Source organism: Gossypium raimondii, chromosome 7, assembly GCF_025698545.1.
Source record: "Gossypium raimondii isolate GPD5lz chromosome 7, ASM2569854v1, whole genome shotgun sequence".
Lineage (NCBI taxonomy): Eukaryota > Viridiplantae > Streptophyta > Magnoliopsida > Malvales > Malvaceae > Gossypium > Gossypium raimondii.
In genome coordinates this window covers 52887787-52958771 of record NC_068571.1, presented here as the reverse complement: position 1 = coordinate 52958771, position 70985 = coordinate 52887787, and the positions used below count along the sequence as shown (strand labels likewise).

Sequence of the window (70985 nt, the reverse complement as noted above, 5' to 3'; positions counted from 1 at the left end):
AATATGTTTTAAAATTAATTGTTAATATAGCATACTAGTGGACTTCTATATAAACAAATTAATAAACATTAACTTTTCATACATTTTAAGGATAATTTGACAAATAATACAACTTCAACAATTACAAGAAACAAAAATTAAATGAAAAATTAAAATAATTTTTTTATAAATTTAAAGAGACAAATAAGTCAATATACCAAAATTAAATTCAGCAACACTAATTGTTACAAATATTCCACTTTTACCCAACATCTAATATCGTCGCTGTATTAAACAACACAAAAATGTCATTGCTAAATTTAGTTGTTAATTCAGCATAATTTAGTCTTCAATGTCATTAACTAGCCTAAATAGCTAAAATTAATAGGTTAAAATGTGCCTATAGTCCCTGTACTCAAAAATTAAAAATTTAATCCCTGTACTTGTATACCTAAGAATTTAATCCTCTTCTTTTAAATTTTAAAATTTAAGAGCAACTATTAACACTATAATTTTTTTGGTTAAATTTGTTGTAGCATTTTGGAATAATAATAATAATAATAAAACTTAGCCATGTAGTTAAAAAATGTTGTAACTAACATGAATTTAACAAAAAAATTAACAATTGAACCCAAACCTTGAAATTTAAAAGGTAGGATAAAAATCCTGGAATACAAGTACAAGGACTAAATTCCTAATTTTGAAAAATACAGGGACCATAGGCATATTTTAACCCCAAAAGAACAAAGAATACAAAAAGTTTCTATAAATAAACAAACGTTACCAAAAAAAATAGGTGATACAAACTATTTATATAAGATCATCAGCATACTTTATGTAACCACTGATTCATATGAAGTTTGTTCATTATGCATGAATATATATGTACCAGCAATAAGCAATATGACACCCAAAATACCTATTTTAATTGGAAATGCTTGACTCAATGAACTTCTACCTTTTTGTATTATGGCTTTTTGCCGGGTACTCAGTTTCAACTCGGTGGCACCGGAAGGGGACAACATTGAACCTTGGTTCTTCATAAATGATGAATAAGTTTCAATTTCATCTCTTGTTAGTGCTGGTTTTAGGGACAACTTCACTGTTTCAAAATGTCGATTGCTGACTAAGGTGGCGGATATGTTTTCCCTCAGGGCAACTATCCCGGCTTCCCTGCACAAACCTTCCAATTCGGCTCCCGTGAACAGCTCTGTATCTTCTGCTATTCTTCTTAGATCAACATCATCCCCGATTTTCATGTTCCGTGTATGCACGCGAAGGATCTCATACCTAGCTTCCATATCAGGTGGCGGTACATAGAGCACCTATATTTTCATTGTTTCAAGAAGGTACCAATTAAGACCATTGAAACAATGCTCAAGTTTTCCAATTCAATTGATTCATATATTATATTTGTTAACGAGACAAAAGTACAAGATTTAATGGTGTACTGAAATTGTAAGACTAGCTAGGACCAAGAAACCATACAGGGAAACAGCGATGTCAAAAGTCAGATGATAAAAGAAGGATTCTTTACCAAATCAAATCTTCCAGGCCGCATGAGCGCAGGATCGATTGCATGAGGTCGATTGGTAGCAGCTAAAACAAGAATCCCCTGAAAAAGAATTGACTCAAAAATCACATAAAGAAAACTAGATAACATCCCTGATAGTCTGACAAACCGGAAATAAGGCTTATGGAGGTAAAAGTACCATGGAGGCCCTTGTAACTAGGAGTTGGATTACATTTTACCCCTTCCACTCAAAAAATGGGCAAATTAGTCCTTATATATTAAACCAAAGAGCAAACTGATCATTCTGTTAAAAATTTCATCCATTTTTACCGTTAAAAAATTAGTCCATGTATGTCAGAATGAAGTACACATGGCACGCCATGTATAATTGTCTGGTTATTTTGTCAACAAACCAAGTTTTTAACAGTAGAAATGAATGAAATTTTTACTAGAAGGACCAATTTGCTCTTTAATCTCATGTATAGGGACTAATTTGTGCATTTTTTGAGCAAAGGGAGCAAAATAGAATCTAACTCCTAGTATAGGGGCCTCCATGCTACTTTTACCAGCTTATGGAACTATCTCTCACTTTTGCCTGTTCTAAACCATCCATTTCAGTCAGTAAAGTGGATAGAAGCCTCTCTCCAACGGTAGTACTGTTCCTCGAACTCCCACCCCTGCCATTTAAGGGAGAAGATAAAACAAATCAGTTTGAACTACTAGAACAGTCCAAAGCAAAATGATGAGAAGAATGTATTTATAGGCGACAAAATCATTAGAAACATAACCATGCATGACCACAATCTAGACTTCACCCAATACATTTCATTATCTTGCCAAATACATTATGAAATAAGAGCATTGAGTCAATAAAATGGTGTCTAATTGTCAAAACCAAATAGCACATGAAAAACATAATCCAAAACCTAGAATATGAGAAAATCTAGATTTTAGAGAAAATCAAGTAATACGAACTCTATTAAGTAAAATGCTACATGCTAACCGTTTAGCAGCAACAACATCAGCTTCATCAAAGAAAATTATGCTTGGTGCTGCCAGACGCGCTCTACGAAATGTATTTCGCAACAAAGCTTCACCCTCTCCAACATACATCGAGTATAGCTCTGCACCACTGATTCATAAATTATGAATAGACCAGCACAATATACAGTATTTAAACAAGCATGAGAGCGAAGCAGTGAGATCGGAAGGCAAAATGTAAACATATCATACACATAGGATGTTGCTCGGTCTTTGACGCTGAAATGTGGGGGGTGAATGATGGTTTAACAGTAGCCATAATATGGGAGTGAGGAGGACTTTGCTGGAAGTCAACCTCTCAGTGGCTAAAGCAATTTGCAGTAGAGGAGAAAGGCATAGTTTTAATGTTGTATTCCGATCTGTTAACGGAATGCTAAATTTGGATTGGGAAGTGAATTTTAAACATATCTATCGGGATGTTAATGCTTTGGTGGAACGCAATGGCAAATTTTGCATTTAGTAAACCAGTCAGCCTCCATCTTTATCACACCAAGCCTGATGAAGTGTTGACAGTTGCCCAAGATGACCGAGATGGTTTAGTTACAACAAGGACGATAATAGTGTAATTCTTTTCTCTTTTCATACTAAAAATCCAAACTCTGTGGACTTATACCAAGTCCTCTGTGTAAGCATCCACTTATCTCTGAGATTTTACCCATATAAGCAAGTCTAACAATGAAGTTGTTTACTGCTAACACAGGCTCTGTTGTAATCATTGGAAATATGTGTACTCACATAGGTCTATCAGGACCTAAGTCTCTATACAAAATCAGTTTTATTAGCATGCTTGCTTGTCTTTGTACTAATACCTTTTCTTTCTTGCAATTAGGCCTCCTATGCGTGAATGGCTTAAATCAAAGAAAGGCAAAAGGTAAACCTATCCTAGTTCCAAGATTTTCTTACTTCAAATTTGCCGTCTTCTTAGATATTCGATTTACAAACTTATGTCACACACCCTAAAGCCTAGAACCACAATACAGCTACCATAAGATGGCTAAAGTCCTACACCCTAAAGCATCTCTTAAGAACAGGTGCAGAAGTTGGTGGGGAGTCATCAGTCAAAATATATCAACCACCAAAGAAATATTAAGGTCTTCCATACATGTTTTATGGATTACAAAATGTCGACCCAAATATGATCTAACCTCAAAGAGAAAAAAGAAGCTTGGGCAGCATGAGCAGCAGCTTTAGCAAGAGTTGTTTTTGAGCATCCAGGAGGTCCATGCAGAAGAACTCCACGCATAGGAGATATCCCTAGCCTTGCAAATGCAGCTGAATGTTTGATAGGCCACTCAACAGCTTGCTGGAGCTTTTTCTGTTCATGAATTGAGTAAAATGAAATCCAAGATTCTCAATAAGAAATAAAACATGTAATTCTCACCTTCAAATCTTTGAGTCCACCAATATCATCCCAAGACACCTTTGGAATATCCACAGTTACACCTCTTGTTATGCTTGGGCCAACAACAGACTTAGCAAGCTTCCAGTCGTCCATAGTTAGGTTAACCACACTTGGAACTTCACCTGCATCTGTAGACCTTTTAACTGCGGACATGGTTGCCTCACGACATAAAGCTTCCAAATCAGCTCCAACATATCCATTGCAAGATGCAGCTACAACTTGTAAGTCAACACTGGGATCCAAAGGAACCTTCTTTGTATAAAGCTGAAAACAATGACAACAAAGCTTTATGACTTGAAGCAATCTGAACTGGGATATAAATCAAGCAACTAGTACAGTGACAACTCATGCTTACAAATGTTTCATGCATTTAAAGGGTCTGATTGATTATAGCAAGCAAAGCAACACATATAAGGGACAGTCAGTCTTACCTTGAGAATTTGAAACCTTTCTGCTTCATTAGGCGTGGTAACTTCAACTTCATCATCAAAACGCCCTGACCTTCTTAGAGCTGGGTCAATTGCATCCACTCTTGATGCACAAAAATACAGGTTAGCAATTATTTACTAAGTTCGACTTAAAATGTTAGGACCCACTGCAACTAGCTTTCTATGAGTAAACCACCGGTCCATCAGTTAAGACATTACAGCCTCTTTTTGGGCAAAAAGAAAATAAGAATTACAATAAGGAGATAATTGACGGTACAAAATTTATAAGCCCAATGCATTTAAATTTATAAAGATAGCATCATAACATCATAGCACTTGGAGAAAATGCTTAGAAAGTGATGGAAACTGGGAAGTAGTAAGTATAATGCATAACTATTAGGTTCTAACATAAGCATAAGACAAGAAACTTGAATGACAAATGAATCTTTATATAAAATCTCTAGATGCTTGACACTATGTTACTTATAAACGAGGCTGACCATGATACGTGCAAAAAGGATGAAGCTTTATAACTCGAATTAGACAAACCAACCTATTAGTCGATGCAACCACAACGACTCGTGGTACAGAAGTTGCTGAGGGTTTATTGGAGTCCATCAATGTAAGGAGTTGAGATGCTAGCCGAACATCCTGCTCACGTCTACATTTGAAGCATAGTTAGTTTACCGAAGTGTGCTTCAGAAAACAATCACTTGGTTACATGCAAAATGCAATGTGCATATACACCATATATCCTAAAACAAAATATTAGGTATGACCTTTTTCTAGATTTTTGCAGTTATTATCAAAATATGATTACTTCTTTTTTGCCAAGCAAACCATTGATAACAACTTATAGGGGAATATAGATGAAGGAAACAGCATTAGGAATTTAGTTATAAATTTCGCTTCACACAATAACCAATTATAAGTCATCAACTATCAGGCAATGTTACATCTTGAATTCCATGAATTCTCAACTTGTTTGTCGATCACACTCAAATACAAATTACCAAAAGAAAGAGGCAGTTTGAATATGAGCAATTTTCTATTAAAAAATCCATTTTTGCTCTCACTTCTTTCAATACCTTGAATCACGACGAGGGCAAAGCGCATCTATTTCATCAATGAAAATAACTGATGGTTTTTCTGAACTCGCATGAGATGATGCTTCTGAAAATGCTTCCCGCAAAATTCTCTCACTTTCTCCAGCATGTGCTCTGTGAACAGAGTGTGGACTGCAAGACAACCAAAAATCATGGAAACTTGAAAATGACAAAACAACTATTCAAAGACCTATTTTTTTGCACCATGCAGATGCACTTTTATAGCATACAAAAATCAATCCAAAAAATGCAGTACCTGAGAACTATTAAATGGGCACCAGATTCCCGAACAATTGCACGTACCAAGCTTGTCTACATTGCAAACAAAACCAAGTTACTTCAATGAACAAAAGGATCATATTCCCCCCCCCCCCCACCTCTTCTTATCAGCTATAGATAGAAATTCACCCATTTTAGAACAATGATTAATAACATATATTAGCTTTCTGGGTATTCAAATTTCAAAAAACTGATGACGATATTGAAGAAAGAAAGATAGAAAGAAAAGCAGATGCATAAGGCCGTTAGCTACCTTCCCAGTGCCTGGGGGACCATATAGGAGCAAACCACGAGGCCACTGAAAGAAAACCCAGAAATCAATAACTCAAAAACAAAAGCTACAACTTAAGATTTTGAAAATAAGTATATAAAGGAAAAAAAGGGTAAAAGCTGGATACTTTGAGACCAAGTTTCTGGGCTTCACGAGAGTAGATAAGAGGGAAAACGATAAGTTCTCTCAAGGCTTGGAGAGCCTTGGCATTCCCACCAACTGCTTCCTCGGCTTTCCATTGACCATCACTTACGATACTTATCCCGCCATTAACGATGCTGCTGCTGCTGCTGCTGCTGCTGCTGCTGCTATTGCTGTTACTGACAGTAGCCATTTAACGCTGTATGCAGCAACTTTGAAGAAAGGAAAAGAAAACAGGTTGCGGGTTTTGAGGTTTTTGTAGAAAGGAAATTGCGATAATACAAAAGCACTAACCGATAAGCACATACCTCATAATTTCATAGAATTTTCAAAATAATAAGCATTAAATTTAAAAATAATAATAATCATTTCCAGATTAAAAACAATCGAATAATATGCTTACAACATCGACACAGTCAACGAATCAGAAGAAAACAAACGTCACATTCCAAAACCATTTTACTTCCAACTTAACATCCAAAACAACAAAAATTGAACAAATCAAATGAAGCATAAAAATGAACAGCATCCAAAGCGAAAAAATAAACATCAAACCAGATATAGTGAAAAAAAATGGTTAAAATCAAGAAAAGTCTGCCAAGTTAATAAGCATAGCAAAAACAGAGAAAGACGTACCCCGAGCTGAACTACGGTGAAGCTCCTTCAGAACGTCAGTGAACGGTGAACGGCAACGAATGACAGTGATATTTTAGGGTTTTAGAAAATGGCTGAAAGTTTTTGGGGTTAAAATATCCTATAGTCCCTGTACTTCTCAAAAATTAAGAGTTTAATCCTTGTACTTGTATTTCTAGGAATTTAGTCCTCTACTTTTTTAAATTTCAAAATTCAGGTTTAACTGTTAACCTCGTTAATTTCTTTTTGGCTAAATTGTTTGCTGTGACATTATGAAATAGAAAAAAAGAAAATACTACTCATTGAGTAGGCATATAATTTAACAGTATTAATAGTTGACCTAAAATTTAAATTTTAAAAAGTAAAAGAACTAATTTCCTAGAAATACAAGTATATAGACTAAATTTCTAATTTTTGAAAAGTATAAAGACTAAGCATATTTTAAATTTTTTAGTTTTTTAATTAAACTTTTTAAACGGGTTTAATTAGATTTTATGAGTTATTGGGATAACTTAAAATTAATATAATATTAGTTGGTTTTTTCATTTGGGTCAGTTTTGAAATTAAAAAATCGATAACAAGACCAATTAACCAATTAAGGGCAGGTGAGTAGGAAGCAAGAGATCAGCAATTAACGATTTATAATAGCAGGTATGCTATGCCAAAACATAGGCCTTTTCTCTTTTCTGGCCATTAACAAGGCACTGCCTTTTAGCTGTTAATTTCTTTCATCACTAAACTCCTTCTTCAAACTCAACTGGACATAACAATATCTTGTATTATGTTCAATTTCTGATGTGCAGGATCCATAAGTATGGCAAGCACAGAGCATACTATTAAACTTATGAGAGATTTTCTTCCATAGAAATTTTATTTTCAAGTAAGAAGAGATCAAAGAGGTTTAGAAAGCCATAGGTTTATAAGACTAGACTGAAATTTTATTTCAAAGGAAGTTCTTGCACCCAATTAAACCGAAATCAAGAAAACTGAAGGGGTCGGTTTTTCAGTTAAAACCGAAAAATGCTCTCCTATACATCAATTTGACAATTTTTATTTTTATTTTGTTTTACATTAGTTTTAGAATTTGGTAATTTTTTTCAATTTAATCTTTGAATTTGGATTACATTAAAGAATGATAAGGCGGTACTTTAAGTTAGGGGTGTGCATTCGATCAATTTAATTTTTTATGCCAGAAACCTAATAAATCAAACCAAAATCTTTTTGTTTGTTCCAATTCGATTTTAGATTTTTATCTTTTTAGTTCGAAAAAAACTCTAATTGAAGTATTTAAAATTTCATTCCCTTTAATTTGTTTCACATAATTGTAATTTTCTTCAATTTAATATATCGTATTACTTCTAATTTTATTTTATTTTTATTTTTATTTCAAATTCATTACAAAAATATTAAAAATTAAATCAAACAGTTTTAATGGACTCAAAAATATTTCTTTTCTTAGCCAACAATCCAACATACAATTTTCATGTCTTCTACTATTCTTAACGTATATATATCAATTTAAGTTTTTTATATATTAAGTGATAAAAATTAAAATGGAGATCATAAAAAATTATTAATTTGAGTTTTAAATATTAATAGGTATTGGATTTTAAATTCTACTAGATTTGGGTTTTTAAAGTATAAAGTTTGAACAGTTATTTGGTTTTAATGTTTAAATTTGAGTTGATCAATTAGGTATGTAAATAGTTCATGAGCTCATGATATTACGGGTTATTTATTCTATTTAAAATGTCAAAATTAAAATAGATCGAATAAACCAATTAAATCTAACATAAAAATAAATTAAACCTAAATTATGATGGAGGTTTAAAAAAATCTAAAAAACTTGACCGTACAGAACGAATATCACCCCTAAATTTACCATGATCTATATAAAGTGCAGTAGAAAGCACCTTTTGCGAGAGCAAAAATGACGAAAATCAAGACAATTACATTTGAAATGGGGTGTTCAAGGCTATAACAACATGCCATTATCAACATTATTTTTAACTATAAGCAATGTCAACTTCATTGGAAAAAAGAGTCACTGTTAAGCAGAACGTGCCATGGCTAAAATGGAACGCAAACTAAGATTAGCATGAGATAGGCTTGATATATGAAATCTCATGGCTAGAAATGGACTGCTTAGATTTCTTTTGGTCTCATATTTTAAATCATCTCCAAACTAAAAGTTGATAGTAATACACACAACATCTTTAAACATGTCAAAGGGAAACCAAAGAATTTTAAAAGTTCCTATGGGAAATTGCTTGTTGCTGAAGCTAACACAAATAAGGGCAAAACCAAAAAAACTGATAAGCTCTTGTCAAAGTTATGAATTCGTGGTGATTATGTGAAGTTCGTCCACGTTGAGAGACACTAAGGGGAAAGCAAAAGAAGAAGAAGAAGAAAGGCAACATTGACGAAAGGAACCAAACTCAAAAGCAAAAATCAATGTCAAACTGAAGTGTTCCTCAAAGACCAGGTGCAACTATAAAATCTTGTGCCTCGGAAATCAGTAAAAATGAAAAAGGCTTAAATGTTAACACTACTACCCATGTTCCACTCCAAAAACTCTCTGCAAAACATGGCTGTCATAAAGGCAATGAAATACCTGCAGTTCAAACACAAAGAAGAATGAAGATCAACACAACACCCAGAACCAATTTCAGAAAATATGCTTCAAGTTACACATTAGGTCTAATTGAGGTTTTAGCCTCTCTGTTATGCTGAAATTTGGGATTTAATCCCTCTACTCCAATTTTATCTTTTAACTTTTATAATGTTATTAGTACGTCCAAATTCATAACACTATTAGCTGCCGCTGTTAAAGTAATGACATGGATTTCCATGACTTTGTTAACCCTATTAACACTGTTATCAATTAATAGTTAATACTGTTAATAATGTAACAGCATCAACTAAGACTGCAATCAACTTGGACTTACTAATAACAGTGGACCAAATAATGCTAAATTAAAGTAACTTCCAACATAATAGAGAGACTAAATCCTAAGTTTCAACATTGTAGAGAGACTAAAACCATAATTAGACCTCACCATCAATCAACAGTTAGATTAAGTAATGCAGATCAACTATACAGTTCAGTCTCGAAATCTAAAAATCGAATTGCCTTACATTTAATTTGCAAAGTTTACTCTTATATTTAAATGTTCTAGTAACAATCGAGCTTTCAATATATTATCATAGGATGCAAATACAGTATATTAAAATTAAAAAGCTGATTCGCCCACCATTGATATTTTCTTAAACTAAAAGGCTTTTCTTAAAGCTTTCTTTCCTCATTTTCTGGAATTTTGCTTGAAATTGTATCAGAAACATATTCTTTTCTTCATAGATTTTGGATTGAAAATATGTGTATATATATCAAATGAAATTAAAAAAAAAAAAGTTAACTAACCTTGAGGAACTAAACTCCAAGTTTGAGACTCAGAAGCCAAGCTCGATATCAATCGCGCCGAAGCTATTGCGTTGTGAAGCGGCATCATCGATCCCACACTACTCAGCTCCAATGGAAGCCTTAATCATTTAAAAAATATATTTAAACGAATTATAATTGTTCAAAGATCATAGATTCAAGCCAAATAAGAAAAAAATAGTTCAAAAAAATTAAAATCTCTCACCTTGAGGTGCGATAAGTGCGTGTAGCTGAAGAATGAGATGTGGACTGAAGAACAGTGAATGAAGACTTATTGAGCTTACTAGTTGAAAACTGTAACCGAGCCGTTAACCTAGACATTGCCTTCCAAGAGGACGCCATTTTCAGAGCTTCCTCACTCGAGGTTTTTTTTTTTTTTTTTTTTAATTCTGTGTTAATGGATCATGAAGGAAATTAGTCAAGAAGTCCAAATAAGATGGAAGTCCATTAGCCCATAGTCAAAGAATATGACTCTTTAGTCTATAGTACACCTCTCCATGGGCCGCGTCCCCAAACTCATTTTAGTCCAACTCATCCAAAAGCTTATTTTACTATTCAAAAATCAATAAATATTTAAATTATATTTTTATAATTTAATTTATTTTTAAAATATTTTTTATTATTAAAATTAAATTTAAGTTAAGCCTAGACATAAAAAATCTTGTCCAATCACAGTTCAAGTTAAGTCAATCAACTTATTTGGTTCATAGATAGGTCTAATATATATTCTTTTACTGTTATGTGGGGTTGTAAAAATTAAATTGGATTGATAATTTAGCCGTTTAAATTAAAAGTTGATTAGTTTGACTATTAAGTCTAATAAATTGAATAGAAAATTTAGATAATCAATCTCTCACGACCCGACTCAATTTGTTGGCTTATATATATATATGTATGGTCTGGAATTATGCTCTTTTAATACTCATAATGTCTTAAATTTTCACCACTCACAAGTACATCTCTACTTGAGGGTAGCAAAACTTTAAAGGAGATAATTTCAGTTTGTGTATCATATTGGAAGGTCAGGTCATGATACGATCCGACCATAACCAGTAAAATGCTGAGGGGAAATCTTTTTCTTTTCTTTTTTTTTTTTGTATTTTTAACCAAAATAATTTTTATTATATTTTGGTTACGTATATTAAATTTTAAAATTTTTAGAACATTAGTTTCTGTTTAAAAATTTCAATGAATTGAAAAATAATATAATTAAAAATATTTAACTAATTTAAGACTAATTTTATTTGATCTTTAAAATATTTAATATTAAAATAATACAATAATTCATCATGAATATTGATATTAATACATTATAATTTAAATAATATTAATAATAATTTTTACATGTTATTTATTTTATATATATTGTCAAATTAATTTTCTCTAATATTATTTTTTTTAAATAAGATATTCATCTTTACCCTATTTTATTACATTTAAAAAATATAAATTTAATTTGATAAATGTTATTAATATATTTAAGATAATTTTACTTTTTCCCCAAATATATGAAATAAAAAGTTTATTTATCAAAATAGATGGATTAAAAATTAATTAGTGAAATTGTTGAAATCGGCGCATGGAGCAGCCGAGTTGAAAGTTGGCACCTCCAGGTGCCTATTATAATATTTTTTTGGCCTCAAATAAAAAATGGATAAATATCATGAATAGTCACCATCTTTTGTCAAATATTAATGATGGTTACTTTCAATTGTTTTTTTTTTTTTCAGTTTCAATACAATATTAATAGATTTCAAGTCAAGAATTTGGTGGGAAGTTCAAGTACATATGATATTATTTTATTAATTTATTCTTCTTTTAAGAATTTATTTTGAAATTTTGATAAAATTATGAGGGACAATTTGTGATATTATTCCATTTTTATCCAAAGAATGGGAACAAGCCATTCTTTGGAGGTTACGTTCAACTAAAAAGTGGAATAATATTACAAATGGTCCCTAAAGTTTTTACCAAAGTTCTGAGATGACTTTTTATCCAAATTATGAGGGACAATTTGTGATATTATTCAGTTTTTTAGTTGAACATAAACTCCGAAAATAGCTTGTTTCTATGCTCTGGTCAAAAGTAATATAATATCACAAATGGTCCCTCATAATTTTATCAAAATTTCAAGATAATTTTTTAAAAGGAGAAAAACTAATAAAATCAATGCCATATTTACTTGTAATTCTCACCAAATTCTTGGATTGAAACCTATTAATATTGTATTGAAACTGAAAAAGAACAATTTAAAGTAGCTATCATTAAAATTTGACAAAAGATGGGGACTATTTATGATATTTATTTTAAATATTTATTATCGTTTTCAAATTTGTAGCTATTATTTATTTAATTATTTTAACTTTTTTTATTTTCAGCAAAAGTTAAAGATTTTTGACATCTTGAGCATCAAGGATTGAGTTTCAACATACACAAATATCTTACGGGATTTTCTCACAAATTATTTTAATTTTAAGTAACATCATGTGTAACCTCTATATAAATTCATTTTTAATCTAGGATTTCATTTTAATTTTAGTTTATTAATATATATTATTTATGATTTGTACACTTACGCCTATACTTGCACTTGTATCATATAATGACTTCATTTTGATTGAATTTACAACTCTTACTTCTTATTTAATTTGGTTTAATCTAATTTAAGTTTGAGTAAAAAAATTTAACATCGATTCTTTTTTCGGTATAAAGGGTAGCCAACCAATAACAACTACAGATCAGTAAAAATTTTAAGTAGTAGTAAAAGACGATACATTTAAATCTTCATACAGCAACACTAGAGCTGAGTCTCAAGGTTCTTCAAATTTCTGTAAACTATTAATATTATGATCAGGTAATTTAACCATGTAGTTAGCAATTTTATTGTGGTCTCTAAAAATATGCTGAACTCGCACACTCTAATTACGTTTTAGGAACTGCTGAATTTTAATTATAAAAATATATTAATGTTAGCATAAAAAAAATTAACTAATCGGCGTAGGCCAAGACCAAATTTAAAAGTTTTATTTTTTTATAAAATTAGACCTTGGCCCTACTCAATATGTGAATACCTTTACTAAATTTACCTTTTTTTCTTTTTGCACTTAAAATAAGTCGGTCAATTAAAAAGCAAGTCAAGAGAATTGTTAAACGTGGTCTTCAACAACCATAATAGGGACAACAAATGAGGTTTTTGGAGGATGATTTGTTTCTTCGTCAACTTTCTTTTTGGTTTATACGAAATTGGTTAAATTTTATAATAAGTCCTTGTATTTTTTATAAATTTAAAATTTAATCTTTATACTTTTACCTATATTTCTTAGATTTCAAAATTTAGGTCCAATTGTTAATATTTAAGAAAGAAGCCAATTTTTTCTTTTTTTTTTGGGGGGGGACTAAGTTTTGTATTTTTTAGAGATAAAATGCAATTTCATTATTGTATTAGCTTATATCTTTAAAATCTTCAAAGAATTAAATTAAAATTTTATTATTTTAGAGGGGTAAAGTATAATTTGACCATTTTCTCTTTTATAATTTTATAAAATATAAAGGAGCCAATATAATATTTTTTCTATTTTAGGGTGGCCTTGACCCTGCCAGGTTCCTTTTGGCGTCACCTTTTAACACTGTTAATATTATTTTGTTAAATTCAGATTCATTATAATGTTATTTTTTAATTATATTACTATCGAGTGAATATGTATTTTTATCTCAAAATATTACACCAAAAAATTTAATAATATTAATAATTAAACTAAAATAAAAAAATTCTTAAAAAATAAAAGTACGAAAATTAAAATTAAAATTTATCAAGACAATTTAACCTATGAAATTCAAAGACGTCATGAAGCCATCACAAAAAGCAAGGGTATCATTGACTCGTGAGTCACATTAGCCGACACCTAGACAATGACCATGACCCAATAAAATAATGTTTAAAGCACCAATAAACAAATAATAGTGGGATTTTGGTACATTTCAAAAGGAAAAAGAAAACTATACAGTCATAGGTCCACCTATAATGCGATTGCAAATAATTCATAATTGTTGAATTAGATGAGATTGGTCAGAATAGAAATGGGTTGGTATGTGGATTTGAACAAAAAATAATAATTTAAATTGATTGGATTGTAAAATGCTCTGAATTAGGATAAAGAGTTTATTGAATCGAGTGTTATAATTTTTTTTCATTTTAATAAATTATTTAATTAAAAATTAAACTAGTGATCAGGTCGAGAATCGATAGCTTGATCAGTTCAATTTTAAAAATCATGATTCAAACTTGAAAATAATTTGAATTTATTCAAGCTCAAAGTTGACCGAAACAAATAAGTTAAAATTACTTAAATTCAAGTATCAAAAGCCAATGGCAAAATTTGCAATGACCTGATTCGAGAAACTTGTCTAACAAACTTAAATGATTTGAACCTAAATAACCCGTTCCCAAAATGATTTGAATTTGAATATTTAAAACATGATTTTTTCCAAACTAAATTATTGTATTCCAGGTATAGCATATGCACGATGTGTTTTTATATCTATGTAGATTGCATTTAAATTTTTAACATCCAATAAAAGCATTCCATATTTCACGTTCTTATTGGTTTTTAAGTAAATGGAGATAGAATTAATTGATAGTTTAAGTATTAATTTGAAAAAAAACTTTAGGACCAATTTGAGAATTTTAATATATTTTAGGGCTGATTTATGAATAAAACTTAAAAATACGCATTTTGAAAATTAAAGAGATTAGAATAATCAAATTATAGTAGAGGGATTAAAAGCACTAAAACATATAGTACATGACCTTCTATACAATTATACCTAAGTTAAATAATAAGTGAAGAAAATCAAACTTAAAACAAATAAAGAGATTAGACTTTTGAGAAACACTTGCCAATATTATGGTGAATTATTTTATTATGTTATTTTTAAATTATATAAAAAAGAGATAATATGGTTGTTATTAAAATAGTTGTGAAAGCAATAAGAGTGAAGTTATAATGTGAACTTGGAAAGGTAGTCACATACAATAAAAGCCATAGAAATTTTTTCTTCGAAACATCATGTTTCATAATGGAGCAAATCCAAAGGGTGATTATGGTTGTTAGCACAGTAATTCAGGGATGAATCCAAAAAATATGTTCCGAGTGAAAATTAAATTATAAAATTTTTGTGAGGTTAAAATATAATCTTATAATTATTTCATCATTTTTGAAAGGATTAAATCTTTTTTATTTTTATGTATCAAATTGTAACTTTTAATTCCATCATTTATTAAGGATTAAAATATCAATTTTCCATTTGAGGACCAATACTCTCTTTTGCTCCCTTTAAATTCGCCCTTGTAGTAATTTCTATATCAACATTGATTATATCCCTGTTTTTTTTTGTTTTTTATAATAAACTGAAAATTCAAATTATGTTTTTCGTTTTGATAAAATTTTAATTTGTATAGATCATATTAGTATATTTCATCCATTCCACTCGTACTAATTGAATTAATATATTTAGTCAATACATAACCAATGAATTTGAATAAAATTAAAACTATATATTATTTTAATTAAATTCAATTGACTTTGTATCATTAAACTTAAATAATTATATTGTTTAAATAGATATGCATCGATATTAGTTAAAAATTGATACAATATACAAGGTAAAGTAAAAAAATTACTTGGGGACGAGATAAAATTATAAAAATTAGGGCCAAAGCTAAAATTCTTGTATTAAAATGTTTAAATTAAATTATTAATTTTAAAAAGGTTAAAATTATAATTGTTGATCAAAAGTTAAAAGATTAAATTGATTTTTTTTTTAAAGAAAATTTGAAGGGAGGCTATAAAAGAAAATCCATTTAGCCAAGGGGGCCAGTCCTGACAGTACGGAGTACCTTATTTGTTATTGTCTTATTGATTAAAGAAAACGACGTAGTTTCGTGAACCACACCAGCACGATTTTCCTGAGATCGGACCGGCAACGACAAACGGCCGAAAAGTTCAACTACAAAAGACCAAATATATTTGTTGACTCTTTCGCAGAAAATAATATTATAAAAAGGTGGGGAAATTGGGAATATATAATTTTTAATCAATCTTAAATATTATTTTCCTCATATTACTACAAAATTTTTCCACTCAACAACATCTATATATAAAGCGAAGCCATAGCACTGGAAGTTACAATTATATCTTCATTGGAAAGTTTGGGAGAAATTTTTTTTTTAAAAAGGCAAAAAAGAGCCAAAACATTGATATGTCGCAAATACGAGTGACGATGGAGGTCGGAGACGACGGCGTTGCGGTTATCACCATCTTCAATCCTCCCCTGAACACCATGGCTGTTCCAAGTAAAAGCTCTGCATACTTGATCGCTTTCGTTTATTTTCTTCATTTTTTGATGTAGTGATTTGAATTTTGAAATATTTTTTCAATTATTGCAGTAATTGCGGGATTGATGGAGAAATTTGATGAGGTTTCGAGGAGAAACGATGTTAAAGCTGCTGTTTTAACCGGTGAGTTCTTCTCATTTCAATCGGATCTATATATGAATGGTTTATCTCATGATAAAATTTTTGTTTTAAGCTTCGAGATGTTTAAATTTTGTGCTTATTTTTATTGATTTATTTTGATTTCGTTAATGAAGGCAGTGGAGGAAAGTTTTGTGGTGGTTTGGATCTCAATCTTATTCAGAAAGTTCACTTAACCGGTATAAAGTTAATTTGATTAGTTTAGGCTTTCTGCAATTATCTTTTTTGTTATTCTTTTACTAAATTATAATTTCATTTACTTAATGAGAAAGTGGAAAATTTTCATTGGTGCTTAAACAGGTGATGTATCTTTGGTGCCTCATGCATCCGTTGATCTTGCCCTTACTGCTATCGAAGGTTTCTCCTTATCCTTTGACTTGTTGTATACCTGAGAATAGACAGAGAACACCATTGTCTTTTTAAACCGTGGTACGATCCATCCAATCCGTAGGATTAAAAGTTAATAAATAAATCAGTTGAATGGTTTTGTATTAATTCCTAATTTAGCTAATCTAAAGTCATTTTCTGAACTAATATCTTGATTTAATTTCAATTCAACTGGTTCAACTCAAACAATATTAGAGAAAATTAAAAGCTAATTCAAATGCAGAGTTGGAGTTAGATTATTTCTTAAACCGAAATGAATTTTAATTTTTATTTAATTTATAGTTAACCTTTTATATTTTATAATATAAAAGGGTTAATATACTAGTACCTATATTTGGTTTCAATTTTCAAATTGGTACTTTTGTTTTCTTTTGGTCTCAAATTGGTACCTAATTTTGACTTCATTGTTCAGCTTGGCATCTATTTTTTTTCAAATTGATATTTGAGTTTCTTTTATCCCATACAAGTATCTAAATTTAACTTCAATGTTCAATTCGTACTAATTTTTGTTTTGTTTTAAGTACTTATGTTTTGTTTTTTACTAGAGCACACATGTTAAGTATTTATTGGATCAAATTGAATATTAAAGCCAAACTTAGGTACCAAATTGAGAAAAAATTCAAATACCAAATTGAACATTAAAATAAGATATAGGTATCAATTTATATTAACCTTATAAAATTATATATAAATTAATTAAAATAACTTAGAAATATATAAAAAAATATTTTTGTAAAACCTATGAACGAAATCGCTTTGCTTTTTTAAAAATTAGAATATTGTATTCGTAAATTTATTCAAAATCGATCTAAACTAAAATGTTATCCGCCTAACTTATTGATGTTTGTTTTCACTGTTGTTTATGGTTCATTTGATGTGGCTCTTTGCTTTTTTAAAAACTAGAATACTGTAACCGTAAATTTGTTCAAAATCGATCCAAGCCGAAATGTTATTCGCCTAACTTATTGATGTGTTTACTTTTACTGTTGTTTATGGTTCATCTTATGTGGTTCATTGCTTTTTTAAAAGCTAAAACATTGTAATTGTAAATTTATTCAAAACCGATCCAAACCGAAATATTATCTACCTAACTTATTGGTGTGTTTGTTTTTACTATTATTTATGCGGTTCTTTGCTTTTTAAAAACTAAAATATGGTAACCGTAAAATTATTAAAAATAGATCCAAATCAATCAAAATGTTATCCGCTTAACTTATTAATATTATCAGCCTTAACTTATTGATGTATTTATTTTCACTATTTATGGTTGATCTTATGTGGTTGAAATAAAACCCTGTCAGATTGCAAGAAGCCTATTGTGGCAGCTATTAAAGGATTGGCTCTTGGAGGTGGCTTAGAATTGGCGATGGTTTGTTTTGTTTTTTTTCCTCTGTTGATGAATATATTTTTTGCCATTAACTTTTTTCGCTAACAATTTTGTCGTTGTCCGCCAAGATATTTTAATGAGTAAATTACACTTATAATCATCTAAATATTAGTAAAAATTATTTAGTAATTTAACTATGAGAATTTATAAAATAGTCATTTAATTATTCAAAATTTATCCATTTTGGTCACCACTATCAACATTTATACATAGTGTTTGGTCTCTTTTATTTTAAATTTTACTTTTCCTTATAATCATTTCACCTAAAAGTGAAAAAAAAACAAATCTATCGACAAAATTTAATTGAAATATACCAAAACGGAAAACCTAAAAATTCAAGATAATAATTTTCATATTTTCTCATTATTTTAAAATTAACCGTTAATGTCACCAATAAAAATAAAATTGCAAAAAAAAATAATGTGTAAATGTTAAGGGTTAATTTTTTGAAATCAAAACTAAAATGACATAATACATAAACGTTGAGAGTTAAATTTGCTATTATATCAATTTTAAAAGTTGCCAACTTATCTTTACGTTAATAATTTTAACGGCCGGTGACAAAAAAAAATTGAATAGATAAATAACAAAAAAAAAAAATTAATAATTGGATAACTATCAGTGTAGTTTACCCTATTTTAATTTGCTCAGTCTGTGTCTAATTTTTCTTTTTCACATGCAGGGTTGCCATGCACGTATTGCTACTCCTAAAGCTCAACTTGCCTTGCCTGAATTGTCGCTTGGACTGATTCCTGGGCTTGGAGGTATAGCCACTATTATATTAGAACGTCTTTTGAGGTTGGACCGATAACACGATTTGTACTTTACAAGCTTCGACTGACTTGTTATATACTATGACTTTTCAAAAGGCACACAACGTCTTCCAAGGCTTGTTGGGCTATCAAAGGCTATTGAAATGTTGATGGTAATACTCCCTGTCTGCTATGCTTTTCCAGAATTTTATTGGCATGTTGACTGAGTTTTTAGTTAAAGTATTTGGGAGGAATTGAATTAAATTAGTACTTTTATTATTAAAAAGAATTAAATAAGTCTCAAATCGTAATAAAATTAATATTTTGTATTATAAAAAAGTCTTAAAATTATATTTTCAATTAAAATTCAACTCTAAGCAGAACCATACAAACTTTAAACATATTAACCTTGTTAAAAATAAATGATATTTTTAAATATTAAATGTTAACTCTATTTTAATTTAATATTATTTGATTCTTTTTAACCGTATTAAGATTAAATTGATCAATTTAATATTAAACAGACTTTACATTCACTCTTATTTTTCCTATTTCTAATGGCTTGTAATGAATTCTTCATTGCTGTAAACTTTGTAAATCTGATTCATATGTGTATAATGTTTTTGCAGTCATCGAAACCAATCCTGTCTGAAGAAGGAAAGAAACTGTGTCTTATTGATACTATTGCTCCTTCAGAAGAGTTGCTCAAAGTTTCTCGCAAATGTGCTTTAGACATTGCAGAGAGACGTAAACCATGGGTGAAATCCCTTCAAAGGACAGACAAGATTGGATCCCTATCTGAAGCACAAGAGGTGTTAAGATTTGCTAGACATCAAGCCAAAAGGACTGCCCCAAATTCATCTCTGCATCAAGCATGCCTAGATGTAATTGAGGAAGGGATTCTCCATGGAGGATATAAAGGACTTTTAAAGGTAATTTTTGTAATTTGAGTCGGTAAAAGGACTTAGATTACATTTTTTTTGTTCCCTTTATTAATAAATAAATAAATTAGTCATTGTAAATTAAATCAAAGAGCAAATTAGTCTTTTCAGTTAAAATTTTCATCTATTTCTATTATTGAAAACTAGCATGGGTGACAGAATAAGTAGATAATTAAACCTTGGTATTGCGTGTATCTTATGTCGACATATATGGACCATCTTGTATTCCATGAATAATAAATGCTTATGCCGTTTACATTGAATAGGAAATGCAATCCCTTCCCCTCCCTTCTAACTTTCGAGGTATGGAGGGGTTTAGGATCCCTTGCATTTAATCTCATATGTGATAATGTTTTGAGGCCACGCGGTGGGTAGTAGACACTTGGCCTATTCAAATATTAGTTATTAGTTTAAATTCAAAGATTTATTCGAAATTTTAGAACATTTAGAAAAAAAATATTAAGTTTAAAAAGTGAACTCGTAAAAAATTTAGGTTTATTTAAAATATGAATTAAGCTTGGACTTGAATATTTAAGGCAAACTCAAGTCCGACTTATTTTTAAGTTTGTAATGTTATTTATTATGCTATTTTTATATATTATGTAATTTACAATACATAAAAATAAACCTACTACTGTAATGTAAACATTAAAAATGTTAAGATAACTATATATAAAATTTTAATAAATAAAAATATTAAATTAAAAATAATAAAAATATATATTTAATTTTCTTTTAAAAAAATGAGCTTGGATTAGCTATTTACAAATACGAATAGACTTTGACAAAATTTTAGGTTTATATTTCGAGCTAAGCCAAGCTTGAGCATGCATAAAATGTGTTAATATCACGTCTACACCAACCTGAACACCTATAGGCCTTGGCTCTCCTAAAATAGAAAATTTTTTCTTTAAGCATTCTAAAATCTATAAGTTTTAAGTTTAAATACGATAATTTTACACTTTGGCTCCTCGAAACAATAAAATTATAATTTAGTCTTTATAAAAACAGTAAAATTATAAACTAATACAATAATAAGATTATATTTTAGCTCTCATAAAAATTTATACTTGAATTTTAACCCCTTAAAAAGTAAATTTTGATTTCGCGACTATTAGCCTCGTAAGAATCTCTACTCAGTTGCACCTAAAGATACATAAGGATTTTATGTATACAGGAGGACAAAGTTTTTAGGGAGATAGTCCTTTCAGACATTTCAAAAGGCCTTGTTCATCTGTTCTTTGCCCAGCGTGCTACTTCAAAGGTAATTGCTTATACCTGCTATTCTTTGCTCCTTTTTTATTCTAATTTTAATTGTTCCAAACAGTAATTATTCAAACTTTGAAGTAGATGTTGACCAATTGGGATCTTTTATCTTAAATATTTCTCTAAGAAAATTGTACTTTTGCAGGTGCCAAAGGTTACTGATGTTGGTCTAAAACCCAGGCAAATAAAGAAAGTTGGTGTTATTGGTGGAGGCCTAATGGGTTGTGGGATAGCCACGGCTCTTATTGTCAGCAATATATGTGTCCTTCTCAAGGAACTCAACTCTGATTATCTCCTTAAGGGAATAAAGAGGATTCAAGGTGATTATCTATTATTAGTTTATCCTTGCTCTTTCAATAGCCAATGAAATTACATGTTTTTAAATATAAATAAGTGAATATTTTGAGATGAGATTTTATTTGATACATTGTCAGAGAGTTTTTAGATTCTACAAGTAGGGTGAAAAGTTTTCTACAAAAATATAGTAAAATATTAAAAAAAAGAGACAAATGGTAAAATTTTGAAGTCGCTTGAAATAAAAATTCAATACTGACCCAAAAGAATTTACATATTATAGAAATGTAATACTAAAATTATTTTGTCCACTGTATAAAAAATTCCATAAACAATCTAAGATGATGTCAAATATCTTTTTTTAATTATTATTTTATTGTACTCTAAAACAAATAATATCAACCCAAACTCGCTTACTCCACTAATATGTAATAGTTTTTTTTTAATGGCAGCAAATGTTGGAGGTTTAGTTACAAGAGGAAAATTAACAAAGGATAAAGCGGAGAAAGCTCTCTCAATCCTTAAAGGAGTATTAGATTACTCTGAATTTAAAGATGTAGATATGGTCATAGAGGTGAGCTATGTTACGAAATTTATAACATTTATAATTAATAACGAATCTTGATATTAAATTTTGGGATTTAATTAAAAATTTTAAAAATTTTAAGGGATTCAGTGAGAATTTTAAACTAAACGCAGGTTTAATTAAAACTCTAAAATATTTTGAAGGTTTAATGAAAATTTACAAAACGAAAAAATTGGATTAGTCAAATTAAAATTTTGAAGTTTTTTGAAATATTTAATTGAAAAAATTCAAAAATTTTGAGAATGTTGTTTCTGTGTGGAGGATTTGCACTGAAATATCTCTAATGTTGTTGCTGTGTTTGCAGGCTGCGATTGAAAATGTTGGTTTAAAGCAAAAAATATTTAGTGAGATAGAGAAAGCATGCCCTCCTCACTGTATTTTGGCCACAAACACATCCACTATTGACCTCAATTTAATTGCAGACGATCGTGTTATAGGAGCTCATTTTTTCAGGTCATCAACTTTTATTTTCCTTTCTTTTAATAATATTTTATTGGATTAGTCAACTATCTTTCAAAGTATACATTTAATTTTTGTATTTTTTATAATTTGACCTCTATTTTTTAAACTAATTTTGTTCTTTAACTTTCTTTTTTTTAAAAAAACCAAATTTAATTATTAATATTTTAAAAGAGTTGAATTGTTGTTTTATAATGAAAATATTAACTAAAAATTATTTTCTTTATCTGCAACTCACATGACAATTCACGTGTATTTCATGTTAATTTTTAAAATTTTTATATTTTTAAAATTATTTGTTGATATAACATATAAGACAAATAATATCATGTCGATATGAAGAATATTGACTACTACATAGTTTGTCACATCAACATCATTAAAATAATCAATGTTTTAATTATAATCTATGCTAAAAAAAGTGATTTGACTTTTTTTAAAGATTAATAATCAATTTAATTAAAAAATAGCTAAATTGACAAAAAAAAACCCATTTAATATAATGAGTTGGTCGAATTGCACAATAGTTTGTAAGTTAAAGCAACTTAATTTGATTTGGGTCTCTCATATGCAGCCCTGCACATGTGATGCCTCTTTTGGAGATTGTAAGAACACAAAAAACTTCCCCGCAAGTTATTCTTGATCTTATGACAATTGGGAAAGTGATAAACAAAGTTCCCGTCGTGGTCGGTAACTGCACCGGTTTTGCGGTCAACCGGACATTCTTCCCCTACACGCAAGGTGCACATTTATTGGTCAATTTAGGTGTCGACTTGTTCAGAATCGAAGGGGTGATCACCAACTTTGGCCTTCCTATGGGTCCTTTCCAGTAATCTTCTTTCTTTCCCATTTTCATGAATTGAGTATATATGATCTCTGCATAACCATTAACCCCAAAATGCACACATTAATTAGTGATACGATTCTTATCACTATCTAGATGTCATTAATGGCTGAGTAGAAAATATATCACCCGACCCGGCCCGGCTTCCAGGTCGATGGTAAGCAATGATAATTGGATTGGACTGGTTAGACCAGGATATTGGTATATTGGTTAGGGTATCGGTTTGAGAAATGGTTTTGAATTAGTTAGACTAAAAATCGATGCGGGCTAGTTGAACCAACTAAAAATTAGTTCATTTTTTTTAACTTTTAATTGAATCGGTCAGATCGATGAATTGATGACTTAACTAATTCAACTATCAATTCGGTTCTAAAAACATTAATCGTAAGATACAAATCGAAGTTGTCTTCTTTGAATACCAATTGATTTGGTATCCGTTTTACAAGAGTGCACCCATTTGTATGCGAATTTATTTGATATTTGTTCTTTAGGGTGCTCTTTATGTGTGGGGATTAGGATTTGAATTTGTAAAAGCCCACTTTGATAATTCTGAATTATATATTTACAGTTTGATATAGAGGTGTTTATGAGCCAGTCTGAGTTCGGGTTGAGTTTAAGAATGATATGAACATACTTTATACTTACTTCAAGTTCGACCCGACCTAAAATACTAGTCTAAAATTTTACTCAAGTTTAGTTATATTTGTAATGGCTAACACAAATTCATTTTAGATCCGCTCATATTATTTTTTTGAATTTTCTTAAATATTTATATTATTTTTAATTTAAAGTTTAATAATAATATATATTTTTTATTTATTAAAAATTTATATACAGACATCTTAACATTTTTTAAATATTTACACTATAATACTATGTATTACTATTGATTTAGTTTAAAAAATAACATAATATATTAGGTTATAAACATAGAAAACCAACTGGTTGGGTTATGATATAAAACGACACGTTTTTGATAAGTAATGCTTCTCTTTTGCAATACTTGCAGGCTTCAAGATGTATCTGGTTACGGAGTTTTCTTAGCAGTTTGGAAAGAATTTGCAAAGGCATTTCCAGATCGAGTATTCATGTCTCCATTGATTGAGCTTTTCATGAAAAATGGACGAAATGGTAAAGAAAAACTGTATTTATAGTTTATACTATTCCTATGACATTCTTCTTTCTCGTTTGTTAGTGTTTTCAGTGGATGCTCCTTAGCTATTGAAGCATTTTATGAACTTCTTGGGTTATTTGCAGGGAAAATCAATGGGAAAGGATACTATATTTATGAGAAAGGAAGCAAGCCAAAACCTGATCCTTCTATATTACCTATTATTGAGGAGTGTCGACGGCAAACCAAGCTTATGCCTGCCGGAAAGGTAGCTATACTTGCCTTTAAAATCATTTTATACTTCTATAGTATATCCTTTATTCTATCAACACAATTCAAATTTGATAATAAAAAGTTTCTAAACTTAATCCAACTGACTTAAACCTAGATTGACCTGAGGGTGTAATCGAGTTGAATTGAGCCTGAATACTGGCAAGGTTGAGCTCGGCTTGAAATTTGGAGCTCTATATATGGCTCGAGTTTGATCGAACATCTATTTTTAAGTTTGAGTGCAGCTCAAGATATAATTGAGCTATCAAATGTGAGCTCGATTAAGTTATTTATCAATTTTTGTACTCAAGCATTAACTTGATTAAGCTCGTATGTATTCAAGCTCGAGTTTGAACTCAACTTGATAATATATTAAGGGCAATAACATAATCTAATAATATAAAATATTTATTAAAAACATTGATAAGTTTTCGAGTCATTCAAGCTCAGTATTACTAAACTTGAATTCAGTTTGACCAGTAGTTCAAGTTGCTCAAGCTCAAGCTGAACTCAATAATTATTAAATTGAGTTTGAGTTTTTTTTTTCAAGTCGAACTTAAGTAGCTTATGACTTGTGACCACTAGTGTCTCATTTACACCCCTAACCAAACTTAAAATAGACCTAAACCCAAAATAACTTAATTTGAAGTGACCAAAACTCAAAATGACCAAAATTCAAAATAACCTAAACTCGAAATTAACCCGAACCGAATTAACCCAAAAATTTAAAAATTCAAATTAATCCAATCTAAATTTATCAGATCCAAATTCAATCTGATTCAGGATGGGTTAATGTTAACAAAGCTATGAAAGACAAAGACAATAGAAGCCAACACCTTTTCTATTAGGCCTTTGTATACAAAAATAGCAAATGAATTGTTTTTGTTTTGACAGCCTATAACAATTTCTGATAAAGAAATCCTAGAGATGGTGCTGTTCCCAGTAGTTAATGAGGCATGTCGAGTTCTGGATGAAGAAGTAGTGGTTCGAGCATCAGACCTTGATACTACATCTGTTCTTGGAATGAGCTTCCCATCTCACCGGTATGTTTCTCTTTTTGGGTCGTGGGAGGGACAAAGTTTATTTAATTTTAATTTTACTTACAGGCAGCTAATTTGGTGATTTCATAATGTCATTACAAAGATAATTATTTTAAATATTTACTTCCATAATTATTTGGACAAGTATAATTAGTATAGGTTCAACTTGTGCCTTAAATTTGTTAAAGATTCTCGATTTTGTTGAGAGAAATTTAAATAACATTGTTTGTTCATAACATTCAGAATAGTCTCAATGAGGGTTTTTTGTCCCAACTCTACCATAGAGAAATTAGTAAAACATCACTTCGGTTTTCATGACAGGTGAAAGACACTCCTACTTCGTAGCTTTTTTGGGGTAGAGTTAGGACCGCTTGTGGCTCTTGACATTACTATTAGCTGTGAAAACCAAAGGTGTCTCATGGATAAAATTTAGGATTAAAATTGAGTATGAACACCGAGAGATAACCACTTTCAAAACAATTATAAACGTGTTGATAATCTATCGATTATCAATTGACAACATTTTGCAAACTTCTCTCGATATAATTGGAACCCATAACCGGTTCTTGATAAAATACGGGTGCATTATGTACAGTTGTACAGTTCTTGTATGTTAACATACATATCGTTTAGGAGTAGTCCCTTCACTAACATGGATTATGATGTGGTTTTTGGCAGTGGTGGAATAGTGTTTTGGGCAGATACGGTTGGAGCAAATCACGTATATAAAAGTCTTAAAGAATGGTCAGAGGCGTACGGTAGCTTCTATAAACCATCAAAGTATTTGGAAGAAAGAGCCATTAAAGGCATCCCATTGGTAACAACCTTATCCCTTTTTTTTTATTTTTTATTTCTTTCTATTTTCCTCTCTGCCCAATGTAACTTAGGTCTCATAAAGGGCGAAATTAGATCCCACATATATTGTAATTAAAATTATCAAGTCAAAGTTAAAAATTTATAAAAGATCGTTTTTATTATTATAAACATCATTATCAAACATTTTTATATTTTAAAATGGTTAATATTTTGTAATGTTTTTAATTCTGCAACTAATCTTAAAAAAAATGCAATTTGTCTTTTTTAATTATATATATTTAGTTTTTTAATGTTAATATGGATTTGTTTTTATTTATGGTCGTGGTTAGACATAGTTCTCTATTTATAGGTAATTAAAAACCTTGTTACACGTTTATGTGCATGCAAAACCATAAATATAAAACATAAAACAAATATTAAATATTAAAAAAAATAATAATAAGAGATGAGATTATGAGGTGCTTACCTTTTGTTTATTTGCAGAGTGCAGCAGCAACTTCATCTCCATCATCAAAGTCGAGGCTTTGAGGCTAATAAATAATAAAGCAATAGGCCGCGGTAAGCCCCGTGCGATTGACGATGCTCCGACTGGTGCCGTTGGAGCTTTAGGGGGTCAATTTGTAAAAGGCAAGAGAGTCTTTGTAATTTTGCAATTTTGATGTTTAATAATAAAAAATTATTTACTACAAAAGCAATAAGAATTTGATTAATATATGAAAAAAAGGGTCATTATCTAGAAATAAGAAAGTAGCTTAGTCCAAATGACAACGATCCTCGTTTACTAGGTCAAAATTTTGACCCACACATGCTGCTTTTTAGTGTCATGAACTTTTATCAGTTGAGAGACAAACCTTAAAAAGATATATTTTTCAAAACAATATTTTCTCATCAACAACACAATATACTCTATCCGTTTTAAGATATAATATCAAATTTAACTCTCAATGTTTATATTTTTTTGTCAATTTAATCCTTATTTTTTTGTCATGAATTGCTTATATTTTAAGATATAATATCAAATTTAACTCTTAATATTTACAATTTTTTGTCAACTTAACCCTTTTTTTCTAACAGATCTCAACTTTTAAAAATATAAAATTTGACTATCAACATTTCAAAAGATTACCACACCATCAATATTTTCTCATTACCAACTAAAATACTAACTAAAACATCCCACAAAGCAATTTTCATGTCCTTCATGTTATTTTTTAAAAAAATTATGAAATTTTTATTTCTAAATATTTCTTTTATAATTTTAAATTATTTGTTCACATGGATAAATCAAATAGTATCATGTCTATACCAAATACACGTGAACTACCATGCAAATTGCCACGCCAACATCTTTAAAAATGCTTTAGCATTTCTCTTAAAAATAATTTAACTTATTTTAAAAGATTGAGAGCCAAATTTAGTTAATTAATAATAATTAATCTGACAAAAGATACAAATGTTGAATGTTGAGGACTAAATTTAACATTATGCCAAAATTTAACTCTAAACCAGTAGTATGCTACTGTATAATTCAACAGAAATAAATTCCATCTGGCAAACTAAGTTAGTTTCCTATCCCAATACGATATAAATGCATTAATAGCTATTCCAAGTCCACAAGTTTTAGGTATAAATCTTTCATACCCTAGGTCTATTCAATGTTCTTAGAACCGAACTGGTAGTTAAACTAATCAAACCACTAGTTTACTTGCCAACTAGTTCAGACAGTTTAATTAAATAAATCATAAACAAACAAAAAAAAAATCCCCGATTCAATTGATTCGTACTGGTCCGTGACTCAACTGATTTAAGAATCTTTCTCGAGACTGGTACCTCAGTCGATTCCCGGTTCAACAGGTCTAGTTCAGTTTAGATAACCATGGTCTATGGCTTTGTTTGGTCACAATTATACGTGCTAGAACCATACATACACACATATATATATGTGTATATATTAACAAGACGACCATACACATGCACATGCAGCCATAATGTGCAAGAAAGAGCGTGAAAAAAATTTCATTTCAATGAAGAAATAATATTACATATAAACAATAAGAACATAAATCGTTGAGGCAAACAGCATTCAATACAAGACCGTGACTCACCAATTAAAGCAATAATCAGAAGCATTTCTCTTGGATATTAACTGTAAGCTACAAACTCCATCAAGAATTATAAAATTCCTCTTTGTTTAAGCTAAAAAATAAGAATAGATTAATGGAAGCTATGGTGGGGTAGTTGGCATGGTATGAGACGAAAAACGGATAAATATTTTCCGATATGAGAGAAATTAAATTAGTGCACTGGTCAGTTTCAAGAATGATGTCTACCACAAACCACCTTGATATTGCATCAAAGTTGAAAAGTGGAAGTTGAATGGTTGGTTCGAAATAGTGCAGAGAATTATGGTATCATACCTTGGGTCGATTGTCAGCAGCATTTATGGTCTTTACATCTGTTTTCTCGGATTTTGATTTAGCATCCCCATTTTCAGGATGAGATGGACCTCTAGGGAGATCATTGTTACTGGCGGTGATCACTGAAGCAGTCATCGGAGATGTCTTGACTGTCGGTGGACTTGCATTTTTTGCAACTCCATTGGTAGTGGATCCTTGTTGATTCCTGGTCTCAGTTCTGACTGTTTCGGTTCCATTGCTGGGGTGAACTCTTTGACTACCTATCTCCGTTCGTGCTAATGACGAACATTGAGTTTCTGTGAGAAAAATAGAGCAGCATTTTCAAATCCCAATAGTAAATGTTAACTCTATTCTAAATAGGCCTTGTTTGATTATTTTTAATAGTACAGGGACTGAATTGATTCATTTAATAGTAGAGGGACTAAATTGATGAGATCCTTATAATAGAGGGACCTCTCAGGTACATTCACCCAATAAAATAGATATGGTTTCATCATTTGAGTCTTTCTTCCTTTTTTAAGTGCACAATATAATTAATTATGAATTAAATTTTCAGAAAAGGAGAAGGGAAACTTACCCTTTATTTCTCCGAAAGTGATAAGCCTATTGAGACAATCTCGGAATTTCGTCAAAACAATTCTTTCCTGCTCTGCATAGATCTCGGTCATGCCCTGTTCATAAGGCAATTGTGAAGATGTGCTGCAACCATGGCCCATGATCCTATTAGGAGAAGCAGAGGCCATGAACATTGTATCTTGTTCGTCACACATTAATGCCAAAGTTCCTGGAGACATAGGTCTTCCCTTTGGCATATCAGCACCATCCGAGCTGGATTCTTCAGGGCCAGCTTTATCAGCCTGGTTAGCACTTGAACAATCATCAGCCGTGGTTTTCTCAGCATCAGAATCCTTCTGGTTTTGCAGCCTGTCTTGAGTGGATGAAGCAATGGAAGTTTCTGCATGATCTTCTGCCCGTTTATCGGTCAAAATTCTCTGATCTGAATGCATACAGAATTTGAAGACCAATTAGGTGGAGTTGTGGCAAATCCATTAGCCTACTCAGATTGACTAAAAAGTTAATTGCTAAAAATGAAAATCCAACAACGGATGCACAACAGATTCTTTTATTGGCATCAAGTGCCCAACAATTATTCACTAGGACAAGAACGATCTAAAGTAGAAGAATATTTATGGTAACAACATTAATACCGATATTTAAAACAGTATTTGTGGACAAAGATCTACCTTTAAATGCTGAAATTATGCATTCATGTGGAAGAAAAGTCGTACCATTTCTTTATAATCGGGAAGAAAAAAAAAAGTAGAACCATTAATCTTTCTTTAACAAGTACAAGCAGAAGATTCAATATAAATTAGTTTCGATGAACAGCTTGATATGAACACAACAACAAAGCAAGTATAAGTTTATCATCATACATGATGATACTTGCACTGTTTGCTACCACATGCAAACACGTAAATCAATCACTAAAACACGACAGAATTAGACACTACAACTTTGACCAGTTATCTGAATGGCTTCCGTTTACCTGAAAGTGTCTTGGCAACTTCTCCAGATAGGACTACCAAAACAGAGCAAAGCTCCTTCAAGTCCTGCTTCTGAATGATGTCTGCTAACAGAGACCTTCACCAAAATGCATAACTTAGTTTCCTGAACAATCAGATTTACAAATATCTTTTGATCAAAACTCTCTATTTTACCTATATGTGAATTTCGAAGGGCCTACTGCAGCAGTTGTACCAGCACGAGAAGCTGGTACAGAAGACAGGGAGGAGGCGGGTGCAGAAGCTCTGATATGATGAGGCTGATTAACAAGTTAAAAAAAAAAAAAAGAAGTAGCAAATGTAAGTTCTGAGAGCATAACTAAAAGTAATAGTGTGAAGCTTTTATTGTAACAAGAGAAGAATTAGCCGACACAGTTTCTCCAAAGACAATTATCAATAAATATGCATAGATAAGAAGCTTTACCTGTGGAAAGTTTCCAAGCCGGTGAACAGATGGATCCTTGGCAGTTGACCCAAAGAACAGGTCCTGAACTTTTCTCTTCTTAGACACTGGAGTGGATGCATAACCAGAGGACCCAATAGCTCCAGTTATGGCAGCATTTGCTGCCTGTTGAATATATGCCATATTGTTGGCATGGTCACCGTGAAATAGAGCCTGTCTCTCTTCACTTCCTTCAAAATTTTTGCAGTCCATGCATTTGCAGTTTTCGGAGCAAAGAATGTTAGCTTGGAAACACTCACAGTACTTTTTAAGGCACCCAGATTTCTTACAATGGCATCCTTTGTTGTGCTTTGCCAACATTAAAACTTCCCCAGCCTCTTCCTAAAAATAATTCAAAACTAATTACTTTGAGAATGCCAATTGCAGCAAGCTTTATCAAAAGACATTCATGCTATTAGAATTTTATACATCAAATACTAAGCCTAGGCCCTTTCCCCCTAACATAATTTTTCAAGAGGGAATCTTCAATACTTAAAAAGTGGTGGAAGTTTCCACTACTTTATCCAAGGGTGAATAATACACTTCCAACTAAATCTATTGCTGACATTTTATGATTTAAAATTAGAAAAAATAAAAAGGAAAACAATTTGAATTAATGTTAAGCTTAAATTTAGTTGAAACGCATCACTCAACCTTGGATAAAGTTTCCACTACCTTTTAAGTAGTGAAGAGAATCTTTTTCCTTTGCAAGAGTCTAACAGATAGGGTTCAGAAAAAAACAAAGAAAAAAGACATCAACTATGTGTTAAAATCAAGGCTTAGTCATACATTTCAATAGAAGAATATAGTTTTAAAAGGTTCTGTATATTCCAACAGGCCCATCAATGAGTAAAGGAAACAAAACATGTGACCCTAGCTAGACATTTTAATGGAGCTGTATGAATATTGATATCTCCATGATAAAAATGAGCTAAAATTTTCTGTGCAAAATCTGTAAGGTAAAATGTGAAATTAAATGAAAAAAAAAAGTTCAGCCAGCATACCCTGCTATCCCGTGCACCATGTGGGCTGCTAGCAATTTTTGGTCTGAATGCATTTGGATTACGCTCCAAAGTCGCTTCAATAGCATCTCGTCTAGCAGCTTCATTATCAACATTGTTATAACAATTAACACAGTTGCACCCATCACAATATGTGCCAGATGCAAAGCACTCACAGTACCTGATCAAGGCATTGCATAATTAAGTTTCTATATCTTATACCATCAAACAGATTGATTATCGTTCACATACAGAGATGATTTTAAAAAAATCACACACAAGAATGAATGTCTAAAAAACTAGCAGTACGGTGTTTATCTAAAATCCCTAGGCAAGATGCCTAGATGCTGCATATAAAAGACATAATCCTAAGGTATAAAATCTTCTCTCATGCACACTTCTAAGCTACAAAATTGATTTAGATGCGTACGGTAAAGAGGGAAAAAACACGTAGAAAGAAAGGTTAGCTCAAGTTTTGTAAAAGAAGTTGCAGTTGTTGAAGGATGCAAAGGGTCTAGGCAAAATTGGATGTAGAATGAAGTGCATTTTTTAAAACTGAAGGCTTCATGTTTCAGCCATTACTAATTAGTACAGAATGAAATATTTCTACACCTTGCACTAATTGCATTTTGAGGCTGTTGTTGTCCAATCCAACCAACCTAAAAGGCTAAATGTGGATAAAGGTTCGGAAAATGCTAACAAACTTTTAGCTAGAAAGTACCACTATCAGCTTGGAAAATGGAGAGACTGGATTCAGTTTGGGCCTAATGATACAAAAATTAATGTTCTGAGACATATTTCTAAGAACTATTCATTAATTGATATTGTTAAAAAAATATAGAAAAGTGTATTTACAGGATTGTTGCTGATTACTTCTACTATTCTTTCCAATAAAACATATATAAATATAGCACTACAATAGGAAATGCTACCCTATATATAGGAAAAAGTTTCCCACTCTTATCAAACTCAACTTTGCAAGTACATTGCTCTTAACAATCTCCAAATTCATTTGACATTTACTTCCTTTAAAACCCCAGTGTTGACAAGTTCGTAAGAAACATGTTACTAGCCACCAAGCTAAATAGTAACAACAACTGTTAAAAGGACAACCAGACCCTATCTATAGGGAAAGAGCCCAGCATAGATGAGTTTGTAAGAAACATGTTACAAGCCAACAAGTAAAAAAAGTAATAACAGCTATTAATAACACATTGAGAATTGAGCAGCACTGAATCATGGAAGAACTCATTCAAGACAAAAGAGCACATAAGTTGATGTACTTACAGTTTCAGACACCGAGAATGTTTACAATTACATTGCTTCTGCTTCTTTGGAGTGCCATCTTTTAGTTCATTTGGTCTTGGTTTAGCTTTGGGGGATTCCGGTTTTCTGAAGCAAGCAAGAAATAAAGAAAAAGAGTTAAGGCTAGAGAACAGGTAACTAGCTTCCATATTTAAAAAATTTTCAAAAAATGACATATTTTAAAGTAATTCTGCTATTCGTTGAACCATTAACTTCTGCTATTCAAAGAATATTTTCCATAAATGCAACAACAAAAAGAAAAATTGAAAGAGAATAAGACAAGTTCCATTGCATTTAACATATGAAGGGGGGAAATGACCAATATGGTTATGTCCAAGGAAGACAATGGAAACATCTTACCACTAAACTAGATTCTAGACAGAAACAATGGGAAACAATGAGTAAATAGCCTAAGAAGCTGTTGATACTTGTTTTTTGTTGTTAACATGTCATGCACGCAAAACTTGATTAGAGAGAAAGTCCAGGCAGCAATGCTCCCTAACAATGACACTTTTTGGTGGCAGCGCTCCTCAACAGTAGCAATCCAATCCTCCAGAGCTCCAGTGTTTTAACTCCAACGCTTCACTGCTCCAGCACTTCAGTGCTCCAACAATCTAGAGCTCTAGTGCTCCAAGAGTTTTGCTCCTCTAGTGCTACAAAGCTTTGGTGATCTAGCATTCTACTCTTCCAACATAGCAACTTTTCATTCCCTAGTAGCGTAGCAACATATAAAAGTTCTGCAGCGTGGATCTAACCCCCGAATAAGTGGCAGGATTTTTGGGTTTACTTCGGCATCAGGATTTTCTAAGAGTGCCACTGAAGCTCGAATACGGAGATTGTTAAGAAGCCTCCTGCCTCCTTTTTAACCTTTTCTTGGAACACAAGTGCTTTTCATTTCAGTTTGAACTAATGTTGCACAAGAGCATTCTTTTGTTATCAAACTTTACTCCCTACAGCCTAGAAGTCTCTCGTGATACTCTTTGAAACTTCCCTTTCCCATCAACACACGCTTTGTATACATGGCATCCTAATAACTTCCCACTCTTGGAATTCAGAATGCATCTTTCTCTCTAAATTTTTCTAACCACCACACTTTTTCATCTTCCCAAGGCACTTATTTCCTTAGTTATCACCATTTGCCATTGCACTTGTTCTTCAAATTCCACTTCGTTCTTCCATTCAGCAATCTCTCACAACATTCTATCTTACTAGTTAGCATAATTTTCGCACCCTATCAAAAGAAACCCTCTAGAGAAGCTATATAAGGTGAAAGGTAAAGCTTAGAGAAACCCAAATTCTCAACAAATCAATTTACCTTCATTAAAAAGCAATGTTTAGTACAAAAGAATTGAAGAAAAAATAATAATTTGAATGGTTAACTTCCAAGTGATCACTTCCCAAGAGAAACCCAACTCTCTGCTAAAGCAAAAATTAGTAACTTTCCTAAAAATGCATTTCTTACGGAGAAAAAAAAACACAGAATTTATCAGAATTTGATGTAAACATAATTGAAATTATAGAGTTAATTTTGAAGCATATAAAAATAAATTTTCAATCAGGACAGGGAATGTTCACTATGTACACCACTCTCAAAAAGGAAAAGAAAAACTGAGTTAAATTTTATTAAAACAAAAATTAATCCAAAGAGCAAACACCATAATAATTATAATAAACTAAAAGAAAATCACAAACTTTTTTAATTAGAAAAGCTTACACAACTCTGGTCGAAGCAGTAGTAAGAGGAGGATGTTGCGCGGCGACAACAGGGACAGCCGCCGCCACCACCGTCGGCGGCTTTATCTGTTGCTGTTGCACAGTAACTGCAGCCGAAGGCGAAGCCACACCTATCCTTTGTGTAGATTGCGGGTGCTCCGGCAAATTAACACTTCCAGAAGAAACCCCGCCAAAACCGGCCGTGAAATCGAGCTGCCTCGCTAGCTTCTTAGAAGGAAAATCCGCCGTATCAGACTGCACCATTTTTGGCGGGATTTCACCTCCTCCTTCTTCTTTCCCCATCCAATTTCAAAAAATTCACCACACAGCCACAACTCAAAAATTCCACCAAATAAATAAATGATCTCACAAATTACCTTAAAATCAACTCAAATTCACACACTTTTAGGTTCAAATCCCAATCTACAATCTTAGAACCCTCAAATTACTAAAATAACCCTCGACTTCACCACAAGTTCGAGATTTCCACCAATAAGTACCAAAAAATGTAGAAGATTTAGTATCCGATCGATGCATAGAGAGATGCAGAAACTAAACAACACACTACAAGTAGAATTATTAAAGTTAGGGTTTTTAAAGCACTGATTTTTCAAAAAAAAAAAAACCAAAGTATGAAAGGATTTTTTTTTTGCTGTTTCTTCTTCTCTTTTTCCTTTGGGTTTCTCTCCTCCCTCTCTCTTGCTAAGTTTTGAAATTTCAATTTTTCTTTTTTCCTTTTTTTTGTGTCTATTGGACGGTTAGATTCGGTTGAGCTTGAAATCTGAAGGTTGATGTTGAAAGATTTGATCGGACGGGTAAAATTCATAGGTGTTTAGTATGGAGTGTTGCTGAACGTTGGATCTGTTTATATTAAACTCTCTGAAGTTTTCACAAAAGCGGTGTCGTGTGGATTAAAACAGCACATATAGATATTGGAATACATAAAACAATATAGTTTTTGAATTATTGAAAAGAGTCAAATTAATCAAATAATATTATTATTAATGTAGGGGATCGACCCGATTAAGCAACGGACAAGTAAAAATAGTGAAAGAAATTGAGAAATTGAACACACACATTTATTGTGGAAAAACTCTTCCAAACAAGATAAAAAACACAAGTAAAGATAATTTTACTATAATGGCAAAAGAACGAATAGTACAAAAGATGGGGATAATTTTACTATAATTTTTTAATGTTGTAAAAAATCTATTTATAGGCTAAATTGTAAGTCAAATAAATTATACTAATAAATGTTAAATATATCATACTAATAAATATTAAATCATCTAGAAAGAAAAAATATTTTTTGTATCTTCTACTTCCATTTTACTATTTATAAAATTAATTCTTTTGAAATTCATGGTTACATTTGTCAATAATATTATCCTTTTATTTAATTAGAGAGAACATAGATTTGAGTATGCATAAATGCGTATTTCTTTCGTTTTAAGGATCTAAAATTATAAGTAAGAATTACAATTGTTTGAATTGAACTAGATCGACTAGTCAAACTAATTGGACTTGAAACCAACTGAGATATTAATCCAAAAAAAAGGCGTTAGGTTGGTTAACATGTGAATTGATACAAATCAATTAAATTGACAATTAGATTAATATTTATTTTTTTAATATATTACAATTTTTTTTAATAATTTATTGAATTGAACTGTACGAACAGATCAAACCTACAAATCAACAGTGTGATCAGTTGATTTACAAAGTCTAAAAACATAGTAATATAAAAAAACAAATTATTGGAGAGACGAATTTAAGATAAAAAGCAAAAAAAAAAATATTTCAGATTTTTTTAATTCATTATTCAAACTAAAAATTGATTTTAAATTATCAAAATTGGAATAAATTCAAATCAATTATTTTAGATTCGAGGGAGATTGCAAAGTGAGATTGTGACTAAGGGTAAAAACAGCGGTGGTGGTGAGATTAAATACTGTAACGATACTGTAATGTGAGACAAAAAGTAAGCAAAACGCACCGTACCGCACCTAATCGTCCATCCAAACTCACCCTAAGGAACGGAAATAGCTCCATTTATTTTATTTTTTGACACGTGGGCAATATGCTTTAGGGGATTATCTGAACAACACGTGGCGTTATATCACTGGGTAAAAAATATATACGTGAATGGATTGGGATTTGATTGGATTCGAGCTTATGCTAATATATATTCATGTTGACCAATTGACCAGACGTAGTTAATTATTTCAGTGACTAAAGAGTTAAGAGTAAGCCCTTTTCAATTTTAGGGTCAATTGCTCTAGACACCTCCAAATTATGATTCAATTTTTGTATTAATCCTAAACTTCAAAACGTTTCAGTTGAATCCTCAAACTAATGCATCGTTCCAATCAGGTCCTTCCATTTGTGCAACTATTTGTATTTCCTTTTTTCTTTTTTTAATATGGATAGATTCAACTATAACAAAATAAAATAAAATAAAAATAGAAAACTAGAAAATCATAGAAAAGGAAAAAAAATAGTAAACACAAAATAACAATAGAAGCTTAAACATTCATATTTTATACATTATAACAACAAAGTTAAATATTTAAATTAATTTATTTCCGATTCAAATGGTTTTAGTACGATTCAATTGATTCAATCATTTTTATTGATTCGACATTTCTTCAATTTGATGATACTAATTGGACCACCGATATATGATTCAACCAACTAAATAGACCACTATATACATTTAATGTTAAAGCTAACGACTAAATTAATAAAAAGAAGTTAAGTTATTTTAATGATACTTTAATTTAAAGATTCAATTAAAATATTTTGAAAGACAAATTTAAAATTTAAACCATCCTATACAATTAACTTTTCATTTTAATATATCATAATTAACTAAATTTAATCTATTTGTTACGGAGTCTTATTACATAAAAAAGTTATTATATAATTTTCTTTAAATTTGTCTTAAAGCATCCGATCAAGATCTCATTGCTAACCCTATAGTGGCATATGACAATCTCTCAATATGACACGTAATCAAAGATAAATTAAAAAATATATTTTTAAATATACGATTTAATTTTAAACAAATATAAAATTTAGACAAGTACCAACTAAGTGTTTTTGGACAAGTTTAGATGACAAATTATATGTTAACCCTTAAAAATTAAAGCTATTAATAAATTGGAGCAATATGTTAACCTCAAACTACTTAATTAGCCCTATAAAATCCCATTTCAATTGTCACTCTTTTAAGTTATACTCTTCACAAATTTAAAATTTAGTTATTGTAATTTTATTTTTAAGAATTTGATCCCTCCACTTTTCAATTTTAAAATTCAAATCTAATTGTTAACTCTGTAAATTCATTGTTAAATTGATTAGTGTGACATTTTAAAATAAATAAAAAATACACTTGTTTGGTAGCAATGTATTTAAAATATTATAATAAACCTGAATTTAACAAAATGATTTTGACAGTGTTAATAAATAGACCAAAATTTTGAAATTTTAAAAATAAATGGGACTAAATTCCAATTATACAAAGAGTATAGAGATTTATGGTATATTTTAACCTAATACATTCTTCTGGAGCTTTGCATATACTAATTACAAAATCAACTTTTAACATACATAAAACCACCAAGTTCAGACAGGGTTCATAATTTTAATCTCCCTAATTTCAGGTTTAACTTTTTTAACTATACCTTAAAACAAAATGAAATATTTAATAATTCAAAGCATTCACTATACCTCAAATACAGACCAAGACTCAAGAGAATTGTATAGAGAAACCACTGCTGGTGGTCTTGACATTAAAAGGTCCGAAATCGTCGAAATCGGAGTCAGATCCCATGCCGTCATAATCGTTCCACCCACCGGGTGAATCTTCATCATGGTCATTCTTTGTGAGAGGTACATGCAGCTCGGAAACAGGAAGTGGAAGAGGTTCTTCATTGAAATACTTGTCATTCAGCAGTTCCATTGCAGTAGCTCGATTAGCTGGGTTATAACAAACAAGTCTTTTGACAATAGAGATTTCATCCGGAGACCTGTTGGGTAAGCAAGCTTCTAAACTGACTGGGTTTTCGATCTTGGCAAAAGAAATGGTTCTGTAATCGGGAAGTTTAGAACAGCTTGGCCAGACTTCTTCGGTTAAGTTCCCTAAAACATTGATGATTCTGCCAAGCTGATCGATGTCAGAAACCCCAGGAAAAAGCGGCTCAAGGGTTAGGAGCTCTGAGAAAATGCAACCCAATGACCACAAATCCACCTCTAGTCCATAGTTTATCGAGCCATAGAGTAGTTCCGGGGCTCTGAACCAGCGAGTACCAACACAAGATGTGAGAGCACCAGTTCTGTCATCCCCACCCTCTTCGGCCTCGTATGAGTAAGAACTCTTGAGAGGATCGTCGTCAATGTCACTTATCGTACCCGTTGCAAGACAAGATGAGTATCCGTCATTAGTATTTGTTTCCTTGTCAGCTTCATCCATGGCATGTCGTTTTGCTTTAAGCTCAACTAACTGTCTAAGATATTCTTCTCTATTCGTAACTTCCTCTGCTTGGTTATTACATCCTTGATTTGGCAAACTGTGAGCATCAGGGACTGTGACTAGTGGTGGAGGTACGTATTCCTGATATCCTATGTTTTGCTCAACCGGCACTTGTTGGTTATTGTCACCATCGAATCCAGATTCCATGAGTATCCTTGCCTGAAAACCAAGCCAAACACATGGACGATAACAAGTAAAACAAATCACACAGGTTCTTTGCAGATTATAATTCACATAGTACTTTGCATTCACGAGAAACACACCATCACATGGGTAAAAGTATCATGAAAGCCCCTATACTAGAAGTCAGATTGCATTTTGGCCCCTATACTAAAAAATGAGCAAATTAATCCTTGTACGTTAGATCAAAAAGCAAAGTGATCCTTCTATTAAAAATTTCATCCATTTTTACTGTTAAAAACTGGTCCCTGTGTGTTACCATGAGGTACACGTGGCATGCCACATTTCACTATCTGGTTATTTTGTCAGCCACACCAGTTTTTAATAGTAAAAAGAGATGAAATTTTTAAAAGAAAGGAGTAATTTGCTCTTTGATCTATGGTACTTTTACCCCATCACATGCAAGCAAGCATATTATCAAGCCATATTGACAACCAGTAGCCGCTAGTAAAAGTTAATGGAGACAAATTTTCCACTCATCTAATTCCTTGATTCTATCATTCTTTCGACTGTACCTAGTACAAAACAGATGAGTATTAATGCAGTACAAAATGCAGACTGGCACTAAATCCTTGAAACTTTAATTACCAAAAACATGTTATATTACTCAAAATAAAATAAACATCAGTACCAAGCCTTTACAGCCTGTGCCTACCCTAACTGTTCATTGACATCAAAATGAACTGTCATTTTCTGATAATGCATGGACCATTATGCTGAACTTTCATGAAATTATCAGGGAGCCAATGGGACCTCCTAATGAAAATTGTAGCAATTCAAACAAAAAAGCAATAGTCTATTAGAATTTAGCATCAACACCCTTTAACTAATGCAAATGCCATCGTCCCATCTAAGATTAAAAACACTGCATTTGGATGAAAAAGAACACATAATGAAGTGATTAGAAGAACCCCATCAACCTAAAGCATCTGAATTTTCAAAGTAACTGCACTAAGTTTATGAACCAGATCACATGACTTGAAGCACCTGCTATTGTAATCCTAGTAAAATTAGTATTTCATACACTGTTAATTGAGCAGGTTTACAAATTTTTGCTACATGTCCATTGATCTAAGTTAACTCGATTTATGTTACTTGGCGATATGGTTAGGTTTTTCTAAATTTTTACAGTCATATTCGTATATCCATCTGTATACTTCAACAAAAATGAAGAGTCATTAGAATTTAACATCAACACCCTTTTAACTAATGCAAATGCCATAGCCTCAGCTGCGATTAAAAACGCAGCATTTGGATGAAAAAAAAAAACATAATGCAGTGATTAGAAGAACCCCATCAACCTAAAGCATCCGAATTTCCGAAGTAACTTCACTAGCTTATGAATTAGATCAAATGACTTGAAGCATCAGCTGTCATATAATCCTAGTAAAATAAGTAATTCATACACTGTAAATTGAGCAGGTTTACAAATTTTTGCTACAATTTCATTGATTAAAGTTAACTTGATTTATGGTTAGATTTTTTCTAAATTTTTACAGTCATATCCCTATATCCATGTGTATACTTCAACAATTAAAAACTCTGAGTTTAAACACCTGCAACCTGTGCCATGACATTATTAAAGCAAGTTCTAAAGGCAAAATTTCCAATCTAAATAAACTTAATTCCAGATCACCACATTTCGGGGAAAAAAGGTTCCAAAAAATCGTCTAAGAAAATGCAACAAAAAAGTATTACCTGACCAAAATCGGCTAACTTAAGAACACCGTCATCGGAAACTAACAGATTACCGGGCTTTAAATCCCGATGAACGATCATATTCCGATGACACGCATCGACACCGCACAAAATCTGAAGCATCCACCTTTTAACTTCACCGACTCGGACCCCGCCTTCCTTTTTTTTCGCGTCGCGGATGACCGCCGACAAATCGGTCCTCAAGAACTCCAAGACGAGCACGGCGTCCTCGTCTTCCCGCCAAAAATACTCGTGCAGGACGACGACGTTTGGGCAGTTCCGAAGCATTTGCAAGGCCTCGATTTCGCGGAACGCCGATTGGTAGTCGTGGACTTCCTTGAGGGCGACGATGAGGTCGTCGGAGAGACGACGCGCCCTGTAGACGTCGGAGTAAGCGCCTGAACCCACGCGCTCCAGGATCTGGTACTTGGCGATGATCTCGGGTCGGGTATGGATGCTCCAGCTCTTTGGTAATGGTTGCTCCATTTTTTTTTTTTTGCTTACTGAATTATGCTTTGAGGTTCTTTTGAGGTTTCTGACTTTCGAAGAGCAAGATTTTGAATGAAAACAAAGTGAATAAGAAGAGAGACAAAGACGGCGTCGTTTAAAAAGTTGATAATGTAATGTATAATTGGTAAGGAGCCTATTACTATGGGCCAAAAATTGAAGCCCAACAGATATAAAATTAGGATAAAACAATATGAATGTTAAATTATAATTTTGGTTATGGCCTTAGGAGAAAAGTATATCATCAAATCAAGTGAAAAAATATTGAGTTTGTTGACGGTTGGTTGATTTTTTGGAGAGAAGTTTTTGAAATATTATCCTTCAAATCGAAGGTATTGTCTCCATGTTGAGGTTTTATCCCTGATCTGTGCGAAGAGTCGTGTATGGTTCACAGAGAGAGTATCTTGATTAGTGGAGATATGATCTACAAGACTCAAGAGAGGTGTTAGTATAAGGTTGTATGAATAATAATTGAACTATCTAAATGTGGAGCGGTTCAAACCAACAACTTGAGGTTTATATGGCTTTTACTTGCAATTATGGTACCATTTGAGCTATGTAGAGTTCGAGGACAAAATCCTAACAATGGAACAATACCTTCGATTGTTGAGGTATGGTTGATTTTTTGGTAAGCAAAACTTCTTAAACTTCTCCCTAATGAGTCGAGCCACCCTCAACAAAATTAGTTGAGTCGACGAGCCATATATTGTCATCTTAACTCAATTTGAAATTTTTAATCAATTTGAGTAAAATGAAATCAATGTGTACATTTATTTAAGTTAAATTAAAAATATGATTTAACATTTTTATAATTTTTATAAAATTTTGAAAGAAAAATTGAATATAGTAATTTTTATAATTTTATTCGAGTTTCTCTCGCCCTTAATTTTGGTACCTCTACCGTACTAAATTCCAAATGTATCGAAAGGACTTGTAGCATATTTTAACCAATTGACAATGATGATAGTAATTTGGATTAAGGCACAACATCAAACTAAGGTACATAAACCAAATCCCTAAATTGAATATCGTGTAGGGACTAAAATCATAATTTAACCTACTATCCAACCAAAAAGAAAGAAAAGCTATAAAATGCCATACTATAACAACAAATTTTCAATGTTATCAAAGACAACAAATATAACCCAATATTCCTATCAAATTTGGGATTTACATTATTGTAACAATAAACTAACAATCACCAATCAAATTTTATAAATTTTAAATTCCAAAAGAGATTATGCCTTAAAAGAAACTTGTTTTTATATGTTTTATGAAGATAATAGGGAAATGAACCTAAGTAGAACATCAACAGCATTTTGAGCAGCCAAAGTGGCAAATGAAGCAGCTTCATTAGACAAGGCAGAACCCCCACCAGCTAAATCAGACAGGGACCTAAATGCAATAAAAGGCATGTTTTGTTGGTGACAAACAAGGGCTACCGCAGCTGTCTCCATGTCGATTGCTGTTGCATTGAACTTGGAGTTCAAGAACTCACGGTATGCTTTATTGTCGACAAAGATGTTGGAGCTGATCCCTCTTTGTACTCTCACTACCCTTGGTGGTCTTGGTAAGCAAGTTCCATTCACACAACCACCAAGCCTCAAACCCTGTTTTTAGGGGGGGAAAAGAAATTTATGAATTTTGGGGGGGCTTAAATGTAAAAATTGATCCCCAAATTGTCTATACAGTTGGTATATATGGGTTTAAAATTTGATTTAAATGGTTTGAATAAGTTTGGTGCTAGATCTGAGTTAGCTTTTAATGTCCAAGCTGACATAAGGACTTAGATTGATATATGTATTGTAGTTAGAGACCAATTTTAAATCTAAGTCATAATCTAGGGATGTGTGATACAATTAACCCAAAAGGAGGGGAGAAGCTCACAACAAAATTGGTCCCAAACTATACTGTTTTTCCTGTTAACTATCTTAAGTTTTGGGGGTCAAAAGTGGCACCTAAACTAAAAACTATTAATTTTATCTCATTTTTATCCAAAACATAATACCAACCTCATGTTTTTATTGGGCATCATACATTTTTGGGTAAAATTAGATAAAATTAATAACTTAAGTACCAATTTTGATAAAAAATTTAGCTACCAAAATGGGAAAAGTCATATGATTTAGGGACCAATTTTGTTGTTAATCCTCTCTCTCTCTAAAAATTTTGAATTATAAATTGGTTTCAAACTTCAAAACATATTAAAATTTTAAAAATTATTTAGTCCCTTCAAAAATGATGAAATCATAAATTAATAAATGATAAAATTATGTTATAACCTCTTAAAAATTTATAATTCAATTTCAACCCCCACTAAAAAAAAAATCTAGATTCACCCTTAATCGGAACAATACTTTAGTTTCAAGATTCAATTGGAACATTTTGAAACTCAGGAACAATTCAAAATTCAACCCATGGTTTGAGGACATTTGGTGAAATTAACCCTTTTTCTAAAACATTAAATTTACCTGAACTCTTTCTGCAATGGCAAAGTAATGCTTGTTAACTGGAACCCAAAATGCATGTTGCCTTTGCTCTGGAACCCCATTTCTTGGGAATATTTCTTCAGGTTGATACCAAACATTGTTGAGCAAATTGTCTGAAGAATTGTTGCAATTTGTGCCATTGTAGTAATCAGAAAACCTAAGGTAACCAATTTCTCTGGTGTAGTCTCCATTTGATTCTAAAGCTAGCTCATCCTCAGGTCCATCCCCATACCTCTTTTAAAACATTAATGGATTTGTAAAAAAAAAAAAAAAAAGGTGAATTATTGTAAGGAATCATAAGGTAAAATGAAAAGTTGAAAAAAAGGCAAAAATGCAAGAGTGTATGAGCAAGGTAGAGAGAGAAAAGAGAGAGGTTAAAATATATCATAAGTCTTTGTACTCTTTATAAAATTAGAATCTAGTCCCTTTAATTTTATTTTCAGAAATTTAGTCATACTTTCCATATTTAAAAATTCAGGTCTAATTGATAACACTATTAAATTTGTTGGTGTGACATTTTAAAATTTTAAGTAATGTAACTAAAAAATGACGAATGAACCTAAATTTAACAAAATAATTTTAACTATGTTAACGGTTGGACTTGAATTTTAAATATCTGCAAAGTAAAAAATTAAATTTCTAAAAATATAAATATATGGATTAAATTTCAAATTTGACAAAAGTATAAAACGTGTGGCCTATTTAGGGTTTAGGGATAGTAAAGTAATTCAATTTATAGGGTTTCAAATTCAATCCAACCTATATTTTTTATACAACTACCATATTATCCTTGAAGAAGGTGAACACCAACCATTAGATATCAACTTAGGTTCATAATATTTTAAACTTTAATAAATAATAACATATTATATCATTTTAAAAATTAATATTATATGTATTTAAATATTTTATAATATGTATTTTATTTAATTTTATAAAAATTAATATACTAGGAAAATTATATAGAATTTTGAGAAGATTTTTTTGGGGGAGAAAACTCAAATGTTAAAATTTTAAATAAAAATAAAATTGAGATGTGAGTATTCATGGGTTGGGTTTAAGCTCGATTTTCGTCTCGCCCAAATGATCCATTTCACTTTTTAAAAATTAAAAAAAAATCTGAATCAATTTGAAGTTGAAATTACTAAATGCAAGCATGAATTTAAATGGGGTGGACGAACTGCCCCCACCATGAATACCTCTAGATGAGAGGCATAAAAATTGATTCAGAATTGAGGCAAGTAAAAAACCATCTTGCCCTTAACGCCATACTAGCTCTGCCCTTGAGTTTGTCTAATATTTAGGGTTTAACCCCAATTCTATTTGAGCAATATTGCATCTCATTCACAAAGTAAAAAAGAAAAAAAAATTATAGGTGGAATGGTAATGTACCTTATACCCCTAAAAAGAGAATATAAATTTGAACTTTAAAGACAACATTGTTGAGTGGAGCAATCACGAACCCCAAATATGAATTGTAAAACAGCCGTAAAAGAAAAAAAAAAGAAAAGAAAAAGGCTAAACTATATTAATAGTCACCCAATTATCTTTTTTTTCTGTTTTGGTCACTCAACTATTCAATTTTGTCTTTTTTGGCCACCCAACTATCTAGAATTTTTGGATGTTTCTATTTTTACAATTGCCAACTGGTGACAAAAAAGATAAAATTAAATAGTTAGATGATCATTTTGTAACTTTTCATAGTTAGATGACTGAAAAAAAAAAGAAAAAAAAACTATAATTTGGTGACCTCTACTATTATTTACCCAAAGAAAAAATGGTGTACCTGCCAATTCCAAAGACCTGTATGAGCCCAAAACTGAGGGATTGTCACATCTCCAATTTGAAGCTGTGGATTTGCATTTCCTGCTATTCCATAGTGCAAAATTCCTTTCACCTTGAATAAAGTAATTAGCAATTGTGTAGCTATCCCTGCATTTAGCTATAAAAAATTTCCATTGGGAGGGGAAATGGGGAAGAATCAATAACATTAAGGGACCAAAATGACAATTTAAAAAAACTGAAATATTGTTGCAGATACAATAAAAAAAATTCTCATTACCATGCTCAACCCTGTCATAACAATAATAACCCTTTCATTTTCCAACCGACCTATTCGAAACCTTCTCCCTGCATAAACAAAAAGATTGGGTTATTCTACACTAAAACTTTAAGGTTAAATTCTGATTTTGGCCCTTCTACTATGTTCAAAATTGAGATTTAATTTGTATGCTTTAATTTGACCCCTCTACTTTTATAACATCATTAACGGATCCAAATAGTTAATCACAATGTTTTTGTAACCAGACTGGAAGTCGGACATGCCAGGCCATCTGTTCTTGGTTCGATTGATTGGTCCAGTTTGATTAAATAAATTATTAAAAATTCATCACAAATAAAAAAATTAAAAAAAACTCGGTTTAAATATTGATTCAACCATTGAGTTTAAACCGATCTTTTAACCTAACTCAACCTCTTTCTCCGAACTAATGCATTGGCCAGTATGATCCTAACAATCTTGGTTACTAACACTAGCTATATGCCTAAATGTTGATGTGTATTTTTTTTTAAAAAATACACTTTCTAACAAAAAATAGTTCATATTAATACTATGAGTTGGAATGATGTATTTTAAAAAAAAACCTACATGAACATTTTAATTAGAATAGTTTCCGTTGTTAACTATTTAGACTAACTAATAACATTACAAAACCAGACAAAACAAATTAAGTTGAATTAATATATAAAAACAAAAAAATAAACCCCCGAATTTGAACATTACTAGAGGGACCAAAACTAGAATTTTCCCAAAATTTCAACCAACAAAATTCCATTTTCAAAAAAAATAAAAAACAAAACAAAACAAAAAATTCATGAGGAAGTTGATAAAAAATCACCTGCAAAATCCAAGTAAGGCATCTTATGATCTTCCAGAAAGCTGCCAGTTTGCAACAAAGGATTCATCTCAAAGGAATTTGGCACTATTATACCTAAATATGGCCCTTCCATGTTTATGCTATCAATATTTCTCAAGGTAGAAGAAGATAATAATCCATAAACTCCATTGATACCAAACCCTAAAACAACAAGAACATGAACAAACAACACCATTTTCAAGCTCAACCCCATCATATATGATCTCTCCTTTTTTATCCCTCAATGATATGCAAAATGTATATAAATATATCAAAGTTGACCTAAATATATCAATGATGAAATCACGAAATTGACATACAACTGACTTTCCTATATACTATGTTCAAATCCCACAGCTTATATATATACTATGAACAAAAAGAAAAAGAAAAAGAATCCCACAGTTTGTGTGTGTATATATATATATATATTTCAACAAATACCACAGCTTATACTGAGTAGTACATAGAAAAAGTCAAGAATGTGGAAAGTTCAATTTGTGAAAATTAAAAGGAAACGTGGAAGAAAAGGAATATAGGGGTTTAGTTTGGTTGGATGGTACCATTATTGTTTGTGAAAATTTATGGATGGCCCCTGGATCATGTAATTTTGATGGAATTAGTCTGATCATTTCTATTTTTTTCAATATTTTTTTAATTGAATTGGTGGTCATACTAGTCAGACACGATTCTCTATTCAACCGGTTGGTCCGTACTAGTTCACAGATTAATCAATTCAACTTATTTATCCGTACTTATGTGTCAGCTCTGATCTGATTCTAACAACCTTGATTTTCTTTACTTTTTGAAATATATATATTCAATCTTGAGGACAATTTTTTTCTCCCAATTTTATCAAGTAACTAAACTTGGATTATATTTTTCAAACATGTACGTGATATGGCAGTTTTTTGTAAAATTTGACAAATATTGTATATTTACGTGCAAAATATTTGTCCAACTATAAAAAATATATATATATCATGTCATCACATGCTAAAAAATAATTTACGATAAATTATTTGATAGAATTAATGAAACAAAGTTGATCTTTGGATTGAAAATAATACTCATATAAAAAACAAACGGACTAAAAAATCTAAATTATCATTGAAGGACTAAATCCGTCAAAATGCATAGTAAAAGGACTTGGTATAGAATTCGACCTTTATTTTAAAAAGTCATATATATATATATATATATATATGGTAGTTTTGACTATTATTTCTGCAATTAAAATCCATACATAATTTGAAGGAACTAAGTAATTGCGTGAGCAGTCGAACTTGTGTCCTGGCAGGATGAAGAACTTGAATATTCCCTTGTATAGAACGTGAAAGAAAAAAACTCTAATTGTATTTGTAAATGATTTGTGCATATCTGCCTTTATTTTATTTACCTTTTTTTAGCATTTATCTTTTGGTTAAATTTTACTATTAGTTCACGTACTATAACTAAAATATAGGTTTAATTCTGTATTTTAATATTATCATTTTTAGTTCATGTACTTTTCGATTTTTAAAGTTTTAGTCTTTGATTAAACGGTAGTTGTTATATTCATTAAGTTTTATTATTCCTAAAATCTTATGTAACAAACATATTATTATATATGCAGAGACAAAGCCATGGGTTGGCAGGGCCCTAATCCCCCTAAAATGGAAAATTTAATTTTTAGCACTTTTATGATTTATAAAATTTTAAATTAGCATATGGTGAAATTGCACTCCCCAAAATGAAAAAAATTGATGTAGTCCTTTAAAATTTGTAAAGATGTAGGTTATTAAAATGGTGAAATTACATATCTGCTATCGTAAAACTATACCACTTAATTTTGCCCTCCAAAAAAAAAAAAAACTTGTGTTTCACCCTTGCACAAATGTAATATTATGTTAACTTTTATCTACATACTACTTGTAAAAACCGTTAATGGGTTTAACGGTTGTTATTTATGTCAAGGTTAAAATCTAAAATTCAAAAGTATAAGGACTAAGAATAATTAAATTAGAGCACATGGACTAAATCTATAACTTTACGCATAGTATATGTCTAGTAGCGAATTTAATCAAATGAATTTAACTACTATTATTTACGTAACTAAAATTTTAAAATTCAAAAGTACAAAGAGTAAAATTGATTAACTAAAAAATTAAGAACTAGATTACCCAAATCAAAATATAGAGCAGAATTTAACCTAATCTTTAATATGTATTTCATTCATTTTCTTAAAATCTTTAATCCTTTGATTGGATAACAAGATTGACCAATCATACATAATAAATTAAGAATAGATCATCTTAAATGTATATTTTAATATAAATTATAGATATATATATATATATATATATATGTTGTTAATAAAAAAGAAGATCAAATATTTTCATATAAAATGCTCGTATTATTTGACCAACCTTTCTTCCTTGATTTGAAATGTCTTCTATTGTTATTATTTATTAATATATTAAATTAATGGTTAGTTGACGTTACTAAAATTCATTTAAGATAATTTTAAATGTATATATATATATATTGTTCGGTCACATCTCTGAGCAAAGTTAAATAAAACTAAGAAAAATCAAGATATATATTAAATGCACGTTTATTATATTGAATCAGGTTGGGTCTTAATTTGGTTGGTATTGACATAGTTACTAGTCTAAGTAGACGTGGGTTTGAGATGCACATTTATTATATTGAATCAGATTGAGTCTTAATTTGGTTGGTATTGACATTTTTACTACTCCAAGTAGACGTGAGTTCGAGCGCGTTGAAGTGCATTATCCTCCTATTTAAAAGTTGAAAGGAATTATGAGTAGTTTCAGGTATCATGTAAAAACAATATTGGTGGATCATTTCCTATGCTAAAACTAAAGAATGGGAAAGTAATGAAAAGATGTGTCTAATGAATATACACCTAAGATGGATATATTTAGGTATTTATATAGAAGGTTCTTGGTGTGTTTTTAGGGTGTTAATTGCATGAAAGTGCGTAAAAGACAAAAATTATTCATTGCATATGACTAGTTTTAAGGTGGGTTTGGATTGGCGGTGCGTTTACCTACGGTTAATGTAAAAATAGCGGTGACGGTGAGATTAGATATTATAGCGTGAGGCAAAAAGTAAGCTAAACACACCGCATCGCATCCAATCGCCCATCCAAACCCACCCTTAGAGATGGCAACAAGGTGGGGTTGGTTGGAGTTTGGCCTACCCCAATCTCGACCTGATTACTATTCATATGCTCATTATCTAACCTCAACTTAAAAAGAAATTGTAACTCACATTGAATCTACCCCGAAAAATAATATACTTGATTTAATATGTAAAATTTCACATTTTTAATAATTTTTTGGACAAATTTCCAAAAAAAAATATCTAATTTAGTGCTACTGTGCTCATGAAATATAATTTTATTTTTTTTCTCATTAAATTTTGTCATATTTCATTTATGCAACACTTTCAAAACAAATGAGTTAATTAAGAAAGATGAAGAAATGATGGAAATAAAAGGAAAAGGAAAAAAGTTTGTGCAGGAGAAGAATACGGAGGTGATTTATATTATAATTTTTATGTGTTATAAATTACATAATATATAAAAATAATATAATATAAAATATTACAAAATTAAGGGTACGCTTGTTTGCCAATGTTTTCCTAATTTTAAGGTGTTTGAAATACTGAAAACATTTTACATTTGGAAAATATTTTCCAAAACGAGGGTAAAATGAGTATGAGTTTACGGGAAATGTCTTACCGATTCTATTTGTGTAAGACATTTTCCAACTCTCACCAGCTTACTTTCTCCTTCTTCCTTCCATTCTTCATCCAGGTAACTTTCCTCCTTCTACTTCTTCCTTTCTTCATCCTTTATAATCTCTTCCGTTTTTCCTTAGCTGTGTCCGTCTCATATCTTCTCTTCTCAGGCAAATTACACGCTGCTGTTTCGTTTCGCTCAAATCTTCCTCGTCGCAGGGTCTTGGCTTAAGGTATGACATCTTCTTTATCTTCTTTATCATTTTCGTTTCTTCTTGTTCTTGAAAAACTGCTTAAGGTATGCCATCATTTGGTTCTATATTTTTATACTGTTGAATACCCATTTGTTTTTTGTGCTGAATTAGTGGTGGGTTGTATCTGAAAATGAAGCAGCGTTGGTTTAGGTTTTATGCCTTTCTTTGTTTCTTTATTTTTAATTTTTTTCTGGGTTTTGGATTAAAATATGAAAATGATAATCCAAATGATGAAAATGATAATTATTTTTAACTCAAGATGAGGGTAAAGTTAGATACATGAAGAGGCATATCATTTCAAAATGATGTATTGTTTGGAAGTGGAAAGGGATATGCTTAAAAATGATCCTTAGAGCATAAGTTTCTCACCATAGGTTGATTTAACAATGCCCAATTTGCACCACATATAACAACATTTATTTTTGTTTTCTGCTAATCTGCAGTCCAACCCTGTTTTAGAAGCATTTGGTAATGCTAAGACTGTTAGGAACAATAACTCAAGGTGAGTGTATTTTGTTTTAACAAGTTTTACACCCTGCATGTAGTAGATTCTATGTTATAATGTTTTTTTACCTTTACATGCATGTTTTGAATGATGTAGTCGTTTTGGTAAGTTTGTGGAGATTCAATTTGATCGGAGGGGAAGGGTTTCAGGAGCTGCCATTAGGACTTACTTATTAGAAAGATCACGTGTTTGTCAAGTGTTTGATCCTGAGAGAAATTAGCACTGTTTCTACATGCTTTGTGCAGCACCAGTAGAAGTAAGTAGTTTTTGATTGCTTTAATCAAGTTGCTTATAAATTATTTGATACAATGTGTTCTTATATAGTCTTTCCCCCATTAAGCATTTTCCATGTTTACTTTTAATGATTTCTAGATTATCTTAGTACCAAAATGTTCTGTCTAGAAAAGGATTTAGGTAGGGAAGTTCCATTGTGAGAATGATCTTTCCCTTATTTTTGGCTTGTGATTTCAATATATCTGGATATGCTTAATGCTTGAAGGTTGTAATTTGGGTTGAACTATGATAATTTTTATTATCTCTCATTTTTATCTATCCCCCTTTTCTATTTGATTCTCCATCTCCATCTCCCTCTTATCTTTGATTTATTTATTGGTGTCATTCTCTTAGCCAACAGAAGAACAACTTACAAGTTAAAGAGTTTCACTTTAACATTCTCTTTGCCAAATTTATTATTGTTGAACTAGGGTCTTTTAGGATGTACATTGGAGGTCCTGAAATAGCATTATTATGTGATTGTGTGATGGCTTCCATGTGATGTGATTATAGACATAAGTCATTTATGGCTCCTACCTAGTTCACCTTCTTTTAATTCCAATCATTAATTTGGGTTCTAAAGCTGCGTTAGTGTATACAATCTATTATCCTCCAAGCTTAGTGTCTAGTGATTTTGTATCAGATTTCCTAGCATGCCAGTGGTCCCAAGAGACATTCACAGCTTGTAATAGTTGTAGTATAGAACATCAAATATGAGGCAGTTTCTTGTTTCTAGAAAACCAGTTTTTAGCCTTTTGTTTAACTTAGATGTCATATTACTGTCTTGATCTGAATAAGAAAGGCCTTCAGTTTTCTAAATCATTCCACTTCCAATTTTATTAATCTTCTATTTCATGCTTTGATTTTAATTTCTGTCTACCTTTATTCAATGTAATATTAGCTTATTGGAGAGGAAGAATCAACCAAAAAAAGTTAGGTCAGCTTCCACAACTAAGCATTCCACAAGTATGAAAACTCGAAGGTGGTCTGTCACTGGGTTAGGGCTCTACACAAATATGAAAACTGGAGAGCAGACATTCTATGTAAGTTTTAGTTTAGCAATATTTCAATTTTTGCTAATTTATAACTACTTACCTCGCTATAGTTTTACAATTTTTAGTCTGGATTGAGATCAAATACAACACAGTCAGGTCGGACATCAACTGCAAGCTCTTCAGTGAAGTTGAAATCACCAAATAGGAAACGCCAAACTGGTGGAGATCCTATAAGCACACAAGAATCAGTTGCAAATTAGAAGCAAGCGAAGAGTTTTGGTATTTTGTTAGTTTGATATTGGATATTGGATTTGGTTGGTATTAGTACAGAGTTTGTGCTGGTATAGCCACTGTTTTGTTTTTGGTAAAGGCAATATTTTGGTGTTGGTTGATATTGCTATAGGCACTTTGTTTTTGTTGGGTTCTTTTTGCTTGTGTAAATGCTGGATGGGTTGATAAAGGCGTACAATATTTCCACTCAATAAAGGACATACAATGATTAATCCATACTTCTGATCATTGTACTTGTATAATTGACTTATTAGCTCAATGTGGAAATATATGAATTAACCCATACTACTGATCATTACTATTGTATAATTGACATATTAGCTCGATTTTATTGATTTGGTTGTTTTCAATTTATGAAGTTAATATTTTAGCTTAATAATTGAGTATTATTATTTATTTTATTTTATTTATTTACAAATAAATCATTGCAATATATGTACAAACAATTTAAAATATAAATTTATTAATATATATAATAAATTCAATTAAACAATGAAAAGATAATAAAGTGTTAAATATATATATATTTAATTTAAAATAGCTTTTATGAAATATTTTAACAAACCTGCCAAACAACAGAAAATATTTTACACAAATTTATCAAAACACTAGAAAAGTAAATCATTTTCAGAAAAGTAAATCATTTTTCATAAATCATTTTTTAGAAAATATTTTACTGCAAACAAACGGAGCCTAAAAAAAAAGAACTTAGGTTGGGTTTAGGCCTTAAATGTTTAAGTTTTTGTTCAACTCATATTTTAAACGGGCTTATTTTTTTACCCAAACTCATTTTTTGGGCATAATATTTTTACTCAAACCCTTTCAAATTTCGAGTATACATTTTAGCTTGGAGAGACAACACAACCCTTAAATAGGTCTAGACCAAAACTATTGCTTACCTATTTGCCTTCGTCTAGTTCAAACTTTAAAAACAACATTATTAAAAGGAACAATTACGGATTCTAAACTTAAACTGTAAAACTGGAATAAATGCTATGCAATAGAGAATAAAAAGCTGACGAATACATAAGCTAAATATGAAATTCAGACTCATGTGACAAGCCAAGGTCCTGAAAGAATCACTAACGAAATATCGCACCTAGAAGCCTATTTACTCCGCAATTTAGACAAAAATAGAATTGTGATCCTGGGATCTTGGGTGGAGACAGGCGATATTTTAGTAGGGAAATTAACGTCTCAGGTGACGAAAGAATCATTGTACGCTCCAGAAGATAGATTATTACGGGCCATACTTGGGATTCAGGTATCCACTTCAAAAGAAACTTGTCTCAAATTACCTATAGGTGGGAGGGGTCGAGTCATCGATGTGAGATGGGTCCAGAAAAAAGGGGTTGTGAGGGTTCCTTGGGTAGCACAATCTGTAATTCTCTCTTGGACTTGGCTTACAGGTGTTTTGAAATTTTGAGCATTGAACTACCAATTTGATTGAGATTTCTAGTCTTCCTTATAGACTAAATATACCGAGACAATTCCAATATCAATTCGCTTCTCAAATTTTTTTTTCCTTAGTAAGTATCAGAGATTCTTTTGCAGAGTGCAATGGTGAACTTTGTCATTTTATTTAGATAAGCCTTTTATATTTTTATTACACTCAAATAAGTCTTTAAACTTTAATTGGCATTCTTATAAGTTCTTAATTTTACTTGTATCCATTCGATTTATATTAAATAAAATTTCTAATGTAAATCGATATTTATTTGAAATAAGGGCATTCTTTAGGTAAAACACTTAAATATAGTCATAGATTATAATTTGTTTTTAAATAAAATATACTTGAATTAAAACCAAAATTTTCACCTTCCCTCTAATTTTTTGGATGAGTGAAATTTTGAATATTTCAACAATATTGCATAGAGTTTTACGTTATTTTTTAACTTGTGAGTACAAGTAGCTTTCATTAAAGAAACATTATGAATGGCCGATTGAGTTTTAATTCGATTGGTATCGTTATTTTTGTCCATGCACGACGACGTGGATTTGAGTACGCTGAAGCGCATTATACTCCTTTTTAAATATTGGAGAGGAACTATGAATAATTCTAGACATTATATAAAGATACAGATATGATGCGAATTTATAACAAAATTAATGTTATATAAAAATGATGATAAAACTTCTCGGAGGGGCATCTAAGCATTGACAGATGCTCTACAAATGGGAGCTCGTATCCCAATTTCACTCATCCATTCATTCTTTTACATACTTTCTTTCGCTTCGTGTATCATCCAAAGTTCACACTAATTCAACAACAATTCAAATTGCAGTATACTGTTCCATTCAGGTCAAGTCATTGTATTCGACAATTCCTGTAATTAGAGTTTATGAATGCACTATTGAAGTCAAAGACAAATCCCAGGATAGCAGGTAGAGGCCTTGTTCTCCCAGTCAAATGGGAAAATATTATTAGTAGTCCTTGTTCAATCATTCAAATAAATGGAAAATTTGTAATTTTGGGCCCCTCCTAAAAATTAATTATATAATCTAAGTCCTTTTTGAATAAAATTTTTATCTCCAGCCCCCTCAAACTTTTAAAATCTTATCTTCACCCCCCTTAAATGAAGTGATTATTTCATGCTAAATACATACTAATAGTGAATAATGCATGAATTTAAGCAAAGCAAATGTTTTTCAATTAAAGATGAAACAATATATATAGAAATAAACTTAAAAATCTTAGTGGTAGATTAGAAAAAGAAAAAGGAAGGGCTAAGCTTGTTAGCTTGTTAGCACACACATAATCATCACCTAGAAAATAAATAGTCCAAAATGAAAATTTTAAAATAATTTGTGTATAGCATCATGAGCAATCAGCCTTTGAACCATTTTTTTTTCTTAGCAGAGTGACTGCTCATGATGTTATAACGTTTCCATCATGAAGCTCTTCCATTTGATCATCTCTACCTAAGTACTTACTTTTTTTGTTGCTTTTTTTTTTCTTTTAAAGTGTGCTTTGCTATAGCCTTTCCCAAAAACCCTAATACGTGGACTTATCGGAATCCGCCACCCAAAGACGGAGGAGCCCAATAATCGGCTCCATTGTCGCTTCCGACTTGAAGTGTACATGATATTGGAACCAAGCATAGCCCTCTACTCTTTAGGTTTTTCTTTGGTTCTTCATTAGAATCCTACAAAATGGAAGAGGAAATTATGTTGTTTCGTGTTATGTAATATATGTCAACTCGAAAATCTAATATGATTAACTTAAATTTGAATTTGACCTAACTTCATTTAACCATAAAACAAGGGTGAAATCAAAAAATTTATATTGGAGGTAGGGTGAACCATAATGGAGACTAAGGGAGGCCTTGGCCCTCAAATTTTTTGAAAAATTTCAAATTTTCACTTGAAATTTGTTGAAAACTAGTTTGGCCTCCCAAAATTTTGAAAAATTTCATTATGCTTTATAATGTTTTTGAAACTTTTAATTAAGCTCTTTTAAATTTTTTTCAAAAATCTCATTAATCTCACAAAATTTTTAAAAATTTTAATTAGATCCCCAAATTTTTTTTCAAAAAATTATTAAACTCGTAAAATTTTTAAAATTTTTATTTAGACCCTCCAAAACTTAGAGTCTCAAAATCTGCCACTTATTGGAGAGCTCAAAAAGATATGATCAAAAGCCCAAGGCAATACGAAAGAAAGGAGATTGGAGCCCTTGCATGCCCTCTTCCCTATGCCTCATGGTCATGACCCATATAAAAAATGACCCGAACTATGAAATAGTTTAAACTTAAAATGATCTAAATTCAAAACTATTCAAACTTGAGAGTCAACTCCAAAAATATCTAAAACTCACATGCCAAACCTAATGACACAACTTGAAAAATCCACTAGAAATTCGAAATGACTTGAACAAAAAATTACCAACCGAAAACAGACCCAAACTCTGTAATAATCTAAAACTAAAATAACCCGAAATTTTCTAAACTCGAATAGAAACAAATAGAGGCTTTAGTGAAGAATTACCTGAAGATCAGCAGGACCACCTTTCCTCTTCTTCATGCATTTTTCATTCAACAGCTAAACAAAGAAAAGATGGCATCCATCAAATTAAATATTGGCATTTTAATTTATTTATCAAACTTTATAAAGCATAAACATTTTTCTTTTAGAGACTCTCTTTATTGCTTTGCTTTAAATAAGAAACAATTAAAGTTCCTTTGAGGTAATGGATCCTATAAAAGGTTAATTACCTGACCAGGGTCTTCAGGAAATATACAATTTCTCTCCCCTTGAACCTAAATAAGAAGAAAATTCATATATTATAATTAATTATTATCAATTGATTGAGTCGAAATCGAGCTTAGTAATACTTGATTCGAACGGCTCACAAGCCTTATCGAGCTTTTGATATTATTAAATTATATTATTGTCATTAATATATATTATTAACCCTAAACTTCATTATCGAGTCAAGTTAGAGCTTGAATACAAAAATTGATACACGAGCTTACTCAAATTTAAAAACAAATGTTCGATCAAGCTCGAATTGAATACCGAACTTTAAATTTCAAGTTGAATTTAAACTTTATAATATTCAAACTCGATTCAACTCGATTACACGAGATGGCTAGAACCTTAATCAAAACTGCCTTTTTTATGTTTTGAGAAATTAAGGAAGATATAGATTTTTTTTTTCTTACAGACTGTTGCTGCTGCCTCATGTTTCCTGATGATCCATCACTGCCCAAGTACGGTAAGCTGAGAGCCTACATTCAAGGGGGATGAATGAATACATATATACAAAATGAAAAAGAACAATAATATTTAGGAGTTCAATAAAATAAAAAAGACCATATTGTGAGGACTGGAAACAACTTTAAAAAACAGTGTTGGGTGGTCCATGCTCCATTGCAAATATATATATTATCATATAATTATCAAAAATTATAAAATATTTTTATAAGCTATAATTATAACGAAAAAAAAATACTAAAAGAAAGAAGAAAAATTACCTCAATTTGACTCTGAAGGAATCTGATGTACCCAATAGCTTCTAACAACACAGAGGCTGTGTCAGTCTGCAAAAGTGAAGGCACGCAAACCACAATCCTCCAATGTCATTTTTATTTGTCATTATCTGCTTTACTTAAAGTGAAACTAAAAAGAAAAAAGCAAACTTTTTGGTATAAATTGGATTTAATCCCTCTACTATGCTAAAACTTCATATTTCAACTTTTTCACTTTAATTTGGTATAATTTGGATTTAATCCCTCTACTTGTAGCTTAATAACACTGTTAGTTTCTACTTAATGACTATGTTAGGACCACGTAAAAATCCAATCAGAGGCAAATACAAAGGGCCAAGCAGTTGCCTTCCTCTCAAAAATGAAAAATTGCAATTCAATCCCTTTATAAATGATGAAATTATAGGTTATATGGTACAATTGCCTTTTAGCTCCCAAAATGAAAATAAAAAACGTTTTGTCCCTTAAAATATGATGGAATCATAAATTAATACATGATAAAAATTATATTTTGACATATCAAAATTTATAATTCAATTCCAACATCCTAAAAACTTTTCTGGATTAGCCCCGAATCCAATCATGTCAAGCAATTTCACTACTTCAACTATAGCAATTAAATGTGTTCTCATGTTAGACCTACTAAAAGAAATTATAAACGTAAAAATGACTAAATTCTGTTAAATTAAAGTAAATGGATTAAATCTATAATTTTACCATAATAGAGGGACTAAAACCGAAATTAAACTATTCATCAAAATGATTGCAATTAACTGAGTTAAAACATGATTTTTTTTTTCTTTTCTTGCAAATATCTAAAGTTTTTTATACCTTCCCAAATGGTGAAACAAGCTGGTGAAGTGCTGTAATTCTGTCTCCTAATTTTTCTTTCCTCACCTGCCATATAACATATATATATATATATACAAGTCAGAAAAAAAAGAAAAAGTAGGTGATTAATTTACTATTTTACTTTCACTTAAACTATATTCTCTTTTTCATACATTAATAGAATATGATAGTTACAGCAAAAAGAAAAAGAATCATCCCTCTAGAAATCGACAACCAAACAAGGACAACAGTTTTTACCACCCCACATGTATTTTGTGTATGTATATGTATATATATATATATATATATATGCTTGTGAGTGTGCGTGCAATCTGTATTGAGATAAAAAAAAACATATATTTAATTATATAAAAATTATGATAAAAGTATCATGAAAGTCTCTGTACTAAAAGTTAGATTACATTTTGCTCTTTTACTCAAAAAATGGGCAATTTAATCCCTATGCGTTAAATCAAAGAGCAAGTTGATCCTTCTGTTAAGAATTTCATGTATTTCTACGGTTAAAAACTGGTCCATATACACCAGCATGAGGTACACATGACACGCCATGTGTCATTATCTAGCTAGTTTTTATGAGTGCAAATGAATGAATTTTTTAATAAGAATGGCCAATTTGCTCTTTGAACTAAATGTACAAAGACTAATCTGTCTATTTTTTGAGTAAAGGAAACAATATTCAATATAACTTTTAATATGAAATCCAATACTTTTACCTAAAAACTGTTTTTTTTTTTTTTTTGGTTTAGTTCATAAATCACACCTTGAAAGTAGATTGAGTTGCAGAAGGTTGAACCCTAGTTTTCTTCAATGCCCCACCACTTGCAGTGCTGCTATTACACTACACAAACACCCAAAAAGAAATCTAAGTAAATATGAGCATTTTGATGGTAAAATTACTATGAAGGTCCTTATACTAAGAGTTAAATTGTATTTTATCTTTTATTTTAAAAAAATAGACAAATTAGTCCTTATATATTAAATGAAAGAGTAAACTAGTTATTTTTGTTAAAAGTTTCATCCATTTGTACTATTAACATTGGCTTAACTGATAAAATAATCAGATAATTATATTTACGTATAAAAACTAATTTTTAACAATAAAAATAGATGAAATTTTTAACAAAATGACCGATTTTTAACAGAGACTAAAAGGGAAAATTACAATATAACTCCTAGTACAAAAACCTCCATCATACTTCTACAACATATATTTTGATCATCGGAATTGTTGGGTTTTAAAAAAAAATAAAACCCTAACTTTGAAACCCTAAAAATACCTCAGGTGATGGATCCATTAATGGTGGGTGTTGCCTTGTAGCAGTATCAACTTTAATGTTGCTTGAAAAATCCAACATGTTGTTGTTGAAACTTGTTGTTACACAGGATTTTGGTGATGAAGAAGCAGTAGCCATGGACCAATTAGTTGTTGCTTTAGATCCTTGATAATGATGATGATGATGATGATGGTAATCTTCATTTGCATGGCCATACACATAGTTTTCTTGTTTCATAATATTATTATTACCAGTTGAAGCTTGGTGTTGTAATGCTGTTGCTTGTTCTTCTCCCACCAGTCCTCCCCTACAAAGAAAAAAGATACATACATGATACATGATAACATAACATAAATTCATACATACATGCATGTTTCATATATGTATGGGGTTTAAGAGAGTTACAAGAGTAATTGACTCCATGGTTCAGGAACCTCTTGGTTATTATTATCATGCCATGAAGAAGAAGAAGAAGTGGAAGTAGGGATGAGTTGAGGGAAGAAAGTAGCAGCAGCCGCCGCTGCCGCCGGTGGTGGTGGTGGCTGTGGTGGAGGGAAAGGGAAGAAAGGGGAAGCTGTTTGTTGATGATGATGATGATGATGAGTTGATGGTGGTCGCATGGCGTTGTTGATGCTCCACCAATCAGGGTTTCCGGCCATTAATTGTTGCACTGGTGAGCTCTGCAACACTCCTTGGTTCATGGCCTATGATGATGATGATGATGATGATGATGATGATGATGATGATGATGACGATGTTAGTAACTAGAAAAACTTTCTATGTTGCTCCTTATTTTTTTTCTTTCACTTTCATAGCTCCCAAACAAGTCTTTGCAGAGAAACTTTGAGAGTTTATAAATTTTGTGGCTTAAGTAGAGAAGGGAATTTAAGAGAAATGATGACTGTTTTTCTCTCAAAGTTCTATTCCATGAGAGAATTTAAATCATTGAGGCTTTTGAGTTATTTTATTATTGCTTTGCCTTTTTCTTTCTTTCTTTCTTTCTTTATTATTTTTTTTATGTTATTTCTTTTCTTTGTTTGCTTTTTTTCTCTCTACTTTTGCTTTCTCAAAGTGGGACACAAAAGGTGGAACCAATTCTCATTTTTTTTTAAATTATGAGTTAGTATTTGATACACTAATAATAAATTATTAACTCGTATCTAGTACATTAATAAACTTAATATAATTATTAAAATATTAACAAGAAATCATGTGTTAAATCCACTTTATTAATTATTATGTGTAATAATTATAAAAAAGTGTAACTATACATATTATAATTACAAAATTATATAATTAGAAAAATTTGAGAGTCGTCAGTAATTAATTATCCCTGTCAATCTCTAATTATAAAATTACTCAAACATGTCACAAATAAATACATCAAATTTTAAAACTTTTCAAAATACCCTAATAATTAATCGTAATGGATAAGAAGTGATTAAATGCATATTTAATTGACAAGTACCTTGTAAGATGAGTTAATGAAATTATACTATCCAATTATCAATAACTTGACAGATGAGCAAATTTAGTCAATAGGCTAAAATGACAATTATTGGCTAAATATATATAGAGTCACAATTATTTCATGGGTTTAGTGATTATTGATTATATAAATAAATTATGTCATTATTTTCTATAGATTTTTTCTTTTAGATTTTGAAATTTTTAATGATGGTATTATATATGATGTAGTGATTAATTATAGTAGATTTATAAATACAAAAACTCTACTAAAATGCATAATATATATTGAAAATTAATTTCTTATATATAGTATTGGCTTAATATATCATTTGGCATTCGAGTTTGACACTTTTTTTTCTAATATGGTACTTGTGTTATTTTTGGTCCAATTTAATACTTATATTTAACAAAGTTATATATTTTAGTACCCAAAGATAATAGTGTTGACTTTTATTGGTTAATTCAAGTTTCAGAGGTTGATTTGGTGAAAGTTAATTGTTAATATTATTAGGTTTGAATTTTTCATGATTTTGTTAATAGAATAAATTTAGTGTTAATTGTGCATTTAGTTTATAAAATATAGTCCCGTAGATGTGATTTAATTTGAGTTTTAGGATTATTTTGATGAAAGCTAATTTCTAATATTATTAACTAATTATGAATTTTCATCAAATCAACTCTAAAACTCAAATTAAACGCTAAAAGTTAATATTATTACTTTTAGGTACCAAAATGTATTACTTATTTAAATACATTAATGGGGAAAAACACACACGTATCACATTAGTAAAAATGTCAAATTCAGTACCAATTTGCATACTAAGCCTATAGTATTTGTATTTGATACACTTGTAATTAATCGCATGTCGACACTTTATTAAAAATCATTTAAAATATAAATGATTACAATTTTCAATATTTATTAAACTAATAAATAATGCATCATATAATTTATTGACTATAATATATATATTAATGTTTACAGGTAGGTAAGCTAGCTCTCCATCACAATCCTTGGTGTGAATATGAGAAAAAATATGATATCTTAGTTGAAGTTAAGATTGGATTTGTCATTTGTGGTTTCCTTAATTATATTTTTGAGGTTACATTGCAAACGTTGTCTACACTAAGTTTTATAGAAATATATATTAAAATTTATGTAACAATTAAATAAAATTTTGGCTGGAGTGGGGATTTGACCCCAAAATAAAAAATATTCAATTTAATCCTTCTTAAATAATAGAATTTTAAGTTGATATTTGGTAAAATTACATTTTGACAGCTCGAAAAATAAAAAAATATATTTAATCTCTTTAAAATGATGAAATCATAAATTAATAAATTAGAAAAATATAATTTAATTCCATTTCACTAAAAAAATTCGATTCCTCCCCACCAGTAAAATGAGTTAAAATTCATACTATTTTAGGCTCAAATCCCATCATATGTGAGTTTGCATTGATTTTCTATAAAAATATTAAAAGATAAAAATATCCTCGTAATAATGTAATTTACTTGTATAAAAATTACTTTAGTCATTTTCCGATTAAGTTAGTACCTAATTGATTATGATGTCAACTCAATTAGGGATTTTAAATATAGTATCGACATAATATGTTGCAACCATAATATAATAAGAATTATTTTTGTTGAATTGACCATATATAATTCTATACATTGTCAATTAATCCAATAATGAACTTTATATTTTGTGATGTATTACAATCTAATTCTCAAGGTTTTAAAATAAGATCGGTAATTAAATTGGTTAGACCATCGCTTTTAATTCGATCAATTCGATAGATTAGTCCAATTTTAATTAAATAAATTATTAATATATTAAAATAGAAAAATTCTATTCAATTGATTATTTAGCCACACTCAACTGGTTTTGAGCGGTTTACTCAAAATTCAATTCAACCCTTTGTCCGGATTAAAATATTAATTAATTTCAAATCCAACGAATCCAACTAGCCAATCCAATCCAATTCCAACAATCATGCTAATTTGCTATCAATATATATAATAATATACTCTCACTACAAAAATATTAACCTATAATAAGAAATCTTTTTATAAAATCAAGTCGAATTAAACATATAATCAAAGAACTAATAATTGAAACCTTAAGTTAGGTGGACTAGGGATGAAATATTTGCGAAGGGTAGTCACAAATTCCAAAAAAAGGGGTGAATACAAGGGCAAGGCAGGAATTTGGCCGCTACCCCTCATTAAAATGAAAATTTGCAATTTAACTCTTTTAAAATCACTGAATTAAAAATTTTACGATAAAATTACACTTTAGCTCAAAAAAGTGAAAAAAACTATGTCCAGACATTTCAAAAATGATGAAATTATAAAATAATACATGATAAAATTATATTTTAACCTTTTGAATATTTATAATTCATTCCAACTTATCATAAAAGAATTTCTAAATTCGCCGGTCCAAAAATATAGTTTTTGTGCACTATAAAACAAACACGAAGAATATCTTGAATAAAAAAAAATAGATATTGGCCTTTGGGTCCTTTAAAAGTTATTTTTATTCATAGTAGAAATTAGAGAGCAAAAAGGCTTAGGTTAATGTTTGACGTCAGCGTGATGTAAAAGAAGAGGAAAAATAGTGGTAAGGCTGTGTTTGGATTAATTAATGAGGTAATAAAGGGATAGTGCTATGGATGATGGATAAGCCGCCCATCGGATAGAAGTCCGACAAACACGCCACACTTTTTCCTAGATGTTCTTTGGAGATCATTAGCCTAAGGTCTTTAAGTGAATTATTACCATTTCCAACATAATATATATATATATATTCCAACATCTACTCCTAGACATGTTGAATTTTGGTTGAATAGAGTTTGATTTTTTTAATTTAAATATTTGGTTAAATTTTAAAAAGTAAAATTTTATTTATTTTGACTGCTATTTTTTAATGCCACAAACAGACTTAAAAGTTATTGTATCTCGTTTCTTTTATATAGGGATGAATCAAAATTATTTTTAGGATCAAAATTAAATTATAAATTTTTTGAGGCTAAAGTATAATTTTATTTTGTATTCCTTATGGTTTCATCACTTTTGAAAGGATTATATAAAATATTTTTTACTTTTAAGGGCAAAGTACAATTTTATCACGTAATAATTTAATTTTGTCATTTATGGGGAGGTTAAAAACAACTTTTCCATTTGAGCCCTTGAGTGCTCCCCTAAATTTGTCCCTACTTATATATATGTGTGTATTATTATACCTTATAGGATACTTGTCATCACCCTTAACTTTGCTCGTAAAGTTTACAAATTATATTGGTAGCGTACAAAATATTTTTCTTTCTTATTTTAAATAGTAAGATTAAACTTCTTTTTAAGAGTTGTTGTTCCATAAGTTTGGGTGTTTACGAAGTAGGGGTAATTTTGGTTCATTTAGTTCGGATTTTCATATTAATTTTTTGGTTATGAATTTTAGGCTCATTTCAACAAAATAAGCTTTATTTTATGGATTTCAATGTTATTTGATAAAATTTCAAAGTCTTTTCCATAAATATTTCTAAAAAAATAAATTTTCAAAAAATAAAAAATATTTTTCGCATAAATATTTTATTTTAAAAATATTTTTCATATATATATATGTAAATGCAGATATAATTCAATTGCTTACATTTAAATATATCTACATGAAAATAGCAAATTTAAAATTAATAAATTATGTTTATTAAAAGTTATTAAATTGTGTTTTTAAGGAAAATTTTATTAAATTATGTTTTTGAAATGTAATTATAAAAATAATAATTGAAAACATCAATCCTTGGTTGTGATTCTAAAAAAATAATAATAAAACAAATAAAAATATTCTCTTGGAATAATATAAGGGGATTATTCCCCATGACAAACATTCCCCTGAACCGCATTTCAACGTTGGAAACAAACAAGCAAAAAAAACCCTTAAATCCCGAGCTAATCTGACATGCTACGTGGCAACATAACCCATTATTTTTCGGATTTCTTTACAATTAAAAAATAAAATAAAATTTGGATCAACATGGCCTTGTTTTGTTTTTTTCCGTACTTCCAAAATCTTTGTCGGGGACGCCCTGTCTTTTCCTTGATATCTTCAATTTTCTTTTCATTTATTTTCCTTTTTTATTTTATCTTTTTCTTTTTATTTATTTATTTTTTGTCTCTGTTCCTCTGGTAATTCCCTTTCTCCCAACCGGAAAACAAAGAATGGAACCAAACACCTATCTCTTGTCTTCTTCTTCTTTACATTTTATTCTCTTTTCTTTTTCTATATATATGGTTTAGTTGTGCTCTCAATCCCTGTATTCTTGGAATTTTAAAATTTAGGCTTCCTACTATTAATTTTAGAAACTTAATGTTTTCAACTTCAATTTTTAAATGACACCTTTGGTGTTTTTTTTTTTTTGAAAATTTTACTTTACAAAAACAATACAAGTAAAAATACATGTCCGAGAAACTACAACGTAAAATCAAACTAATACAAAGCTGAAAAAAAAATCCATGGCATACACGCATGTTGGAATTGAAGACCTATTACAATCCAATACAAAGTAGAATGAACGAACGAAAAACTGAATAAAATCCATCAATGGCATACACACATGTTGAAATTGAAGACCGACCCACACATCGCAATTGAGTTTGGTGGGAATCAAACCCAGGTGCTCAAGGATTTTAACCAACAACCAAGGCATAATCAAGGAGGGGCAGGCAGGAACCTTGGACTCCCACTGGCTAAATGGGAAATTTGCTTTATAACCCCTCTCTAAATTTAAAAGATTCAATCTAGTTCTTTTTTATCTTTGATTGAATGAAAAATTATAATTTTACCCCTTTAGAAAATTAATACTTCAATTTAAGAATTTTTACTACAATATTTTTAGTTTTCCCCCGCCCCCAAAAAATATTATGGTATTATCTCAGTCCTCATTAAACAAAATTTCTAGTTTCGCCCCTACCAACAACATTAAGGCCTCATCAACTTTTGAATATTGAAATGCCAGGTGTTCATATTTAATGGGAATCTATTAATAAAATTGTCAATTAAGCTTTAATTTTCAAACACGACAAGTACAATAACTAAATTCATGAAAATAAATATGAGCTAAAATTCAAAAGTCCAAAGAGTAAAGAGAATAGAAGCATAATTAAACCAATATATTATTATCTGGTACACGGAATGCTTAAACTTCACACATAGTAAATTTTTAAAATAAATTAAAATTATATATAAAATTAAATACGACATGTGATATTTTTAAAATCTTTTGCAGAATTAAAAAATTATTATAAGTATTGGGTATAATAGTAAAATACATTACATGCATTCTTGAATGAGAATACAGTGTTTGAGCCTTGGAGACTACCATAAATTCGAACATAAATCATAAAATAGACATAAAAATACTAAAAATACGATAATATATTTATATATATTCAACATTTTCTTAATATCTGCTTTGATTGATTAACCTCATTGTTCCAAATAAGAATATAAGATATAGCCAAATCTCACTTCACCCTTCTCACTTGTAAAGAATAAAATTAATAAATTTTGTATTAAATAATATTAAAATCTGTATATTAAATAATAACTCAGATCGGAATATGTCCCTTAGTCCCTACACCATGATTTGATAAATTAATTATACTTAATTAGCATCATGGAATACAACTTTACTTAATTGAAATTCTTTCCTCATTAAATAATTATGTGGCTGTATAAATTTAAAAGCTTAGATATAAATCGTCAATTGAGTCTTAACTCAATTTGCATGAGTATTAATACCAATGTAGGAAGGTGTAGGTTCGAGTGCGCTAAAGCGCATTATCCTCTTATTTATGAGTTAGGAATGGGCTATGGGTAGTTTTAGGCATTGTGTCAAAAAGAGTAGATATGGTATGAACTTATAATGAGATTGTTTAGAAGAAAAAAAAAACTTAAATATACTTTTAAGATTATTATTTAGCAGTATATTTTTGAATTTTAATTAAAAATCATTGTATTCGATTTGTACTTTATAATGATTAATTCTACGTATAGTGAATTATACGTATTGCATCTTATAATTGCTTATCAATATTTTTGAACCAGTACCCTTCTAAAAGATAAGTTCATTGCCAGATTATCAAATAATTACTTTTAATTTAGGGATAGATATTATATTTATACATGAGCTTTGGTTTAATGTGCAATTTAATACATAAACTTTGTTTTAGTGCAAATATACACGTGAAACTTAAATTGTAGTTCACATATATGCATAAAACTTTAAAGGAAAATTTTGCTTTTTCCTTGAAAAGTTAAGAAAATTTTAATTAGGCCCTCTAAATTCTTTTGAAATTTTCATTTCTCTCTCAAAGGTTTTTGAAAATTTTTATTAGATCCCTCAAATTTTTAAAAATTCTCATTAATCTCACAAAAAATAAAAAATTAATTAGACCCTGAACTTAATCTCATTAAACTTTTAGAATTTTTAAAATTTTATTAACTCCCCAAAACTTAATCTCAGATATTCCAGATTGTCACTGATTCTATTAATAATAATTTCAACCTATATTATACTTATTTTATTTAATTAAAAAATCATCTATTTGTCATTATACCAAAACGAAATCTTAGATTTGAATTGGCATGACTTGCCGCAGCTTATAATTTCTTTATAACTATTGTTAATTATATAATCATCCTCCTGCTAAACTATCGAAACCAACAAATTAATTAAGTAATTAAACATCGAAATCGGCAATTATTGTGTTTCAAACTCTCTTTTATTATGTCGTTTCCTTAAAACTCGAATATTACAACATCAAAGGTTGTGTTTTTTTTTTTTCATTTTTGGATCATTGGATTCCTCATCACATGCTTTTTTTAATTATATATATTAATAAATTAATTAGGTTTAATTAAGATCCATAATTCTTTCTTTGTGATGATCCCAATAAAAGCTTGCTTTTCTACCCTAAAACCCTCGATTTGATTTCTTATTTTGAAGACAATTATGGGTTAGAAACAAATTAAGACAACAATTATATAAAAGACAGAACAAAAAGGAATGTGTAAGTTCCTAACTATATATGTCTTATCTATATATGTATTTGTAAGACAAGCTAGTGGGAGGATCGAATGGTGTACATATATATACATATATATATATTTCCTTCAAATGTGTATATATTAAGATTTAAAATAAATTATTATATTTAATTTTAATTTTTAAAATCTCTACTATTATTAGGTTATTGACTAAGTTAATGTGTTAATTAGGTAACAATTCAATTTTTATTTTTATTTTATAAAATTTAGTTTAAACCTAAAATAAAATTAAGGGAAAATAAAGCCTGGACTTGAATTTACAGTACTAAAATTCTCAAACATTTTAATCAAAATCTCATTAATCTTTTACTTATTTTTTTAAATATGGTTTTTACGTACAGTGACAAAGCTAGAGGGGAAGGCAATAACCTTGGCCTCCCAAAACTGGTAGAATTACTCTAAAATCCCTTTAGAAATTGTAAGAATATAAATTAGTATAATAATAAATTTACATTTTGACCCTCAAAACATTTATAGTTTACTTTTGCTGTCCAAAATTATTTTCTAACTTCGCTTCTATTTACATAAATTCTTTTTCACTTCTATCATTAATGTATTTAAAATATCAAAATAAACTTTTAATATAAAAAAGTTTCAAAACTCTTACCTACAACGAGCTAATTGGCTTGATTTGAGAATAAACAACTTTGTAAGAACTTAAAATGATAATAAAATAAAACATCTAATTTTAAATATTGCATATGTAATATTTTAATACTAATTAAATTTTTTATATTAAAATTAGGATATTAAAAGAAAGACCATAAAATTGCATACCAATAAAAATTATAGTAAATAATATAATTTTTAAATTTTTTCGTGAATATATAAAATATTAATACAAAAATAAATTTGACTTTATTAAATGCTTGACACTTAAGTTTCAAGAGCTAAGGTTCTAGAGGTGATAAGAAAATTAAACCAAGAGAGATTGTCTTTCTGTTTATATGCGAATAAATGTTTAAAATTTTTCTTTCACGACAATGATAGATTTAGACTGAAATTAACTTTGTAAAAGGAATTTTGTCATTTTAAACTAAATTTAATAGGAAGATATTTCAAAGTAGGGTAGGGAAGAGTAATCAGTTTAATTAGTCGGGTTTTTATTTTTCTTGAACTGGCTTTAACATGAGGAAATTAACTCGATCAATTTTAATTAAGAAAACTAACAAAATCGAATCAACATTGATTTGGTCCATTTTTTCAGTTAACTAGCCCATTTTTGGGGGGTTGGGTTTAAATGATAGTATATTTATTATATATTATAAATATAAAAATATTTTAAATAATTAAAAATAATATAAAAATGTCAGGTTTTTTAGTGGGATCAGTTTGAGATTCAAAAATTGAGAATCGACCGTCAAAATGAATTAAATCGAGATCAAAAGGGAATAATTGAATGTGTTGATTTTTTCGGTTAAAATTGAGTATTGCTCTTCCCTTGAGTAGGGTACACACAAACATTAGGTACCTAAACGAGAAAAGCAATATATATGAGGATCAATTTTGAATTAAACCAAATTTAACATAAGCATA

At 30.3% G+C, this 70985-nt stretch overlaps 7 protein-coding genes and 1 non-coding gene across 10 annotated transcripts; 2 read left to right on the top strand and 6 right to left on the bottom strand.

Moving 5' to 3' along the window:
• Positions 1-739: 739 nt before the first annotated feature.
• LOC105785967 (cell division control protein 48 homolog B) lies at positions 740-6923 on the bottom strand. The gene is made up of 13 exons (XM_012612214.2): positions 6797-6923; positions 6147-6372; positions 6002-6046; positions 5726-5781; positions 5452-5601; positions 4917-5024; positions 4367-4466; positions 3915-4199; positions 3679-3848; positions 2496-2624; positions 2082-2169; positions 1517-1594; positions 740-1304 (listed from the first exon to the last, which is right to left on the bottom strand). The coding sequence occupies exons 2-13, from the start codon at positions 6351-6353 to the stop codon at positions 813-815; spliced, it is 1908 nt and encodes a 635-aa protein (XP_012467668.1). The 5' UTR covers positions 6354-6372; positions 6797-6923; the 3' UTR covers positions 740-812.
• A 1997-nt stretch (positions 6924-8920) lies between these two features.
• LOC105786457 (uncharacterized) lies at positions 8921-10620 on the bottom strand. The gene is made up of 3 exons (XM_012613021.2): positions 10438-10620; positions 10215-10333; positions 8921-9407 (listed from the first exon to the last, which is right to left on the bottom strand). Exons 1-3 carry the CDS (start codon positions 10572-10574, stop codon positions 9388-9390), a joined length of 276 nt encoding a protein of 91 aa, XP_012468475.1. The 5' UTR covers positions 10575-10620; the 3' UTR covers positions 8921-9387.
• Positions 10621-16294: 5674 nt separating this feature from the next.
• On the top strand, positions 16295-27608 carry LOC105786587 (peroxisomal fatty acid beta-oxidation multifunctional protein AIM1). Of its 2 annotated transcripts, XM_012613130.2 has the most exons (18): positions 16295-16584; positions 16678-16749; positions 16881-16943; positions 17065-17121; positions 18453-18520; positions 19221-19302; positions 19408-19463; positions 19920-20222; positions 21409-21495; positions 21643-21817; positions 22244-22365; positions 22682-22830; positions 23411-23665; positions 24690-24811; positions 24938-25059; positions 25956-26104; positions 26780-26918; positions 27401-27608. In XM_012613130.2, exons 1-18 carry the CDS (start codon positions 16491-16493, stop codon positions 27443-27445), a joined length of 2160 nt encoding a protein of 719 aa, XP_012468584.1. In that variant the 5' UTR covers positions 16295-16490; the 3' UTR covers positions 27446-27608. The 2 variants fall into 2 exon arrangements, with proteins under 2 accessions (XP_012468584.1, XP_052488986.1); XM_052633026.1 differs by lacking the exon at positions 16295-16584 and having other exon boundaries at positions 16720-16749; positions 17065-17193.
• Positions 27609-28908: 1300 nt separating this feature from the next.
• Positions 28909-36070, bottom strand: LOC105786665 (protein tesmin/TSO1-like CXC 5). The gene is made up of 8 exons (XM_012613191.2): positions 35362-36070; positions 33630-33734; positions 32346-32523; positions 31324-31683; positions 31056-31159; positions 30884-30978; positions 29912-30331; positions 28909-29630 (listed from the first exon to the last, which is right to left on the bottom strand). Exons 1-8 carry the CDS (start codon positions 35661-35663, stop codon positions 29329-29331), a joined length of 1866 nt encoding a protein of 621 aa, XP_012468645.1. The 5' UTR covers positions 35664-36070; the 3' UTR covers positions 28909-29328.
• Positions 36071-38942: 2872 nt separating this feature from the next.
• LOC105786731 (cyclin-dependent kinase F-1) lies at positions 38943-42321 on the bottom strand. Its single transcript, XM_012613241.2, has 2 exons — positions 41773-42321; positions 38943-40053 (listed from the first exon to the last, which is right to left on the bottom strand). The coding sequence occupies exons 1-2, from the start codon at positions 42256-42258 to the stop codon at positions 39112-39114; spliced, it is 1428 nt and encodes a 475-aa protein (XP_012468695.1). The 5' UTR covers positions 42259-42321; the 3' UTR covers positions 38943-39111.
• A 1044-nt stretch (positions 42322-43365) lies between these two features.
• LOC105786798 (bark storage protein A) lies at positions 43366-48154 on the bottom strand. Its single transcript, XM_012613295.2, has 5 exons — positions 47666-48154; positions 46831-46898; positions 46555-46710; positions 44751-45002; positions 43366-43889 (listed from the first exon to the last, which is right to left on the bottom strand). The coding sequence occupies exons 1-5, from the start codon at positions 47898-47900 to the stop codon at positions 43551-43553; spliced, it is 1050 nt and encodes a 349-aa protein (XP_012468749.1). The 5' UTR covers positions 47901-48154; the 3' UTR covers positions 43366-43550.
• Positions 48155-51512: 3358 nt separating this feature from the next.
• On the top strand, positions 51513-54062 carry LOC105786858 (uncharacterized). Its single transcript, XR_001131436.2, has 5 exons — positions 51513-51666; positions 52131-52189; positions 52289-52448; positions 53367-53508; positions 53586-54062. It is a non-coding gene; the product is annotated as an uncharacterized LOC105786858 (transcript).
• A 2317-nt stretch (positions 54063-56379) lies between these two features.
• On the bottom strand, positions 56380-61832 carry LOC105787024 (transcription factor bHLH68). 2 transcript variants are annotated; one of them, XM_012613505.2, is made up of 9 exons: positions 61271-61828; positions 60869-61172; positions 60352-60429; positions 59571-59636; positions 58728-58793; positions 58416-58481; positions 57966-58010; positions 57739-57792; positions 56380-56897 (listed from the first exon to the last, which is right to left on the bottom strand). In XM_012613505.2, exons 1-9 carry the CDS (start codon positions 61564-61566, stop codon positions 56760-56762), a joined length of 1113 nt encoding a protein of 370 aa, XP_012468959.1. In that variant the 5' UTR covers positions 61567-61828; the 3' UTR covers positions 56380-56759. The 2 variants fall into 2 exon arrangements, with proteins under 2 accessions (XP_012468959.1, XP_012469038.1); XM_012613584.2 differs by lacking the exon at positions 60352-60429 and having other exon boundaries at positions 61271-61832.
• Positions 61833-70985: the final 9153 nt, after the last annotated feature.

Excerpts from the sequence above, each read along its gene's own strand:
- LOC105786798 (XM_012613295.2), bottom strand. The coding sequence starts at position 47,900 with ATGATGGGGTTGAGCTTGAAAATGGTGTTGTTTGTTCATGTTCTTGTT. Across the intron at positions 46,711-46,830 it reads TTATGACAGGGTTGAGCATG|CTAAATGCAGGGATAGCTAC; the intron begins GTAATGAGAATT and ends AATTTTTTATAG. Across the intron at positions 45,003-46,554 it reads CAGGTCTTTGGAATTGGCAG|AGGTATGGGGATGGACCTGA; the intron begins GTACACCATTTT and ends ATGTTTTAAAAG.
- LOC105786665 (XM_012613191.2), bottom strand. The coding sequence starts at position 35,663 with ATGGGGAAAGAAGAAGGAGGAGGTGAAATCCCGCCAAAAATGGTGCAG. Across the intron at positions 31,160-31,323 it reads GGCTTGGAAACTTTCCACAG|CCTCATCATATCAGAGCTTC; the intron begins GTAAAGCTTCTT and ends CTTGTTAATCAG. Across the intron at positions 29,631-29,911 it reads CACTTTCGGAGAAATAAAGG|AAACTCAATGTTCGTCATTA; the intron begins GTAAGTTTCCCT and ends TTTTTCTCACAG.
- LOC105786587 (XM_012613130.2), top strand. The coding sequence starts at position 16,491 with ATGTCGCAAATACGAGTGACGATGGAGGTCGGAGACGACGGCGTTGCG. Across the intron at positions 18,521-19,220 it reads GTGGCTTAGAATTGGCGATG|GGTTGCCATGCACGTATTGC; the intron begins GTTTGTTTTGTT and ends TTTCACATGCAG. Across the intron at positions 20,223-21,408 it reads GATATAAAGGACTTTTAAAG|GAGGACAAAGTTTTTAGGGA; the intron begins GTAATTTTTGTA and ends TTATGTATACAG.
- LOC105786457 (XM_012613021.2), bottom strand. The coding sequence starts at position 10,574 with ATGGCGTCCTCTTGGAAGGCAATGTCTAGGTTAACGGCTCGGTTACAG. Across the intron at positions 10,334-10,437 it reads CGCACTTATCGCACCTCAAG|GCTTCCATTGGAGCTGAGTA; the intron begins GTGAGAGATTTT and ends TAAATGATTAAG. Across the intron at positions 9,408-10,214 it reads TTGGAGTTTAGTTCCTCAAG|GTATTTCATTGCCTTTATGA; the intron begins GTTAGTTAACTT and ends TTTGAACTGCAG.
- LOC105787024 (XM_012613505.2), bottom strand. The coding sequence starts at position 61,566 with ATGAACCAAGGAGTGTTGCAGAGCTCACCAGTGCAACAATTAATGGCC. Across the intron at positions 59,637-60,351 it reads CAACTCAATCTACTTTCAAG|GTGAGGAAAGAAAAATTAGG; the intron begins GTGTGATTTATG and ends GTTATATGGCAG. Across the intron at positions 58,482-58,727 it reads TCCTTCAGAGTCAAATTGAG|GCTCTCAGCTTACCGTACTT; the intron begins GTAATTTTTCTT and ends CCTTGAATGTAG.
- LOC105786731 (XM_012613241.2), bottom strand. The coding sequence starts at position 42,258 with ATGGAGCAACCATTACCAAAGAGCTGGAGCATCCATACCCGACCCGAG. Across the intron at positions 40,054-41,772 it reads AGTTAGCCGATTTTGGTCAG|GCAAGGATACTCATGGAATC; the intron begins GTAATACTTTTT and ends CTTGGTTTTCAG.
- LOC105785967 (XM_012612214.2), bottom strand. The coding sequence starts at position 6,353 with ATGGCTACTGTCAGTAACAGCAATAGCAGCAGCAGCAGCAGCAGCAGC. Across the intron at positions 5,602-5,725 it reads GCCCATTTAATAGTTCTCAG|TCCACACTCTGTTCACAGAG; the intron begins GTACTGCATTTT and ends GTTGTCTTGCAG. Across the intron at positions 4,467-4,916 it reads GTGGTTGCATCGACTAATAG|AGTGGATGCAATTGACCCAG; the intron begins GTTGGTTTGTCT and ends TTGTGCATCAAG.